The 71,607-nt window shown below is 47.9% G+C and overlaps 1 protein-coding gene and 3 pseudogenes across 1 annotated transcript; all 4 read right to left on the reverse strand.

Moving 5' to 3' along the window:
• Positions 1-6,372: 6,372 nt before the first annotated feature.
• LOC120839853 lies at positions 6,373-8,839 on the reverse strand. The gene is made up of 3 exons (XM_040210228.1): positions 8,476-8,839; positions 7,798-7,913; positions 6,373-7,487 (listed from the first exon to the last, which is right to left on the reverse strand). Exons 1-3 carry the CDS (start codon positions 8,799-8,801, stop codon positions 6,373-6,375), a joined length of 1,557 nt encoding a protein of 518 aa, XP_040066162.1. The 5' UTR covers positions 8,802-8,839.
• A 13,412-nt stretch (positions 8,840-22,251) lies between these two features.
• On the reverse strand, positions 22,252-24,716 carry LOC120839849 (annotated as a pseudogene).
• A 3,133-nt stretch (positions 24,717-27,849) lies between these two features.
• Positions 27,850-50,322, reverse strand: LOC120839850 (annotated as a pseudogene).
• A 2,165-nt stretch (positions 50,323-52,487) lies between these two features.
• LOC120839851 lies at positions 52,488-53,470 on the reverse strand (annotated as a pseudogene).
• Between the last annotated feature and the right edge of the window lie 18,137 nt (positions 53,471-71,607).

Raw genomic sequence — 71,607 nt, forward strand, 5'->3', positions numbered from 1 at the left:
TGATGGTGGACAGGTTGTGTTCTCTAAGGCGGTGGTTTAAACACCTACCCGTCTGTCCGATATATGTTCTTCCACAGGACAGGGGGAAGGAGTAGACCACATTTTTAGTGCATCGAACGAACTTATTTCTGTGATTCGTTGTGCAGGACGTCGGTGTTCTTGAAGGAGTGTTTACCCTCTTGCACAGGCTGTAGATCTTGTTCGGAGCGGAGAAAATAACGTCCGTGCCTACTTTGTTTGCTATTTTCTTGAGGCCATGAGAAAAATGATGGAGATATGGCACAATCACTGGTCTTTTTGCTCTGTCCCGATGACTTTTCTTAATTCGCTCATCATGCTTAAAATCTCTGAAAAGTCCTTCCGCCACTGATATTAACAAGGATGATGGATATCCAGCGCGTTTTAATCTCGACACTTGCCCATCAAAGCTCCTTTGGATGGAATGGAAGCATGACTTCGTAAGAGAGTTCTTAAGGCACAACCGCGCTATGCCTCTCTTTACGAGTTTTGAATGCGCTGAGTTGAATGGCAGAAGTGGCTTCTTTCCCCTTGGCTCGTAAGTCCAGCACGTATGGTACGGTGACGTACAAAGACGAAGATCTAAGAATCTCAAACTTCTTTCGGAAGTTCGTGGGTAATCTCCAATGGGTTCATGCACCTTTTGAAACTGTTGAGAATGTCTGGTACCAAGGCTGTCAGATTTTGGTCATCGGTGGCGAGGACAATTAAATAATCGTCGACATATCTGAATACTTTTTTAACTTTTGACCCGTCGAGAGTTTGGTTTAAATTCCTGTCAAGGTGTGCAAGATACAGGTCACTGAGGATAGGTGCAATGCACGAACCAATACATACCCCTCTCTTCTGTAGATACGTATGTCCATCCCAGGTGGCGAAGGTAGATTTTAGATAGATGTCAAGTAAGTTTAAGAATTTGCTTTGGGATAGGCCTGCCGCATTCTGAAAGGCGTTAATGCCATATGTGTCTATGCAGTCCTTGATACACCTTAGGAGATGGGGTTGTTCATTCTTTTTCCTAGTCTCCGTTGTTGTTCGATGTTACACCTACGTCATGTTTGCTATTGCCAAGCAAATGCATGTGGTTATAGAAAGGCATGTCTCTCGCTGTCCAATTTTTTGACGCTAGAAAAATTGTGCAGTTTTAGATTAAGAAATGAAGGTGTGGATGCACCTTTAGTAGTTTATATATATTTATATATAAGGAAAAGATTGTTACGTAGGACGAAAAGTGTATAAGAGAGTAAACATACTTGAAGCTTCTGTTTTTTTTTTTTTTTTTTTTTTTATATATTGGTCAATGTTTTATCAGGACTGGTTACAAAACATTCGTAGCAATCCACCACTTTCCGAGTTTCCGGTTCGAGGGTAACCCGAGGCACATGTTGCCAGGCCGGATTAGTGGCGTAGGAAAACAAAGTCTCCATCTTGCGCTAGTCTGAGGCTCCCGGCACCGTCCCGACGTCGTTCGATACGATGCCGACGCACTGTGTCGCGTTTGGGTGTCGAAACTGGCATCGGAAGGGGGAGGGGAAGAGCTTCTTTTGCTTTCCCTCTGCGAAATTCGACCCAAATCGAAGAGCGGCGTGGGTAAACGCGGTGAAGTGGGCTCACCCGACAGACGCGAGGAAGGCTTGGGAGCCGAGCCAGCAGTCCCGATTATGTGGGGCGCACTTCGTCACTGGTAAGTCGCTTCAATCGCAGCTGAGAAAAACAAACACAAAGCGTTGGGTAGTTGCATGATCGTTACATTGCCGCTCTATCAAACAGGAAAACCGTCGCTGGATAGGCACCACCCGGACCATGTGCCGACTATCTTTGCCCACCGGAAAGAGCAGCCATCTCTCGATCGCTACGAGCGATGGAAACATCGCGGGTCCACTGAAGGTACGAAGTGACGATGGTCATAAAGGCGTGTTCACGCTGTGGAATTTTACTCGCGTTATGAATTCGCCGTCTGAACAAGACAAGAAGAAAGACGTGCGTCTCGTAAAAAGGATGCGCGCGTTCATCGCTTCTGGAGCGATCTTTTCTAATGCCAGTTCTTGGAAATGTATGCCCGCCGACGTTTGTGTTGTGTTCGTGCTTATTAACTCCTCTGCCTGACGACGGTTGATCGGTATTGATTGGACTTTATAATCGTGTGCATATGGAAGCGCGAAATCTGCCTGTATAACAGTCAGTGCACCAAGTAGCCATTTTACATGACGAACTCATCTAATCGCGAGCTAGTAGTATTAAACAGCATCTTCTGGTTTCTGTGTGTCCTTGCTCGTCAACCTCAAACAAGCATAACCTTGCGCGTTTCATTTTCCAGTAAGTCCAAGTGGCCTGTACCAAACTGAGAATGTGGGCAAATCACCATAATCACACTCTAGCTTTACTTGTTTCGCCTCTGGTATTGTATGTCATCTTCAAACAACGAACCAGTACGAAGTGCTGGTTCTGCGTGCGTGCAGCAGGGAGCATCACAGCCAGCAGCCCAGCCTTCTGCAGCAGCAGTACCCTCCTTGGCCCTTGCTAAGGAGCTCCCAGTTGCCGACCCCCTTCCAGAAGGTTCCGGCGGTAACCCATTCCCGTGCTCAATCTCAACGGGTATTTCGAACGTAGAGCCACTGCCCGAAGGTAAGGATCGACTACTAACTCAGTCATTGCTACTAAATTATTATTATTAGATGCGGGGCTTATTCCCTTGCCTTGTTTTCTTGAGATAGTGTTCGCAGGACCCAGTGAAAGAATGTTAGGTGACACACCATCCTGAGATGATGCCGACAGAGCACCAGACCATGTGGAGGACACAAATCTAGCCACATTCTACTTCTACAATTTTTTTTAGGAACAGATATAATTTTATACCTGTTTTCACATCAAGAACCGTAGTAAAAAAAGTTCGCCGCCTTGTGGAGCATTACTGATTTCCACCTTTATGTAGAGAATTAAGATATATGTAGGTGCATTCTAGATTAGATGTATGTTATCTTATCAAGACGTACACATTCCAAACTCCAAAAGCGTTGCTTTTTTCTCTGATAACTAAATCTTGTAAGAACTACTTTGCCCTGCGTATGAACAATGCGCAAGACTCGCTTTTCTCTTGAGGTGAAAACAGATGTAGTTGCGACACACTTAAAAAGAGAAACGATTTAGACATTGCCTGAGTGAAGTAAACATTCAAGAATGCTAGCACTAATCATTTCACATCCCTGAAGTAGAAAAGTAAAATAATTGCTTCTCTAAAATGCTATGCACCAATAGTGCAGACGGGCACGAGCAAACACGTAGGCAAGAATGTTTCCCTTCCAAGTGCTGTCATGTTGTCGTTGCACCAAATAGCTCGTCTCTTCGAGGACGTGTTGGTACACCATCGGGACATGCGTCTAGACCGCTGCAACCACGGTAGCACTCCACATGCACAATGAATTTTCACTCAGTCTGCCATGCCACGCCAACGTTGATCTCTGGCAAAGTGCTTGCCAGCGGGTCGCGGCCGCCGGGCATACACGTGACAGCTCTCTTCTTGAAACGTGATTGGTCGCTTCTTTCGATCGTTCCAGTCGCTCGAGACGCAGCATAGAAGTTTGACCCGATCCTACTTGCTCCGTTAGAAACGACCGGGTGCTTGGTGCTCCGTTGCTATGACAACTCGTCGTTGCAACATTATTGGAGTTTGTAAATGTTCTGGCTGCCCCAAATGCAGATGCGTGAACGGGCCTTTTTTCCTCTACGCTCATTGGTTCAAGAAACCTGCATGTGACCACGACTTCAGTTTTTGTCTTTTGACTTGTCAGCTGGCCCATTGCCTTTGTCTGATACGATTATAGCAAGTTGCTCTAATCATACTCCAGGGCCCGTTTGCTCAAAGCGCTAGCCGCGGCTAAAGTTAGCCGCAGTACCTAGGAGAGGGATTTTGAAATCCCGTGACTGGCTCGGTAGGAATGCGGGGAAACATGGCGGCACCCCAGTGAGTAAGCGCCGCTCGCTTTGGAAATAATATATCGTTGTAGCTGCAATATCGGGCGTGTTAGTCAGCAACTAATGGTGCAGGAGGCTTTCAGTTTGCCGTATAGTAAAAGTTTTGTCGATGATACCAGATTTTTGACGCATTTATATGCATTTTGGAAGTACAGCATTTATAGAAAAGTTACCTTTTATCGAGCAGGTATTCGCACAACTTGCTATCTTTCTACAAGACTCCCCATTGACGTCACGCCGCGTGTTTCTCATGGCCGCCGCTCGCGGCTGCAGGTCGGGGAATACGTATTCTAAGTTTTGCCTCGCTAGTACGTGGCGGAATCGCAACATTTCGACGAAAGGAGGTGTGTTTTCTGTCATTTGTGACAAGGTGAACAATATCAAAAGCAGAAGATGCCAATTCTTTCAACGTTAAAATCGTTGCACAGCTCCTTTAATATTAATGTAATAGAAGGTTGTTTCTCGTGCACCAACGACTTCGGTTTTGGAATAATACCCTGGAACAGTAACACAATGCATCTCGCCCCTCTTTTCACTATTTGTCTCGTGCCCTTAACTCTCACTGGGGGACATCCCCTTTAGATGAGAGAAATTTTCCAGTACGACCGCTAGCATATGGTCTCTAACGTGCATCATGCAGTAGTAATAACACTAACGCATCCTGGTTTGATGCTCATAAAAATTAACGGGGGTGGTAATCGTACCTAGGATCTCTGGGCTTTGTGACTAGAGCTTTCGCTTTACATGCTTTGTGCTGTGACATGCTATGCTCCATTTCACAATAACTTGGCGAACTATGGAGGCTGCGGCCCCCATGATCCAATAAGAGCGTCGGAGCAAGTCACATGATAAGACTCCATGGTTGAGGCCTCCGAGGCGTCGTTTTTGGGGGCACCGAGATGTCGCCAAAGAGTTGTTCAATGTTTCATTTCTTTCTTTTTTGTGCTAACTGAACTTGAGTGATTGCATCTTTATCAAGAATAAATATAAAAAAATTAATGAAAAAAAAATATTGACAAATTTTAATGATATTTAAACCGAAAAAGTAATGCGACATTTGTATTCAGTTCGATTTTTTTTTCTTCTTGTAGTGCCGTGGCCGTTGGTGATTGCAGCCGTGTAATCAGCCGCTTGCAGGGCAACTATGGTCGAAAACGAAACCAAAATAAATTACTGGTACCGCTTTAGTGGCACAACTCTCGGCCTGCAGACAACAGCCAGTTCCTTGGTGCAGTGACACAAACGCTTCCGCTATGTGGTTTTATGTGCCTCGCTCCGACGCTCTTATTGGGTCGCGGAGGCTGTAAGCTCCACAGTTCGCCAAGTTACTATGAAACAGAGTAGCACACTTGGTCACCGTTCCCCCCTAGTGCCTGCCATGATTGTCCTTAATCACATTTGGCTGTGATCCGCAATTGGCATACGAGTTTAGATTAGATATATCAAAGTATTAGATGTCCTCATTTCATTATTTCATGTGTGTGGTCTTTGGTCTCAATGTCTAATGGGCTGTGCATTTTTGTATGATTATACATCTTGCCAGTGTGTTTTAGGAGTGCAACAATTATTATGACTATAGCTGCTTTTTACAGTGTCGATCTAAAACTCACTATCTTCCTTATGCAGTTTGGGCTATTGCTGCCTCATAGTTAGTGTGTTGAGTTCGGTCATATTGTGCATCAATTTTTACTTAAATCTGCTATGTGGGAAGTACATGAATAGATAACGTCAATTATCTGCTGTGCATCACTGTTCACATTTATGATTCTAGCAACTTTGTACAGCGTTATCTAGAACTTGCTCTTTGGCTTTAGTTTAGTATGCAGTTTGGGTGATTACTGCCTCGGAGTTTTTGTGTTCAGCTGGGTTATGTCCGGAGTTTCCTTATTTGAAAAACTCTCATGCACCAATCTTTGGTGTTTGAATATATTGCTTGGGAAGTACATGAGTAGCTAGTGTGAATTCTCTGTTGTGCATCAATAGCGAGATTAAAGTTTGAATAAGCCAACGAGGTTTTGGCTACTTCGGGTCTTTTTCCCTGCAAAGTCGATTGTAATGTTAATGACTTTGACACGCTACCTCAACAAATCATGTGTTAATACAAGTTGGAGCTAGAAAATCCTTTTTTTTGTTGTTTTTTACTCTGAACAGTTTAAGAAGGAATTAGCTCTGCTTGTTTATAGGCAAATGGTTTTCTATTTATTGTAATAAACTGTAAAAATGTAAACCACCACACCCTGTGTCCTGTTTTTCTGCAGTAAACACCATTCTCAAAGACACGGGAGTGGCTACAAAAGCACTGCCCCTGACAAGCATATTTATTTGGCTCTGAAAAGAGCCGTTGTGACTTAGAAAAGCCTCGGGCTTCATGCAGGCGCTCCTTCACTCCAGCCTACGCAGCTTCTTTTTCAGTCCGGGACTGTCCTCCACCACATAAAACCCTTTGCAGAACTTCTTGAAGGAGACGTACTGGCCGCGAGCTATCAGGGCTCTTCGACGCCTCACACGGCCCGTTACCACTTCTGGGAAGAGGGCATGCTTGGCGAAGTAGATAAGCCCTGGCAGCAGTGCTCCATCAACGAACTTCTTGTCGAAGGCGATGGTCTCGACGTGCGTCGAATTGGCAACAGTCGTGTTGTTAGTCCAAAAAACAAAATCGCACCACTGGTGTCCGGTCACTGCCATCTGCCCTTGCACCTGGTAGAAGTAGGCGTGAGTCTTCTTCAGTCGTACCAAGCCATCCACAACTTCGCAGCAGAACTTCTTGTCCTTGCATGCCTCCGTTGGTGTTAGCCCAATCTTCGAAGCCGGACACTTCACCTCCAAAAGGCCCTCTTCGTTGTCCTTCCTCACGATGCGGTCGGGCGATGCTGCAATGAAGCTGCACTCTGGGTGAATGTGCAGCCCAGTCTCGCGGATCTCAACGGGAGTGTCGAATGCTGCCATGAGTGATGCATAGGCTGAGACGGCGGTACCCTCGTGCGTCCTCCCATAGCGCATGGCCTCACTTGAGGCATCTGGGCTCGGGTACAAAATACCCTTGACCAGGTACTCGGGCTTGACACACTTGATGACAGCAGAGAAGACTGATGCTGTAATCCTGCCCTGCCGCTCTTTGTGCCACCTTGGATTATTGGCTTGACCGATGGTGGACCGGGTCACTTGTTCCCTCTCTTCCTCCGTCAATGTTGGAAGGGACTCCATGTGTTTTTCAACAACGTCCCGGGCATTCTCACTCCACAGATCTTCATCATCTTGGATGGGGAGCACTGGTGCCGCTGGTCCAAGTTGCTGTACACCACTGTACAGAAGCCACTGGAGGCCCGGTGTAGACACACTGAGGGCATCTCGCAGTTGCTGAATCTCCTCAGCCGAAGCAACACCAACATTCTCACAAGAGTCAAAAGAGCGTCGTTTCTTCTGCTTCACCGGCCTGTTGATCAGGTACTTGTGGAACGTGATGTCTGCAAGTGGCACCAGGGGAGCAGGCTTCTTGGCTGCAAAGAGAAATTTTGTCAGTTCAGTTCTAAAATAAGCCACATCTAGGTTTTCCATCTTGTAATCATGTTAATAGCTTATCATCCAAGCTGCTTTATGTAGAAAATGTAGAGTCACTTTCATGAAAACGAACACAAAAAGCATTGGCTGTTTGGTTCCACATTTATCTAGCAATGGAGGTGAGCTTGGCTAAATAATTAAGACAGCTTGGACGTTTGTCTTATTCTCCAATATATTAGGTACGAAGTAATAACATATTTCTGAGCAAAAGATTCCTATGGAGCCTTTTAAGGGCCGTAGTGTACACACCTTCAGCAGGTACAATCCAGGTGCAGGGTATGTCGGTGCAGCTCGTCGAGCAGGCGTTGCAGCTCTCTTCAGCATAGAGCAGCAGTGCTGCAATATGTTGGCAGGACTGGCTTTTCCTGGAAAGTCGAGGCAGTCAACCAAGACCAAATTAGCGGGATTATAGCTGCACGCGTAACAGCTCTTGATTGCCTTCGTTGTACACAGGCTGTCGGTGCATGATGGAGACATGCATCTTTTACACTACCTAAGCCAAGGAGCAAGCACTGCGAGCATGAGCGATAAACCACATGAGTTTGCTGCTATACTCTTTTTCACCTTGTGTTGTACCGCAGGAAAGGCTATACGCGCGAGCTCCTTGCTCTATGGCACATCTCGGCGGCACAAGCTCCCGTGCACCAAGGGCAACTGCCAACGCTATGAGCTCGCGCTTCTAGCCGTCGCTGCGGTACAACATAAGGTGAAACGGAGCATAGCACGATGGGGTTTGTCTTGGCCAATGTAACTCGCGTGTATTCGATGAAATGAGCCTGGGCGAACCGGGTATCGCTCCCAGGTTTCAAGGAGTGACCGATCTCGCTGCTTACGCGTTGGGGATAGCGTAAGCGGAACGCAATTAGCCTTGCTTATAATAGGTTTGCGCATGACTTTTAACGCATGTATAAGCAAAATATCGCTCACCCAGCAACACAGCTGCAAGTGCCGCCGATGACGCTCCCGGTGCCTCTGGCGAACCACGCCGAGACTGTGTACGGCGCCTTCTTCATTGACGGCAGGCAGACGCCCCGGACGAGACCGATCCGGGAATCGTCCGATGTGTTCCATCGGACGTTCCGGACGTAGCCTTCTTCTTTGAAGGCCCATCCCCGGTGAGCTTGTGGGAGCGAGTCCGTCTTGCGGTGAAGGTACCGCCACACTTCATCTTGCGAGAGGTTGGCGAACGGCGGAGCGTTCTCAGTCCAGCCGTCGGGTGGGAACGGGAACGGGATGCTGCCGTCCTCGGCCATCCTCAACAGTTGCCGAAAGGTAGCCGAGCTACGAATACTAGGCGGAAAAGCGGCGTGCAAGAACAGTGGACCTCGCAACGTGTATAATTCAAGCCTAATGGCGGGCGTGTTTTCATACGAAGAACGCCTTGAACCCAGTTTTCGCTAGTTCGGACGTCTCCCAACAGGTAGCGCCACTTCTGCGGAAGAAGGTGGATTGGGACTCGAGACTCCCGAGTCCGGTCACGTGACGTGCTTGCCTCATTGAAAGCACAATAACAGGTGGTCGCTCATTTGGTGAGTTTGCCCCTGCCTCCCAGCCCTTTCGTAGATTTCTTTAGGGTATCCTGGGCAGAGTATATACGCTTGACCACATGGTTCACACAATCCTCCTTCTGGATCTGTGTGCGATAAAGGTCCAGGGCAGCAACACTGGTATATATGGCTTGCTGTCACCGCCGTAGTATTTGTTCGTTCGTTGGTGGTACTTTGGGCCTGCCAAGTTTGGTAGGCTGATGGTCGTTGAAGTTCTCAGGAGGCGATGGAGATTTTGCAAATTATTTGGCGAACCAATTTATTTTACAAACTGTGTACATTTGTACAAAGTAGGGGAAGTTGGCATAGTCGGTTTGAACAGGTCTAAAAGATGTTGAAATCAGTCCAAAATCGACCTCCCTCGCCTCGTCCGAGGCTTTTGAAGGCACTCACTCACTCGCCCTCAGGAAAGTTTCAACCACTAGTTTCAAAGATTTTCGGAGTCACGTGGCGTCAACCCTCCGATGGTCGGCTAGGGCTCGACCCGGCCGTACATGAAGTTAGCAACGGCCACGGCTGACAGCTCCGTAACATTGGTACAGCCTTGTGTTCCAGACAGAGTGGCGTGCCACGCCAGAGCTCCTGGTTTAAAACTCTATCGTCACCAACATACCCTGTGGAACGCTGAAGCACACAAGAAAACGCGCACGCCCAAAACAAAATGCCTTCTTCGCAGAAGAGTCAATGTCTTCGCCGTGGGGTGCCTGCTCGGGAGGACCAAAGTAAAGAAAACAAAGACAGCCCGGGTGCGTCCGCTTCCCCTCTTCCCCACACTCCCGCGTGGCCGTGGAAGGAGGACCACCCGGTGAGGGGGTCCCTTGCGACTCCTTAACAGTCACAGAGCATTCTTGTGTACTGCAGGCTGTGTTGAGCGATGGAGCGACTGAAGATCTTGATTGCAGCCGCACCTCCATGGCGTTCGCTGAGCCCCCAAAGCTTTTCTGGCATGTCAGGTGATGCTTTTCGAGCCACGCCTCAAACTTGTCAGAGTCCTCTTTTGGGCCAAGTGAACAACCGTGGCAGTGATTGCTGATTACAGTAAAGTCCAGTACAAGTCCGGTCTCCAGCTCTTATCACCACGCCGACACCGAAATGCGACGTATGTCCGCGCTTATGCCACGTTCTGTCGAAGGTCACGCACACGTCTAGCATATCTTCACTATTTGCTGTGCTGGAAGTGGTCCGCACCACTTGGGCTGCTTGCTTCATACAGGAGGCCGTCGCCGCCAACATCGACGCGTCATAAACTTTAGCAGCGAGCTCTTCATATGATTTGAGGTGCATCGGTCACGATATATTCATATGCGCGAAAAATTTCGTCAGTTTAGTGTGGCTGATACCACAATCCTGAGGACGATGCTTGCGGCAAGCTCATTTTGTTTTGAGTCCTCCATCGTTGATGAATGTGGCAAGTCCGCGATGTCCCACAACGCGGGCAGACCACAACGAACCGGAGGTGCACTCCTTTTTTTTTTGCGCTCCACAAGCTTGAGGTCTACTTTGAAGCATGTTGGGCACAGAAGACCGCATGTCAAGTTTTCGATCGCGCACACAACCAAGCGATTCCCATCTAGAGGATCCGCGGTGATGGCAACCTCTGCCTCTTCTCTTACGACATCGTCAAGGTCCGTTTTTGTAAGCAGTGCTATCTTTCGCTCGATCGCCGTGAGCTCGTTTGCTTCTTCCCGAAGTTCACCTTCTTTTGAGGCCAAAGATCCAGGCTCCGTCGGTGAAGCTATCCGATCGGAAAGCGACGGGCCAGGTGACGGCAGCAGCGATCCACTTTGCACTGAAGAGGCCTCAGGTGATGGCGCGGCTTAAAGGGACACTGACAGGGTATTTATGCTCGCCGAGGTTGTTAGTTGTACGTGGCATATGAGGGCTCGACTACCCAGAACAGAATTTGCGGCTCGAAATTCGGTTTCTTTCCGCCCGAAAACCGCCGATCAAGAATTGGCCGGTTCGAGTCTCGCTCACTCTCTTTTTCGCGGTCACGGGCCGTTTTCTAAGGTATCGATGCGACCACCAAATTTAATCAAAGTCGTGGGTCACTGAAGGCACACACTCAATATTAAAAATCGAAAAAATATGAAACCCATTTTTTGTGGCTTCTAAAAAGCTGTAAATACGTTGATTGAAAAAAAAAAAAGTTCCACAGACAACCGGAACCATTCTGTGCGTTCGTCGTTTCGCGTATCGTGGGACTCGCGGGGACGGCGATGGCAGCGGACGACGAGCGTGGGACCTCTATTTCAGAACTGTCGTTCGCGGTACCGGCGAATTCTGTCTACCGTTAAAAGAGAAATTTGGGACTGATCAAAAGAATTGGTATTCATCCCGTACGACACGCCCGGTCACCAAGCCGATTTGCACGAAGACGTCGCCGAGCCGTCGCTCCCTTCTCGTGGCTGAAGACAACGCTCGCGCAAACGTCAAGCACGACGTGTCTACTTCGAGTTGAATATGCACGCGTACGATTTCTTTACTAGGTGCGAATGTCCCCAAAGCGTGGTGCTTCCCGACTTCGACCCGGGAGTACTTTTGCTAGAGAAAAATCGACAGCAAACTTTCCAACTTACAGTTTACCGGCTGAATTATTACTAAGGAAAGAGATCCCCTAGCAAAGGGATGCCACAGTAGCTCATGGCGAGTTCGTTTCACGGCACTCGTGCCCACGCGTGCCCACTCGCAGCGTGGAACGGGTTCGTTTCGGCTGGCACTCCACGAGTGGTTGCACTCGCTGCACCGAGAAAATCGGGAGTGCGCCAAAATGCAATCCCGTCATGCCTCGCTCCGGTGGGGCCGGCGAGGAGCGTGAGCAGACGACGAGGATTCGTCTGCTACGATGTGTCGCGGAACCGAACGAAAAAAAAAGTAGATTTTCTGATAGAAATCGCGTCCCGCGGGCAACGAAATCAAACCCGAGCTTGAATTGTGAGCGTCTGCTATTTCACGAAGGAAGCAATTGACAACCCGTGATTTATTTGCAGGTTTTAAATCGCTCTGTTGCCGCACAAAACGCTGAAATATACCAGTGTGTAAAGAAATGCTCAGAACAAACGCAACAGCGGCCCCCGAGATGTCTATCACCATCCATGTGCGGGTGAAAAATTTAACATTTGTCGACAAAACTCCCCCGGCAGAAACCTCTGACTGCTAAATAAGCATCAGAGAAAGCTAAAGATGGAGACTTTACCCGAGGATTGGGCAACATCACCATGTTTAACATTTACCTACGTCAGCTAACTGGCCCCGTCGTATTTTGTTCGAGAAAGCTCTCGTTCTCGACGCCCTCACCAAGGCTAATATCTAATCCACCTATAATGACGATCCAAATCGAAAGTCCCAGTTTTGCTGGATATTCCAACAGGCTAGTTTTAAGCCGTACCCTTTCGGTGGTTCACGAATAATACCATGCTCAAACGGATCAAGCTTCTGCTCGGACAGCATCATCAGTTTTCTTCAGTGTAAACGGTTATAAGAATTGAAAGATCGCAACCAGCTGCTTTGTAGACAGCTGGTTGCGGAAATTTACGCCGTCTGTAATTATCTCTACGGCAGCCTAGCTGCTTGAAGTCATCGCATCTATAAACTACAGGTTGCAGCGAGCAACGTTCGTAGATAAACGTTGGTAGCGACTGCATTCTCGCATTCCCACGCATCACACCGAACAGAAAGGCGCTAGTTTCGGTTTGAAGTCGGTACCTTTTCTACAACATAGATGGCGGCAGCGTCGGTCTTCTGCACTCGGTGCATTTGGCGAGTTCGTTTGAGTCCAGTTTTCCGTGCAACACTCTGTGAGTGCGATGCATTCTGGGAGAGAACTCGAACCGTGCCAGTGCGTGTGAAACGAACTCGCTATCAGTGGGAAAGACGTCCGCTTCACACGCGGTAGGACCGGGTTCGATCCCCCGTTAACTTTTTTTTTTTTTTTTTTTCAAACATTTTTTGATGTTTACATATCTTTTTCTTTTTTTTACAATCACAAACAAATAACAAACAAATGTTGTGGACGATACTTCGCTGAATTGAACGGTATGGGATTTCCGTTTTGACACCTGCGATATGCTCCTTGCACAAATTGCACAAAATGCAAGGAGCATATAAATCAGGTAGCGTCCGCTTTCCGAGGTGCCCGTAAATGTTCTACAGGAATAGCAGCCAGCCATTGGTCCCGATCCCGTTGATCTTTCGACAATACCACTTTTTTTCGGATGCAGGACATGTGAGCCAGCTCTTCACGCAACATCTTGGGTTTATTCTTTTCGGAGCCGATCATGGAAATTCACCATGGGCACTCACTACTCATATCCAACTCCTCAATGTACAAAACAACTCATCTTTGAGTACATAACAACAAGCGGAACAAACATAACTGCAAAAGAATCGCACGGCAAGCAGTTTCCGCACGCCGCATCGCACGCCGCATGTAGTCTCGTCTGCTACCGGAGAGGAGAAAAAAAAACAACAAAAAAACGCACGGTCGGGTGTAGCCACGTGACTTCCGCCAGTCACTCTCTTCTCTCCACTTCTCCGACCTCCGTCGGGTTTCGGTTTCGAGCAGTTGCGTCTTTTGGCTTTATTAAAGAAATACGCTACTCTGTTGCAAAATATTAATTGGGTAGTCCTCCGACACCACAATGAAGCGCCTGGCAAAAAATAAAAAAATTTTTTTTTGGGGGTGTCAGTGTCCCTTTAAGTAGCTTCGCGCGAGCGGCGTCCGCCTTATCTGCCTCGCGGCTTTGTAGAGCGAGAGCGGGCTCCAAATGCCTCCATTGATTTCCGTTTCGTTGTCGGCATGTGGACATTGGTTGCAAAACAAGCGAGAAACCTGGTGCACTTTTGATGCACGAGTCAGCATCGGGCAATGGTGAGGGCAGCGAGAAATAAGGCAAACAAACCCATGTCGCTTGCTATAGGCCAATTCCCCCTCACTAGTTTCGATTTTCTGCCCATTCAGCGTGGCTAATGAGATTTCTGTGCACGTGAAAAGCTGGATTTCTTCGGGGTCCTCACCCGCGTGGCGTTTCCTTCCGAACGGAGGGACTTGCCGTTTCGGAACCGCGAAGAAATGCCCTTTACAGCGAGGGTACGTCAATCGTTCTAGGCCTAACTGGCGATTTGAAAATGGTAAACATTGAGTTCTCACCTTCGCAAAACGTCCGATTTGGCGCCGTCGGCTCGTCGAAAATGTTTTATTTTTCCGTAAATATGGCAGATATAGCTCTAAAACTCTAGGAGATGATGCATTATTAGTTGCGCAACCTCAACATAAAAAAAAAATTAGAAAAGCCGTTTTTTGCCAAAAGATCGCGGTTCCACGCCCCTATCCCCCCTCAAGTAGCTTCTTTCCTGTTTCTGCGTGGCTTCATCATTGCTCTCATCTACCCCTTCGCTTTTCGGTGTCCCACTCATATGCCCACCCCGTCTCCCCTCTCCTACAGGCCTCTCGCCTCGCTCCTGACAGGATACCTTTCCTTGAGAGCTTTGGGGCCTCCTGAAAAAGCCACCACCTTCCCTGCCGTCCGCCACCCTACAGCCTTCCCCACGTAGGGGCTGAAATGAATACCGCTCCTTTCAAAAGGCTGCTCTGTTGTTGCACACCTCCCAATTGATGTCAATCACCTTGAAACCCATCTCCTTTCCCAGTCTCCAGATGTCCTGGTTTGTGGCTATCAGAGCTCTCTGTGTGAACGCCCTGCCCCCTTATCTCTGGCACTGCGCAGACGTGGATCTGTATGTTCTCCGATGTCGCCCTCAAGTCCCTCGCCCCCATTTGCAACTGCCTCCCCACCCCTCCCCTATTCCCTCGTAGTACATCGTTTGGTCCCCCTGCTATTATCGCAAGGGTTTGGCCTTCTTTTGTGCCTCATAGTTTCTCTTTCACTCCCCGACCACTGTCCTCATTGCCTGTCCAGCAAACACCCCAATCTGGACCCTGGCCGAAAAGATGGAATTGGGAGCAGACAAAGAGTTGAAGATTTGTCCGGTGTGCGAGATTGAACAAGGTGAAAAGCAGATTTTACACGAACCACTGCAAAGATTTGGAGTTGCCATGAGCGAGACAGCAATCCAGAACAGGCGGATCGTGGAGGCTTGCGCTGAGGAACAACCAGTCGGGCCGGAGAAAGATTGACACCTTTTAGGCACGGTTCAGCAGTCAAGGTATGTTCATAACAAAATGCAGTCGGCTGCCGCAAGGCACTCGGACAGGAAACACCAGATCTCCCCGCCGAATGGAATGTCGAGGCTGGTAGATATTGTGCGCTTAGCACGACTCGGAAAATTCGAGCACTGCAAAGTCTCCTTAGAGAGTGAGCCGTTTGAAAGAGTACACTGTGGATGCGACCGCGAGCCGAGAACAACATGATGATTTAAGAGTTGTGAGAGTACTATCAACAGTCAAGCAGACCATTCAACAAAGCGTTCACAGCTCTAGAAGGACAGAAGGTCGATAAACGACAGTAATACTGCCAGGTCCAGAGAGCAGAGTAGTGACTGAGGGACGGTCGGAGAAGCCGGTGTAGTGGTCGTGGATGGCCGCTATGAAAGGGTTGGAAAGAGACTGGAAAAGCTACGGTAAAGACAGCGCCTCGAAAGGCCTGTAAAGAAGCTGAAAGGCTTAAATTTCGTGGCGCGTGGGCCGCGAGATGTCGTTTGACCCGGGATCCAGAGGGCCCACCGAGGAAAAAGAAAGGACATCAAACCCCCTCTGAGTTTCGATTGAGACTGTTCTTTTCTGGTGACCAGCATACAGACACTCAGATCCACGGGGATCACATTTCCATTCACACGGGCGGATGCCACTGTTGGATAAGTGGCGCCATCTTTTCGCAGCCACACACACCATGAACTTATTGCGCCATCTAGATTATTGATGGCACACTACATCTTCTCCTCCCTTAATAGAAAATGAATGTTCGATAATTAAGTACGAGACCGAAGAATCAGCTTACTCCTTTGAAAGAAAATACAGAATTTCACACACACACGGAAATACCTGTTGCAGCGCAGAACGGCGACTATGTACTTGCAGCACTCGGGAGGTCCTGCCACGCACGAGCAGGCTGCTGCTTCTGCGTGAAACTTGAAAGCGTCGTCTCCAGCAACGAGTTTGACATTGATCTCGTGCGGATCTCCCGACGCTGCTCGTTGTCAGATGCAGAGCGAGTATTTCCACGCTATCCTCAATGGATGATGTCTTTCCACAGAGGAAACGATGCCTTGTCTGCAGTAGATCTGCTTTTTCATAGCAACGGGAATAAAGCGTCGCGTTTGCGAAAGCTAAAATACTCGTGATTAGCAGGGATATCCTTGTAGCTCCGACCCTCACTAAGTCAGCCATCTTGAAAAGTGCAGTGGCGTCCCCTATTCGCAACTCCAGCGCGCCGCTTGCCCTCCCGCGGACAAACGGAGAAGCAGAGCAGCGGGGACGGCAGCAGCAGCGGCGGCGCGGAAACGTCGGCAGGGACTCTCGGCCTTGATGCGTGAAGCCGTTTTGACTAGAAAAGTGAGCGCGTTAAAAAAGGAATTCTTGTGCTCCGCCTTGCAACAGTCTTGCACGAAGGACCGGGATGTCTAATTTCATTAGGGACTTTTCGTGTACCACATACGCTGCGAAATTCTGGTCTTGTGCATGACTGCCCGCTCAATCTGTGCTCAACGTGACGGAAAACGATCCCGCTAGTAATGAAGAACTGTATAGTACGGTCTACGGGAAGTCTATTCTTTGCCATAAGTAGGAGGAAACTTGTCGAGCAATACAAATCGGCAATGGGTTCGCGTTTTAAGGCCGTTACAAGGAACATGACCATTTATTCCAAGCACTTTAAAAAGACAGAATACCCGTACTTGCTTTCAGGAAATCACAAAGCAAAGAAAGAAATTATCGAAGCATTTTGAGCGCGTCTGTGTTAGCCAGCCGTTCGTGACGAGAGCTTAGAACGCGCAGTTTTGGCCAGAGGGACCGCAATGTTCCAAATAACACGGTACAAAAAAATGTATGGTACAGTAAAACCTCGTTGATACGTTTTTCAGGGGACCGCGGAAAAAAAGCGTATCAACCGGGAAAGCGCAGCAACCGATAACGCACTTAAAGGCACTCTATATAAGATGGAAAGCAGCTCTTATGCAATGGTTTATTTTATGCACTTACCGAACTCTTTTGGACTCAGACACGTTCACGAAAGCGCGTAATATCCACCTGCCGCTTCGAATTAATGGTATGCAGTAAAAGTCGTTTCTCCAGAAGCCGCAGTCCCCTCTCACTCTCCGCGCAGTCATGACTCATGAACGTTTACGTAGCGGCGCAAGGTGTCCAACGCAGCGATCGCGTCCGCAAACGTGGGTGCAGCGTAATCGTTGGTTTTTTGTTCGTCTTCTTCATCGCTTTCTTCGTTGTCGGCAGTAGTGAGGTCGGCCACAATGTCCGCTATGCTCGATATCCGAACGATCAGCAATCTCTTGCGCCTTCTCTCGCAGAATGCCTCCGTCGATGTTGACACAAGATGCCCGGGCTTGTTTGAACCATACCAACAGGGCCTCCTCTAACTTTGCGTGTTTTGCCCCCCGAGCCTGTTTAAAGCCTAGTTGGTAGAAAGGAGCCTTCGCTTCGATCTCCTTTCGTCCTCCTTTCGTCTCGCGACGATACTGTTTAAAGTTGACGGCGCGAGTCCAAGCTCTCTTGCGACCTCAGACCTCTTCCGGCTGGGATTTCGATCCACCGTGCGAAGTATGTCAAACTTCTCTTTAAAAGAGAGTGCTTTTCTCTTTCGGGATGTCATGGCCTTCGTCAACGCGCACGCACTCAGAAACGGCACTGTTCACGCAGTCGAGCTGTCGAGCGGAACAGAAACTGGAAGTGCAGTGCAGCGTCCCGGCGTGCGTGCGGCGCGTAAACAACTCGCGCCGGAGAGAGAGGACAGATGAAAAGAAAGAGCAAGAGAGAACGAGCGTTTTCGCAGAGCTCAGCAAAGCGAGGTGTTGGCAAAGCTCAGTGAGGAGACCGGGAAAGAGGGGGAAAGGAGTAAAGCGAAGGGGGGCGCCCGCGTGCCGCGCGGCCGCGCGATCCGCGCTGCGTGGTTCGGCTGTTCAGCTCTGCTTCGCTTCGCTTCAAGCCGGCGTGGCACCTTGGCGCACGGCGCGCCGAGGCGCCGAGGCGCCGCGATTCCGGCACTTTTGGACGTAACAACCGGGAAAGCAAACGTAACAGGCAGGAAACTAATACATGTATCTCTATGGAAGTAAAACGGGACCGGCGTTTTTGAACGCAACGGACAGGAAAACGTATCAACCAAGAACGTATCAACGAGGTTCTACTGTATATTAAAATATTGATTTTTAATAGAGCAATAAATAAAACCAATAAACGCGCCGATTATGTTAACAGGCAGTATTTGCATAGCGCACGACACCCCTAAGCTCTAGTTCAACGTACAGCGCAGTGACTTTCAACTGGCGCTACCAACTTTCATGAGCGGCTTGATAGCCGAGTTGTGCAACTTATTAAAATAGCTTAAGTAAGTGTAAAGGACTGTAAAAAAAAGAAAAGTAATCGGGGTCTTCTGGTATTTACTGCAAAACCTCGGCGTTTTTTTTTTTTTTTCTCGGTACTCTTTGATGCATACTTTAGCTGTTTAATATCTTATATTGCGCCGTCATCAAGCCTCTCGTAAAAGTTGGGGCCGTCAGTTTGACGTCAGTGGGCTGCAAGGCGAACTGAAGTTTTGGAGTGTCGTATATGTGACAAGGGGTATAAGAACTACAACACTATTTTCTTTTTTTTAGAGGGATGAGCACGGCAACGCTTCCGGAGCGCACTGAGAATTGTGCTTCAAAGGCGCAGCGCGAGCTTGCAGTTGTAATGCTACACCGCACGGTAGCCTGCGGTTATAGACGTTCTATCAATAACCATAGAGCAGTTCGATTGCGTGTGGCAAAACACTAAAACCGAAACCGTGAGCAGCGAGTTATGAGGCTGGGATGCGAAGACACCAATGCTGTGAACGCTGCTCTTCCGAAGCTTGACGGTCACCGTTCGCGGCTCCATTTTAAGAGAACTAAGGGCCAGGCACAGTGCAAACATATCTTCATCACCCTGACAAAAATTCTGCCACAAACAGTGACGTGGCCGGTGCCTAAAACGCGCTCGCTCACCACAAAGCTTCGCAATTTGAGGTTTCTGCAACTTTTAATTAACAGCATGCTAATTTTCCTAACGTGCATACACATCTCCGTCACCTGTAATATGATCCCTCCCTAACCGCTTCGCATTTGTAGACAAATAAATCATTTTTAGCGCGCTGAACAGCGTCAGCGAGCAGGCGCACGGGATATCCTGGAGAATCTATCCCCGTCTCTTCCGCCATTTTGGAACTACCGTCCCGCCACCTATAGGGCGTTGGAGTTGCGAATAGGCAATTGGAGTTGCAAATAGACGAGGGCGTTTGGTTTCCATTGGATCTTTTTAAAAACTATTCCGCCCTTCTTCGTCCGTTATGACAGGCAAGTTTGTTAACTCTCCACCCAAGGATGCGGGATTGGCTGCTGTGTAGTAGACTGCTTTGCCTTCCTTCTCTGACGACATCTTGTCTTGCGCCGGTAAGAGTGAGTGCGGAAGGCTGACAGGTTCAAGAGGCTGTTATTTAGGGCGGAAGCTGCACCTCTCACCCAGGGTGGTTGTCTATTGTAGAGCTTGTAGCAGAGTGGATAGATTATGTTGGATTCCTCTCTTCTTTTTTCATGAACAACCAACTTTCCATTAGGGGTGTAGGCAATTACTGACGAAACTCTTTTCAAGAGCCCCTCAACCTTCTTCCTTTCACGTAAAGGAAATGTGGCAAAAATTGGCTCATTGTTGTAGTAATTCTCGTCTAAAATACCTTCCATGCCTTCTTGGCCAGACGTTTGGATAACCATGGAGCAGGATCAGCAGCGGCACCTTCAGTGGCAACAGCGGAGTTTGGCGGTAGGTATGCAATGGGGGGGGGGGGGGGGTGATTCCTGCTGCTCTGGGGAACGTTTCGGTGAAATGGTCAAAGGGGAGGATTTTCGTCTAGTTGTCGGTCCTGCTTTTACCGTTCTTCCTTTAAATCAATCATAGTTTATGTTGCTCGTTTGCAGATTTTGCCTGACCAATAGCAATGCGACATGTTTTAAATGAACGAAAACTGGCATCCGTTTTGCTCGCAAAATGAGATAAGAAACCATATCAAACGTGTGTCGATATAAACCATATCGACACACAAGCGTATCTCTGCTGAAAGAAAAAGCAGACTTGCCACTCCTCTCTACCAGAAGAAAACTTTCTAGGCCCAAGCGGAACCTGCACGAAAACATGACATCGACGTTGTGCCGTCAGGCGGTGGCTTTTTGACGGTGTGAGGTGTTACGGTGGTAAGGCGTGACTGTGAACCTTTTTGGCCGGGGCAGCTTGGCGCGGTCGGTCGGGAACTGGTGCTACTCGGGTCGTGTGGGTAGCCTGCTTTTTGAAGCCGAAGGAGCTGAGAGTTTAGGTTTGAGTGAGAAAGATGGAAGATGAAAGGAGGCTCTTTACAGTACCGGATTTTACAGTTTTTGAATGATGACTGGCGAAAGGCAGCACCGGCTTCTGGGTTCGTTGCTGGAAGCTCCAGCAGACTCCAGAAGGGGTGGAGGTCAGTCGCAGGTCAAGAAACTGCAGACCCTCAGTGCCTGGGTCCTCTCTCGTAAAAACGAGTCCTTGCGAATTTCGCGAGAATACCTGCTCTATGGAAGCGGGCGACACACACGGATCGTGGATTACCAAGTAGTCATAGTTGTAGCGGAACATGCAAACTTTGGGAGCCACAACACCAAGTTCTCTCGGAGCAGCGCCGTCCACCGCCGCCATGTAGACCTCGCTGAAGGCTGGGGCCAGGCAGGAGCCGTTGCAGCCCCCAGACCTCTGTTTGTAGACATTGCCGTGATATCCAACTAGGGTTGACTGCAGATAGTCTGATGAGATGGGTGAATACGTCGATGGAGACACCAGAAGAATTTTGGAATTTGACTAGTCCTGATTTGGTCACAGCCTGCTCAACACAGTCCATGAGTAATTCAACATCGAGGCTGTAGTACATGTCCTTGACCTGCAACGAAAAAAGTGGGACGTTGGAGCCCGACAAGTGCAGGTGACGGAGAGCCGGTATCTCGTTGGCGGAACCACTCGTTAGGAAGGGCTGTTCGGGGGGACAGCCGAGAGGTGTTTTTGGAGGTAGAGTGCCAAAGGCTTCTTCCAGCAGCCCTTCTCAGAAGCAATGCTCCTTAAGGGAATATCCAGCCACTGTGCCCAGTGAAAAGAAGCATTTAGTCCACTGCGCGCGTATGCTCTTCGGGTCGCTCACCTTTCATTCCCAGTTGCTTCTCGATAAGCTTCCATCTATTTTCCTTCATTTGCGTGTCCTTAAAGCAAGGTTCACTGTGATCGAAAAGAAATCTGTGCTCCCTCATCAATTTGATGAGTGCTTCGGCATCAGAGTTACGTCGCTCGGCTCGCTCGGCATTGAGGGCTGCCGTTTTTGCGTCCGCTATTAGCAATTCCCGCCGAAAAGGAACAACAAAAACAGCAGAATAAGCGTTGGCTGACTGTTGGCAACCCAACGATGACCTGGCTCTCGCTCTTCGCGTTGTTTATGAAGTGTCTGCTGCATATTCGTGTCTTTTTTCGGCAGCCACGGAGAGCCATTATTAAAAAACAAGGTAACTTAGTGTAGTTGAGCTACTGAATTGTAGGAGAAAGGCAGAGAAACGGTCACTTACTTTGTCCTCCCCGCACAGCCCTAATCCAGGCTTCTTGGCGGTCTGTCTCAAACCACTTGCCGGGAAACGCGTAGAACTTCACAAGAGGCTCCTTTCCCTTCGTGTTTAAAATGCTGTTGTGGCAGCCAAATACACAATATCTAGTGCCCTGTCTTTTTGCCTTGGGCGTGCTAGTTTCCATTACGGCGAGGCAGCGAGAAGCGTACGACTAGCAAATCTCCGGAAAAAGCGTACGCAGCTAAAATGTGAGCAAAGACCGCCGGGAGAAAGCGGCGCTGCATACGCGCGGCGAAACTTGAGCCGTACTCGTAATGTCAATTCCCTCTATGGAGACTGGTAGTATTGAAAATCAAACACAATAAAGTGAAACATGCTGCCGTTACTTGTTGCGCTTTTGTATGAGGTATGGCAGCAACGTACGAAAATAAAACTCGGCCAGTCCTTCTTTGCATTTGGTCCAATCGGACACAGAAAAACATATTTCAACTATTATAAAGTTTTTGCAGTAGACCACGAAATCTCCCCAGGCCAGGCCAGACAGAGCCACCTGCCCCAGGAGTTGATAATACTTGTGCTCACGGTTGAACCTGTACACACCAGAAGCATCATTGGCCATGTAGAAACCTGGGGAATCTGGGGGTGGCACAAAGCCACATGGAGTACGGGCATTTAACCTCAACCACGCCATGAGGGGTGGCCTCGGTAGGGTCAAAGATAAACCGGTCAGGCGACGCTCCTGACCATGGTGAAACAGGGTCCACCACCAGACCACAGGAGAAGGTCTGGACATCATGGCTGAGATGACGCAGGAGCTTCTCATACTCTCTTACTGCATGTGGCTCATAGGTGATGCCATGCCTGCACAAAGTACATCGGCAGTGATAAGTACAGTATATTGGAGGGAATAAGAAAACAGACAGCTGAATATAGAAAATCATTTTACCAACAAAAAAACGTGCGAAGCACTCGCCAAGTGCCGGCACTTTTTGTACCCTATGTTCAACGTGGCCTCCGAGACTCCTGCAGAATCACGGAAGCTATGACATATAAACTTTCGTTCTTTCCCAAGCCGTGGCCAAGTCATATGCGTGTCCGGCTCGCAACTGAAGGGTCATGCGTGCGAATCCGTCTAAAATTCTTTAAATTTTTCTTTACGGCAAGTAAAATATTTTCAGTGATGTGATTGGTTCGAGTCCTTTTGGAGCAGCCAGAAGTCCATTTTAGATCAGAAAAAAACACTGTTGGAGCACCAAGCGAACTCTTCATTCCACTGCAAATACTATTTCAAGATTGATGCAGTGGGCCTCTCGGACAACATGTGTTTTCTTGGGGGGGGGGGGGGGGGTTTAAACCATGTCAGTTCATCTCTATTACACAGAGAAAGGAAGACACAATATTAGGTATACATAAAAAGAATATGGCTCGGTCATGGTGATAATACCTGAAGAAGGCTTAGCTCAGCACCTCCCAGGCTCTTCATGGCGGGGTCAAAGATGTCTGATGACTTGAAAAGTGTTGGACACGTAGGCAACTTGCTTGTTGACGCATCTTTGGAGCACGGGACTATGCTGGGGCTGACATGGGTCTTGAGCCCATGAGGTGATAGCGGCTGCTGGTAGGCGAGCAGGCTTCCCTCGGGGACCACACCAAAGGCACAATCGGTTCCCAACACTTGCACACACCTTAGATGCTTGGCAAAGGGAGAGTCCCCGAGGGAGCCAAGCTTGTTCCCCAGGTTTTTCATCGCGTCTTGCCTCTGTGCGATGTCTCTCGGGCGCTTCCTTGCATCGTACAGCCGGGACCTGATGGGTTTGGAAGTCCCGCCTTCCCGCAGGCTCCGCCAGTCGACATCGTCGACGCTGGCAGCGGCAACCTGAGTCCCACGAGGATGCCTCCACTGTTGTGGTAGCTCGGTGCAGCTAACCTGGGGGGGAGGCTCCTCATATCCCTGCCCTTTGAGGACGGCAACCAGCCTTAGCAGAGCCAAAACGTTGCAAAGCCCTTCCTTGGCCACGCATTCGCAACCACTCGTTGCAACAGCGCCGTCCGCCGCAACCGTCGCCGTCACGCAGTATGGCTTGCTTGACTTGCGCTGGCTCCGGAAGCACTTCCCGCGTACAAGGATGAGTGCGTCCGCTTTGCATTCAACCAAAAATAGATTTCAATTTACGTAATGCTGCGATATACGAAATTGTCAAACTTACCCACGAAGAGATGCTGCCGTCTCCAGAGAGTTCGGCTCCAAGTAGCTCTCCGTTACGAACTTGTAGCTGCGTCGCCGATTTCGGTTGTCGACTTGCGAGCGTTGTAGTACGCTTGAACCTTTTCGTCCGTAAAGGTGCATGGGATTGTCGACAAACATTTACCCCACAAGAGAGGTACGCTGCCAACAGCAGGAGCGCAACTCATGCTCGCGACGCTATCCATAATAATAGCGTCGCCCGTCTGAAGCAATGTTGCCAGCCGCGTTTCTGGGCACTGCCAAGTAGCGTAACGTGGTTGCCAGGGCAAATTGCGGAAAGGGTCTATTTCAAGAAAAATGAGCTCGCCCGGGAGAAGGTCGGCTGCAATGAACTTTTTGTCGTAGATGATTTTGTTTTTTAGGTTATACCTTTCCGAGTTTTTTACGGCTTGTTTTCTTGCTTCTTCCAAAGTGGGGACGGGATTCTCAACAACCAAGGCGTAGGGCTGGGAACTGAACATAAGAAAAGCTGGTGAAAATCCGGTTAATTTGTGAGGCGTGTTGTTGTATTCCTCGACGACTGCTCGAAGAAACTTTTGCCACGGTGTTCTTGGCTGCTCATTAACCTTGAAATTGAGTCTTGTGACGATCGTTTGATTCATTCTCTCATTCATGCCATTGCATTGTGGGCGTTGAGTGGACGTCATGACATGATGAATTCCATGATTTTTCATGACCGCATGCCTCCCCATCTCACACCTCAGAGTGAACACACTCCTCAAGGTCGTTACGATCACCAGTGCGAGGCAATATCTAAGCAGGGGACTCAGTCTGGTCCTTTTCCCGTCAATGTGGGGGTTCCCAGGAGGTTAATTGTTCAAGATGGAAGCAACTAAGCAGACCGGCACTCTCGTTAATGCCCGTTCGAAGCGTGTTAAACTTTTTAATTGGGTATGATTCTCTTTTCTTCCAATCCAGGTTGAAGTACGGTTGCAAATATTTTGTTTATGTGGTGTTGATCGAGATGCATAGTTTGGAGAACGGGAGCTTGGGAACTGTGTTAGGGTGGGACTTGTAATTGTGAAATCTTTGATGGAAGTGGAGATCGGTTTGTTTAGTTTACTGCATGTTGCATACGCGGCAGTGCAACATGTAGACGACATTAGCTGTGTTGCCCGTTTGCTGTGCCCCCTCTCGCTGCAGGATGAGGTGCTGTCCGTCCTGCAGCGATGCCAGCGACAACCTTGCCGCCGACCCCTCTCGCCTCCACCTCACCATAATTGAGAGTGCTAGAGGGGGTTGCCACCAGGGGGCTCGTGCCTATATAAGGCCGGGCCCTCTAGAGTCGGGGCAATCGTATATACAGAAATGAAAAGCAGTCATGAAAGATGAAGTATGAAAGCTCTACGAAATTAAAAATGCATACATGACTAAAATAATGTAGCTAAAAAATGTAAAAAAAAAAAGGGATACTACTGCACATTTGAAACTTATTGGGTATTATGAAAAACCACTAAATTAAGCTTAGAAATAGTTGGAGTGCCATTGAACATAGTGGGGTGCAAAAGTTGCCACTTTTGATTCATATGCAAGGCTGGCTGACCGAAAACACAGATGATAAAAAAACATAAAAACAGCACAAGCGCGGCGCGGCACCCACAATAACAATGCACATGTTCGTGATATATTTAAAAGTGACCAATTTTGTTGATTTATTATGCCCAGCAAGATTTTAATGCAACTATCTTTATTTTGACTAATAAAAATACACATTAATTAGCCACATAATTCCACGAGCAACCTTGTTCTTAGTGGCCACCAAACCAGATAAACTAATGCCAACATCAGTAGTGCTTCCTTTATACAAAATTTTGGACCATATAAAAAAACTCCCCATATAATAACTGTAAAAAGACCCAAAGCTCTGAGCAGGTTAATTTTACCCATAGCTATTTATTATTTACCAGACCATTATAATCTGCATAATTATGACCAATTAAAGGGTGGTAAATCACAGATGCTAAAGCACTTGAAGATGAGTTAGCAACTTTAACACAGTGCCGCTAGTTGCCCCTTTGCCTCACCTTTAGATTGGTTGATTTGTGCGAAGTACCTGGAAAATAGTGAAAAGGGTAGAATAAACCAATGTACCACAAACGGTGACAGTCACATCTGATTTCATATGTGCAATCCCGTGAATGTGTGAATGGATGGGGTCACCACGGCTGTCTTCTGTGAGATGCAATGCTTAAGTGGTGGAGAGAGGCATTACAAACAGGGGCCTTCTTTGATATCCTGGTAGCATCATATTTCACCACTTTATGTACTAAACTATAGTCATATTCATGTACCACTGCATATAGTTCAATGGCAACTTAGATTACAGAGCTCTTCCAGTAGCAGGTCACAATTAGGATAAGAAATATCAGACTGAGGATGACAGTTTGTCGATCGTAGAAAGTACTTCTGCACCGAGAGCTGTTACAAGATGATCTCCTTAATACTGTACCACAATGAGAATTTGATGCATGCTGCTACCATAGCAGTAATTCACATGACATATCAAAGACTTCGGATTTGAAAACTTTGTCACAGTTGAAAAAAACAGCACAATGTTATATGCTTTAATTATATGCTTTTATTTTAGCTGTTGAATTCATTATAGAAAACGCTATCCAGCATTCTGTTATCTACTTTGACTCTCTCAGCGCACTATAGGCGCTTGCTTCTTTGGAAATATCGAACAATTCCTTCGTTACGAGGCTCGGGAGCACTGTGCACACTGCAAGAAAATTACACCTACACATCAATTTTTGTTCGGTGCCTAGTCATGTCGGTATTCAGGGAAATGAGGATGCTGATAGAGCTGCCAGTACGTGCATTGAGAGACAAGTAGAGACCAAGTACATCCCATACACTGACTACAAACACAGTCTTAAAAAGAGTGACCTGGAAAAGCTGGCAGTCAGAATGGGACACGGAAATACACAACATGCTTCATTGCGTGAAACCTCCCTGCGGGAGTGGGCAAGTTGCCGACACAGGGAGCGCTTCTTTGAGGTTGTGCTCTGTCGTCTGAGATTGGGACACACCCATCTACCTCGTACGGGCAGAGGCAGCTCCGAAATGTGAACATTGTAATGAGTCGTTGAGTGTCATGCATATCCTGATCACATGTCCTAAGTACCATCAAGAATGCACCATTTTTTTCTCTATCTTTTTCTGCAATCGCGTTTCGTTCCACTTGGCATTATTTTTGGGTGTTGAACCTCTTGTGTGCCACCATGTCGAGTTTTTTAAGTTTTTAGATAGCGGAACGCGTTTTAAATTGAAAGACAGGTTGTGGTTTGGTTGTCTCGTGCTACTGCTATCTTACGTACAGTAGGACTGCTTTTGACTCGGATAGATTGAAAGTAGCTTGAGTTTCGTTTATTGAAGTCTCCCTGCCAGTGATAGCTAGCGAAAAATGACAACCGACAGGGGGGTTCCTTGCACAGATGCAATGATGACACTCAACTCCTGCACTCGTGATTTTTTATTTTTTTGTTTGAAAGAGACATTGCAGTTGGAAGCCATCGAGAAACACCCGATTTCCACAGATCGTTGTGGCCCTCAAAAGGGCTGTTGGGTAGACCAAAACACTGACAGAGCGCCCGTTACTCAAGTTTCTCGATGCCATTTAGATCTTGGCTAGATTCATTGGAGGAGGAGCTACTCGTGTTTTACTGGCTCAATGTCACTGTCGACAATGATGTCCCGTTCCCTCGCTTTACCTGCAACACGCTCAACGTGGGCTCAACAGTTTTGCCAGTCCTCTTGGATCACAGACGCCAGTGCTTCTGGTGGGAGCAGCTCCACCTCTTGCAGCGTAAAAAGCTTGTTCTTGCTCGCCACGTAGCCCTTCACCTTGCTCCATACCAGCTCAATGGGGTTGAATTCACAGTGGTACGGAAGAAGTCGCAGGACTTCATGGCTGTGGGCAGCTGCCAAGGAGTCAATCCGGTACACAGTGCCGGGTGTGTTGACCTTAAAAAACTCGAGGAGCTCAGCCCTCACCATGTCAGCATACCATGAAATTCCTTTCTTTGTGAGCCATGCCTAGATGTCGGCTTTCGTAGTCGACAACGTAGGTGCTTTTTCTAGAGAAGCACTGTGATATAGAGCATTGTCCATCACTATGATGCTGGCCTGACCCTTTGAACTATGTGCCATCCATCTTGGAGTGATAGTCCGCAGTTTTGACTTTCTTAGCCCTTAAGAAGTCAACAGAACCTTCGACAAAGCCTGTTTCACTGCTCCCAGCATGCACAAGAATCAGATGGCCTTCTTTGCCAGATGGCACTGCCAGACCTGTTGTCAATCCCATCATGATCGCGTCCTGCGAGGACTTCAGTCTTGTCTTGCCAGACGAATTGCTTGGTGTGTCCGGCGTTCACCCAGGTTTCATCAAGGTAGACGATAGACCTGCGCGGAACAGAGCAGGAAGAAATGTGTCCACCTTATAATATTAATTCAAATTATGTGTTAAATCCAATATCACAATAACGTAACACAACATAGATCATTTGCTGGTTAGCAATGAAATAAAATGAAGTTATGCGCTTAAAGTTTCTTAAAATCTATGTATTTCAATTAGGGCAATCCTTGAGGTGAGCAAGCTGTTCCAAATAGCTCAATGACGACATTTGACGATTCTGAAATTCTGGTCAAAGCTGGAAATGTGTGCGATGCGAAGACGGCGTACATGTTCCACTTTAGCATATTCATATAGCACGATCCGTACCTGCCCTGTCTTGGGAATTATTTGATGGCTCGCAGATACCTCCGACACCAGGTAGTGATGGCGCTGCGCTCAATAAGCGCCAATCTCCGTTTCCTCTTCTCTCAAAAGTGAAGCCGATGTCTTTCAGCAAACTCACAAAGTCGTCTTCAACAGGTCGGGCAGCTCGTTGTCTTTATTAACAGCCTCCACTACGCTATCAAGAGTAGGAATCTCCCTTTCGGAGTACTTGCGATGCACCTTCAGGCAAATGGCATTGAGTGTGAACTCGTCATGCTTGACGTTTCGCGTGCTCGAAACTTTTACGTTGCGAGATCTTCGCTTCGGGGACGCCACCTTGCCAGACAGACACTGTGCCTTGTACTTCGCGACAGTATGGGTGCACACTCTGGTATCGTTACTGACCATCTCCAGGACTTCACAGACAGACTTCTCTGGGAAACGCGTTCTTGTATTCGCGTACATGTTGGTGATCACCTGCTTGAACTCTTTCCAGCAGCTTTTATCCACACTTTTTTTTAAAGTTTGCACCATGTGCGTGCCAACTAAAAATCGCGATCAGAATTGTACCATGTGCATTTTTGCCCCTGTTCTGCCTTGTTCATGCAGATGGGTCTTGTAGTAATTTGAAAAAGAAAAACCCACATAATAAGGTAGAAGAGGAGCAGGGCCCACGTGGGCCTGCAGAAGTAAAGAGGGTCTTGCATGCCGACGAGGTGGTGGCCGGCGGAGCTGAGGGCGGGAACAAGCCCTGCAAAGAAGACAGGAAAGAAGACACGTCCGACACCAGTGATACTCCGACCCACACTGATTTACTGAACGATCAACAGCATGGGGCTGCACACCCTGGGGGCAGCCAGCCTGAGAGCAAGGGCGGCAGTGGTGGTTGGTGGTGCCATTTATGTAGTGTAGGACTTTTATATTAAAACTGAAATACTACTGGTCTCCTTGTGTCAAACCATTCACGCAAAGTTTTACGGTTTACCGAGCATCGTTCATTTCGAGGAGGCTATCAAAGTAGACAGGCATTGTTAGGAAGACGTTGATGCAGACAACATTGCATCCCAGTGGTTTCTTGACAGGAAATGCCACACTTGTAAACACCCTATTGTGCATACACGGTGCCATTAGGATTGCAGCCGTTTGTTTGCAAACCTGAGCTATTGTATACATGGCTTGCACATAATGCCATGTCCGTATAGCACATTGTGGTTGTGGGCATGTCCAGAGGTACAGTGCCACGCCGCCAGTCTCTATTGTTCAGCATTTGGCATGTGTTTTATCGCAGAAATTGTGAATATGCGATATGCTTGTATTTTCCTCTCTTTGCAGTATGTGCACAAAGTGAAATCATCAAAAGGCTGTTACATGACAAATGCACTGCATAAGTGTGGGGCTCTCCCCTGTAAGCTTTTTCTTTCAATTTTGCTGGTTTTTAAATTTTTGTATTGCATATTTTTTTTTTTATGGTATGGTATTCTGGTAGGGGATGCATAGATTGCTTTATGTTGAAAGTTTCATAGCTCTTTAGTTTGCTCAGTGGACCCTGCAGTTCGCGTCCATAGATAAGCTCCAACGGTGAAAACCCTGTGTCGTGAAGCACCTCACGGTACGCCCACAGCATGCATGGGGTGTATTTATCCCAGTCCCGGTTGTGAGTTTTCACGACATGTCGCAACATTGACTTAAAGCTCCCATTCTACCACTCTACAATCCTGGTACTCTGAGGGTGTTCCGGCGTGGAATATGGCACTCCTGCTCTCCAGGCTAGCTCGGCTGTGAGTTTCAAAACAAAATTGGTGCTCTGGTCAGAGTAAATCGTTTTGGGTCTCCCATACCGCGAAAACCCCTAAAAGCGCCTGGCATGTTGCCTTCGCCATTAAAGCTCTCAGTGCAATCACCTTCATCGGGTGCATGCACAAGTCCACCACACTGAGAGAAGTGACCCCACACAGAGTGTCATGGGCCAGTTCCAGCACGGAACGCAGCCACAAGCTCACGAGTACAATCTCCTTACAGGACTTACCCTCCAACTCATCTCGGTGAAACGATAGCCCGTCCTCAACTAGCATGCCGTGGGTCCCATCTTTAGCCTTTTCCCATGCGTCACTCAGAGTTTGGTCGTCCCTTGCAAGTCCCATCACAACATTGTAGCTCTTTCCCCAGTCACCATCTCCATTGAGGAGCGCATTGTCTTTTCTACCAGTAAATATCTCAAATGAGTAGCATAAGCCGCTAACTCGTGAAAGCACACAGTATATCTCACTTACGGGACTTCTTCGGTAAGTATTGTTTTATCGCGTGTCTTCCTGCAAACGGAATTATCTGCTCATCTACTGTTAGGTGTTCCTGTTTTGGAGCATCTCTCATTGGCTTCAGTACCTCTGCGAGAAAGTGCCGAAGTTTTGCAAAGGCATGCGAATTATCGGTTGGGATGCTCATGTTGTCTTTGAAGTGGAGGTTGCCTTTGATCACCTCGGAGCACTTACAGATCTTTCCTGACTCCTGACGACACATTCGGGATGGTAAACTCCTTTGTCCAATAATACCTAGACCCAGGCGGGTGCGTGGTCGCTGTGTGGAAAAGTATACCGATAAATTGCTCCAGCTCTTCCTCTGACAAACCCAAGGAACTGTTTGGTGAGTTTTGGACACTAGAGATTTGATTGCTCTATGATCAGCTTAGTCAGGGAACTTGTGCTATAATACTTGAAGAATTCGTACGGTGTTTTTATGCTCAGTATAATCTGCGGTAGGTCCTCCGATCCCTTAAAGTTCACAGGTGTCGAAGTACCCAGTTTTTCAAACTGGGCTTCGTTAGACTTTCTTGGCTCTCAAAGGTGCTCGAACACCGTGTGTCTCCGTGTGAGAGGACGTTGACGCCGTTGAATGACCAAACGACAAGTTGTCATCAGAGTCCAAGTTCTCAGGCTCGGATTCTATGTCCGAATCTAGCACATGGCCAGTGGGGACGTCTGCGGAAAAATGTGAACAAATGAGCAAAAAGTTTCAGTAACTTCCTAGAAAGAATTTCGTTATACTTCCTCGTGTTCGTTACGGCTTTTCTTCAAGGTTGTTACGAGTACAAACAAATTAAAACGTCCAACGAATTTTAAACCAACTCATTTTTATAAAAAGTGCACAAGCATACATACACTCATGGTCGTCGTCGCCATTCAGTTCGGAATCTTCGCTTTCACTTGGTATGTGCCGAACGTGCACACTCTGGCGTTTATAAAAAGCACCTGGGCCTATCTGAGAGAACGGAGCAAAATGTCCACAAAATTGCTTGAAAACATAGGTGTTACAGCCGGACACCAAATGCATATGTGGTTGGCCCTAATGAGGGCCGTTTGGCACAGCTCAGTCTTCGAGATGCTTGTCAATAAAAACAAACAAAAGAAAAAATGATGAGAGGCTTCAAAACAAACCAAAGACCCCCCCCCCCCCCCCCCCCCCCCCCCAAATAAAACAAAACTAGGCAGCACGTTTAACGGAGCTCGACGTGCCCTCCACGGAGGTCGACGCAACGACGCAGCCGGCGGAGGTATTCCTCAAAGGCTGCGCCTCGCATCCTGTCAGATATCAACAGGAAGGCTCTCTTAATGCGAGCCTTCAGGCCGGCCATGGTGGCGATGCGGCCGACGTACACCTTGGACTTAAAAAAGCCCCAAACGAAAAAATCGCAGATCGTGAGATCCGGGGAGCGCGGTGGCCACGGCATGGCGGAGGATGCCCTGCCCATCCACCGGCCTGGAAACGTGCTATTCAGCCAGGCGCGCATCGTGGACGCGTAGTGCGGAGGCGTCTCATTGTGCTGAAATATGCAGTTTTATTTCTGCATGTGCAGCTGCTCCAGTTCGGGAAGGAACTCTTCCTGCAGCATTTGAAGACAAAACTTGCGAGTCACTGAGCTATAAAAAAAAATAGCCCGACGATTCCTTCTCTCCAAATCCCGCACCATACTGTAGTCTTTGGCGTGTGGGCAGCTTCCTCCTGGTGCCAGTGGGGGTTTTCCTCACTCCGATATCGGAAATTCTGCTTGTTCACATGGCCATTGAGGTGGAAGATTGCCTCGTAGCTGAACATCAGAAACTGGAGATGGCTTGGGTCAGCTGCAATTCGGGCCAGCTCATCTTGATAAAATGCGAGGCACTTCGCCTTGTCATTTTCTGAGAGCTCTTGCAGGGTCTGCATCTTGTACGCAAACAAGCGGTTCTTCTTCAAGACCCGGTGAACGTGGGGTTGAGAAACGTCAAAGAGCCTGGCCCCCCTCCGAGTTGACAGGTGCGGGTCCGCAGAAAACGCACCAAGGATCGCATTCTTTAAGAACACCTGCTACTGTGAGGGCGACAGACTGGTCCGTTCCTTGTTGCGGACGTTTCCGTTCTCTTCGAAGCACCTCACCCAGTGCAGGATGGCAGGCGAGCTCAGAGGCCGTCGCCTGAACACCGTTTGAAAGCGTCGGCGGCCTTCTTTCGTCCTATGGCACTCCCCGTACCAAAGTACGACCTTAGCTCGTTCGCTGGGAGTTAAACGCACCATACCGACGTCAAACATAAGAAAACAGCGTGAATAACAGTCGCAGAACCAAAGACAAACGCGGTAGTAAAGACTAACTGCAAAGCAGACATCAGTACCCTCAAAAACAAAACAAAAAGAAAACAAAAAAAAACAGTCAAAATAACTTGACAAACCATTTTTTGAATCAATTATGTGTCCATTCAATATGTTTTATTAGGACGATAAAATCATGCATTGCCAACTGATATCAGGAAAGCTCGCGCCGCTTTTGAGTCGAAAAGATTGTCTGCTAAAGGGCCGGCTCTTGGCGTCGTCTGTGTAGCGATACCGCATGCTAGACGTATGCGTGCCTGAAAGAAGTCGGACGACGAACTGCGCTCTAGGTCATGAAGGAACCAAAAAAGCCCGAAAAAGCGTCAAGCTTCGAAAACCATTTCGCCCCTGCCAGAGAGCTTAAAGCTTGGTCGACCGTAGGTAGCGTGAAGCGCTCGCGAACAACGCACTTATTTAGCTTCGTGAGGTCTACGCATACTCTTAGTTCCCCCGACCGTTTCGTGACCAGCACGATTCCCGCGCACCACTCTGTAGGCCGTCTACTTTTCTAATTATTTCCATGCGCACGAGTCTCTCAATCTCGTGTTTTTGTCTTTCCATGAGCGGAATCGGCACTCGCCGCGGAGCGGTTATGGCATAGGGAATCGCACCAGGTTGTAGCCTGATAGTGTATTCTCCTGGGATAGTTCCTAGGCTACGACCCATGTGCGGAAAAAGTGTCTCGTACCGCTCTTTATCTGCAGTAAGTGAGTCGGCAAATTTAACGACACCTAGTGCTTCCAAGGCTGGCAGCCTGAGAAGTATGTCGCGGAGAGGGCTAACTACGTAGCACGTTTGACGGGCAGTTTTTTCTTTCCACGCAACCTCGGCTACAAATTTGCCTAATACATTGAGCTTGTTGCCGCCAGCCCCCTGTAGTACCTCGTCTGCCTTATCAAGGTGGGTGGGCAATCCTGGAAAAGTAGACGGTAAAACTGACACTTCCGCGCCCGAATCAACCTTAGCGAGGATGGGCACCGAGTTTATCCGAACCTGCACATAGCGCGCTTTCCGGTCCGCATCAATCGCGCCAATGAAAGCTTCCCCGGTGTCGTGTTGGACAGCCGAGACGCGTACCTTTCTTTGCGCTGACTCAACTTTCTTGAGGCATGCTTTCGCAAGGTGTCCTTTGTTGCCGCAGTTGTGGCACTTGGAAGTTTTGGCCGGGCACGCCGACCTCGGGTGGGCATCGCCATCGCAGTACAGGCACCGCCCCCTGTTGCGTTGTGGACGTCTCTGGTGGTCCACGGCATCCATGTTGGCGCCCTGGTCCTGAAGTTCCGGCGAGCTCCCGGAGTGTAGACCTTCCGGTCGGAGGCTCTGCTGCTGCTGTCGCACGGTTTCTTCGAGACGCGCCTTGGCCAGTGCTGTAGCCAATGTCAGCTGCGAATCCATCTGCAGGGCCTCGCATAGTTTCGCGTCACGAAGCCCGACGACAAACTTGTCCCGGATGAGCCGTTCCTTCATATCCGCGAAGTCGCAGCGGTCTGCAAGAACGTGAAGTGCAGTTGCGAACTGATCCACCGATTCTTCTGGCCGTTGCTGGCGTCTGTGAAAGCACGCAGTTTCGTAAACGATGTTCCGCTCTTTGATGAAGTGACTGTCAAACTTCTGCTTGACTACATCATACTTTTTTGCTTCTTCGTCGGTCAGCCCAAAGGTAGCAAAGATTTCGTGGGCTTGGCGACCCATTGTGTAAAGTAGCGTGCGTACCTGGGCCTCTTCCGAGCGTTCGTTGAGCGCTGTTGCGAAGCGGTAGTCATTGAAGTGGTCGATCCACGCCGGCCACTCTGACGTCTTGTCAAAGTCCAGTGGTGGCGGTTGCTGGAGGGCCGGGATTACTGTTGCGGGCTTGTTTTCCATTTTCCAGGAATGCTGCCGTCTGCGGCCTCAGCGCGATAGATGACCGCCGCCCACTTCTGACACCATGTAGCGATACCGCATGCTAGGCGTATGCGTGCCTGAAAGAAGTCAGACGACGAACTGTGCTCTAGGTCATGAAGGAACCAAAAAAGCCCGAAAAAGCGTCAAGCTTCGAAAGCTGCCACCTCTCGTGCGCATGGAAATAATTAGAAAAGTAGACGGCCCCACAGAGTGGTGCGCGGGAATCGTGCTGGTCACGAAACGGTCGGGGGAACTAAGAGTATGTGCAGACCTTACGAAGCTAAATAAGTGCGTTGTTCGCGAGCGCTTCACGCTACCTACGGTCGACCAAGCTTTAAGCTCTCTGGCAGGGGCGAAATGGTTTTCGAAGCTTGACGCTTTTTCGGGCTTTTTTGGTTCCTTCATGACCTAGAGCGCAGTTCATCGTCTGACTTCTTTCAGGCACGCATACGCCTAGCATGCGGTATCGCTACAGTCTGCACATTCGTTGGCGGCAGTTGGCGTCGCGACCGCTTGCGCCATCTCTTGTCTCCCGTGCGAAACAGCGCCGTGTTGTTTGAAGACCGGTGGCGTTGCTGCGTTTCCATAGGAGGGCCTTTTCTTTCGTTACTTTTTCCTCAGATAAGTTCGCTCTTTGCAAATTTTACAAAAAAAAATGCATCCTCTGTGGTCAACGCTGCAGAAAGTCGTAGCGCGATAGGTTAAGAAACCGAATCTTCCGGTTGATTTAAAGAGCCTGGCATCTCCTTGTATCACCGTGTATATATATATATATATAAATTAAAAAAGCCATTGAGGTTCAAACAAACTTGGATAGTTTAATCAGACGTTTCGGAGGGGGACCCTCCTTCTTCAAGCGGGACCCTCCTCCTTCTTTATATATATATATCTATATAGATATATAGATGTCGGTTAGAGAGGTGATCAGTAAACTAAAATTTGAACAAAGATTAGACACAATGGAGGAGACACGATGGGCGACAGAGATATACTGCAAGCATTTATGTATGAAAAGTATCAACACTAAATGGACAAACCGAACCCGAAAGCTGAAGTTTAAATACCAACAGTCATGTGCTGGGGCAGAACAGGCTGCCACTGTGAAAAAGTAAGTAAAAGTAACAGAAGAAAATGGGTCAGAAGATTGCAGAGAACATCAACATTAACTATTTACAGGGGTATGGAAACGGGAAATAAGGAAAGAACATTGCTATGATAAATCACGGGGGAACCTGTTATTGGAGGCGAAAGCAGGAGTATTGAGGACTAGTACATTAAAGTAAAATATAAGGAAATGGATACACGGTGTGCCATATGCCAAGGTGAAGTCAAGAAAATAGAGCACCTGTTGTAAAGTGCACAGGGCTTGGAGGGGGCAGTGGGTTTGGCTAGTGCACTAGAGTTTGCAGACGAAAAGGGATGGATGGATGAATGATAAGAAAATCACAATAACAAAGAGATTAGAAGATTGATAGAAATTGTCTAGGGTGAATTGACTGACAAAACTAACTAGCACTGCTGGGGGACAGGTAGTACAGATGAAAATTGGAACTTTCGCCCGCGTGACTCTGGCCCAATGTCTAGGCCCTGTCTCCCAGTGGGCCCGGTGTTGGGATAATGCCGACTGGGTTTGGACTGAGGAAAATTGGCTACTCCCTCGCCGGAAGAGAAGGCGAGGGTGATGTGTTTAGTTTCCTTTTTTTTTTTGCCCGAATCCCCAAAGGCTATTTATTTGGCAATATCCAACACTCCCGATATACGATTACAAAAATCCGGCGGGGAGGAAATTGGATTAGAAGGGCGAGGAGAAGAATCATGTTTGGTTCCTAGGCTAGGTGGCTCAAGCTATTACCTCTTATAGACGGTGCAGCTATTAGCATCCATCCATCCATCTGAATAGCATGTTGAAATTCACTCGAACAACAAACGTAAACATTCAATAACTTAAAAAAAAAATTGTCTAAATATTTTGTTAGATTTTTCAGACGTGACTGCCTTATTTTTTGGGCCATAGTCCGCGGACTATGCATGTTTAAAAGTTGAAATTTTAGGTTGTGCGGACTACCGTAAAGTTCCGAGAGAAAGCCCGCGTCCGAGAAATTGCCCATCCCGTTTGTCTGGCTAAATATCTGTAACGAAAATTGCAAAACATTGCCTGTCGGACGTGACGCGATGTTTGACGGGACTTACATGAACCGCGAAATTCGCTGTTCCGACCCGTCTGACAAGAGAGTTCATAGTGGGTTCCTGCGTTTTTATCTTCGATCTGTGTGCACAATATTGGCTCCCGTAACGCAAATTATTCCTGCATGTATCTTTCACTGTGAAAGGCGAGTCTGCTGCGACCGGGCAATATGCTTTATCCTTTCCCGTGACATAAAGTTTGTAGCGGAATTCCGCGGTTTTGTTCGCGATCTCATTTCCATGCAAGTGTGTCCCGCGTGTATATAGCATCGTAAAATATGATTCTGCTGCGTTCGCAATCTGCGGTATTTGTTCCCATAACATACGAGTTTGTATCTGATTTCTGCGTTTTTGCCCGTGATCTGCGCGCGCAGTATAAATTCCCGTGACAGCAAGTTTGTAGCGGGTTCCCGCGCATTTATTGCACCATAAAACTTGAATCTTCTGCGTCCACAATATTCATTCTTGTGAGATGCAAGTTCTCTGTGGGGGGTCTTTCACACTTTGAAGGGTGAATCTGCTGCGTCCGGCAACCTGCGCTGTTCTTTCCCATGACACAAGTTCTTAGCGAATTCCCACGTGTCTATCGCATTGTGAAATGCGAATTTGCAGTGTCCATGATCTGCGGTATCAGTCACTTGGTTTGTAGCCGGTGATCCCCACTTTTGGTGGGCGTTTTTTCAAAAATTTACGTTATAGCCTGCAGGCTGGCTATACAGGAATTTTTGTTTTCTGAGATCGTTTATTGTGATGAGATGTCATGGATTTTTTGAATGAAAGAATATGTGAATGACAAAGTATGTATAATACAAGCTTCTTTCTGAGCTAAGAATTGAGACATTTGCCATGATGTGCCATGTATGAGAAGATTTTTGTGTCAACTAAGCATCTGGTGCGAACTGTGGATGTATATGCACCGGGTGCGAACTATCGAAGCAAAAACGTGTGTTTTTGACCCCAAATTTGCCCCGGAAAATACGCTCAGAAAATAGGTACTTGTCTGTTCTGCCATTTTTCAGGTGAATCGCAGGCCATGGAAAAGTTGTTGGTGTACCCTTTTAATATGCACTGATGCTGGCCATTGTATTTTTGGTGCGACTCGTGACTATAGGTGAACAGAAACACCAACATTGGTGCCCATTGATATGTGGGTTCACCTAAGTCTGAGTTGACGTCATTTCTTAAGATGTTTATGGGCTGTGTACCACAGAAGGCTCTTTGGAGGGTTCTTGTTGGATGGTGCTACTAACCTGTAAAACTACTGACCTAGAGGTCACCATGCTTCCGTTACATTTGTACATGAATAAAGCTGCAGCAGACAGCTGGGCATTATGTTACCGGCCTCGGTCTTCGGGGTGCATTCTTCTATATGGTGTCGGAAGAGGTGGCGGGTTGCTAATAGGAACTTAGGCCACCGTTGCAGCTTCGTCATGCGACCGACGCCGCAGTTCGACTTCGAGAACGCAGAGCAATGGCAGCGGTGGTTCCGGCACTTCAAGGGTTACTTTTTTTGCATTAGGACTTTACGTGACGTGCGACGAGGTGTGCACACAAACTTTGCTCTCTGAGGTCTGTTAGAAAAGTATCCGACCTTTGGCCGAAGAAAAAAAACGGCATAAATGGAGTGTTGGAAACCTAATCACTCTCTAAGTAGTCTCCTTAGGACTCCACACACTTCTGCCAGCGGTGCTGCCATTGTTCGAAGCATTTTGAGGAGGCCTCTTTTGGAATGGAGTTTAGCTCAGCTGTCATTGCAGCCATAATGTCCTCTCTTGTCTGAAATCACGCTCCTTTCAATGGCCGCTTGATTTTGAAAACAGCCATAAGTCACAGGGGCCATATCAGGGGAGTAACGAGCCTGTTGAACTATAGGAGTTCGGTTTTTTGCCAAAAATGTCTGAATCAAGTGGGAGGAATGTGGTGGAGCATTGTCGTGATGCGCCAATTTCCTGTGTTCCACAACTCCGGTCTTTTGTGCCGCACAGCATCACGTAGGCGACGGAGGACATTCCTGCAGTACTCTTTGGTGCTTGTTTGACCCCGTGGTACGTACTTGTGGTGTACCACACCGCGGGAGTCAATGAAAGCAGTCAGTATCACTCCCACTGTGACGACTGGGATATGGTTTCCGGGTTGTACCTGTACACCCAAGACTCGTCACCAGTGGTTCATGAAGTCGGGGTCACTGCTTGTGGAATCCAGCATGTCCTGGGAGACTTCGTGAAGTTGCTTTTGCTCCACCCTGAGCAGCTTCGGCACAAATTTTGCCACAACTCTTTTGATGGTGAAATCTTCAGTCATAAAGGTATGTGTAGAAAGAGTTCTTAATAACTGAGTGTTTGTTCTAAGTGGAGCCGTTATAAGTGGGCTTGACTATTATTTTTCAAATATCTCCGGGATACAAAGGCTTAAAGAGGTTCCCCACTCACCAGGCTGAAATCTTGTTTCAGAGTTTTTTGATACTATGCTCACTTTATATTTGTAAGTGCTGAAATTGAACGACACAGATTTACAATGTATCTCACAAGACAGGTTTTATTATCATCCCAGACATGGTGTTAGATATTGCTCCTGCAGGGAATAAACGCGACTGCTGGGATCACATCTTGAGTGAGCAATCGACGCGCCCACCAGTCGTGGATATTGCTATTACATGCTGAGTCTGCTGCTGGTGTCATGTCATCACAGGGCAGTGGAAAGGCAAGAATGCCTACTCTTCAAGTGGTTCACAACCCATGTCTTCATCTTCGACACATGTACCTGTGTCAGAGTCCCTATACGTGTCGATAACAATACTGTCGAGGATAGTTTCAACGAGGCCATCTGCTTCCTGCATCCGTTCTTCAACACCAATGGTGTGTTTTACATTGCTTTCCCAGTCCTCGGGGCTCGCATGTTGCAAGGCACTCGGAGTCAGCTTCTCCACTTCTGCAATTTTGAATGTTTGGTTCTGGCTTGCAGCTTCTTCTTTAACTTGGCTCTATACCAACTCGTTTAAATTAAGTTCAATTCACAGTGATAGGGAGGCAAATGAAGGATGCTGTGGCCGTGGTGCTCTGCTATCACATTAGTGCAATACTTTTCCAGCTTAGGCCTTGCAGCCTCGCTTTCTTGACAAGGTTCAGGAGCTCCACCATCAGCATGGACAGGTCCGATGTTATCCCATTTTTACTGAGCCACTGATGAATCCTGAGCTTCTTTGTACTGGTAGTTGGCAGGGAGTGGAGCTTTACAGAGTGATGCAAGGCATTGTCCTTGACTATAACACTCCTGGGATTAAGGTTTGGTAGCAGCTTCTTGGTGAACCACTCTTCAGTGCATTACCCATTCATTTCTTGATGGTAGTGATTGCTTCCCTTCTTTGCCTGGAAGACCTCTGCTGCTCCCCCAAGGCCCTTCTTGCTTCCCGCATGGACAATGATGAGTCGCTGGCCTTTTTCAGAGGGGTTCCTCAGTTTGGTTGTAAGCCCCTTCTTTTGGGTATCACTTAAAGATGTGACTTTCGGTCATTCTATACTTTGCAGTATGTGGGGCCAGCACAGATCCACGTTTTATCTAAGTAGTAGATGGGCCGGTTATCTTGGTGGTACCTCTTGATCGACCTGAGATAGGAAGCACACCAGAGCACGAGATCTTTGCGCTTGATCAACAATGAGTTCCTTTTGCGCTTCTTAAGTGCAAACCCAAGCTTATGCAAGACTCTGCAGAGTGTGGCAGGCTGATCTTGGTGCAATCATCATTTTCCTTGATTTCATCCAGAATCTGCAATTAAATAAAGACATGTTTTAGCACAATTGCAGCCAATATGCTCACGTCTGCTGCTCTGTAGATGTTTTGTGTTATTGATTACTAGATCGGTGTTGTCAGGCATGTCTCCAGCACACACAGTGGAAACCAGGGAAAGGAAACAGCCTAAACGCAGCATTTTAAGCTCTTAAATATTCATGGTGGCAGCCGAATGACTCCTTTGTTTCTAAAGGTGACAGCCAATTGACTCCTTTGTTTCTAAAGGTGACACTCCAATTTCTGCTATACATGAACATACATATTTACGGTGCCCCAATTAGGAGTGCAAGAGTTAATTTTATAATAATATGACATTATTAAAAACAGCACAAAAGGACGGGACGAAAGTAGAAGGGGCACACGGGGCAGACGCTGACTAACAACTGAATTTTTTTCGAAATTCCACACGCGCACAGTGTCTCGGACGTGCATGTGTTCATCTAATCACATATCTTGTGGGGTCATACACGGAGTAAAATACAAACATTGGCTCGTGTAAAGCAGCCGTGTCACACGTAAAGACGTAATCAGTAGGGTGACGCAGCGCATACAAAAATATCATTAATCACTGTTAATAAACTTGAGTTCCCTGCTTGTGAAATGTACAGACGCAACACTGATACTGTGGTCTTGTTTGCAGACAAGTGTAAGGGCCGTTTCCAGCATCTTTCTTTCCAATTTTCCTCCGCTGCGTCCTGCCACCTGCGTGTTTTCCAATCAAGGGGAACATTCACAATCCTTGCAGTGTATTGGCAAGTGAGACCCTAGCCGTTGCTGAGCAAAGCCGCGGGCTCTCGCAGTCTGTCGTTTAAACACCGACCGGTCTGGCCTATATACATTTGACCACAGCTCGGAGGAATCCAGTGCACAACTTCAGTGGCGCACGGCACAAAGTGCTTGGCATGCTTCTTGTCACATTTCCAAGTTCTACGTTAGAATTCCAGTTTTCTGAGCACTCAACATCAAGTAAAGCAAGCTTGTTTCCCAACAGGCTTTGGAACACTTCTTACCTCGGAAATCTTGCCGAGATTTTTTTCACAAGCATCACCGACTCGTCATAATAATATGAACTAAAGGCTCAGACTTTTGGAAATGTGTCGTAAACCCCAAAAAGGGCTCGGCTGCATTTTCTCACAAACAGTGCCTTCGCATAAAATGCTTTCTCCCTTTGGTTGCTGTTTAGCCGTGCTCTCACACTGCCCCCAACACACATTGGGGATTGTTTACTCTGCAACTTACTCCTTTATTGCACTGCACTTCCGATTTTACTGCTTTACTGCACTCCTGCACTTGTAATTTCAGCCTGTAATAAAGTTGTTCCCTCCCTTTTCCACTCTTGCAAGTTCTCCCATTTTGAGGCTGTTTCAGCTGGTAAGGCTCCCCCTTTCTTTACCCACCTATGCTCCCTAGATGCCTCTTGGCGCCACAATATGGCTGCTTTGACCTTTTTATCCCACCAGCTTTTTGGTTTGTGTCTTTGTTTTTGCTTTTCTCTTTGTTTAATTCAATGCTTCTCTAATTCTTTTTTAAAGATTGTTATTAGGTAGATCCTCATACGTCCATTCTTTTTCTGGCTGTTTCGATACTATGTTCTCAATACTTTTAGATACTTTTTGTATTTGAGCTTCACTTCCTTTTGGCTTACCCGCTCGTTCCTGAGCTTGTTGTTCTGGTTAGGATTTGCCAAATTTAATCTTAACTCTTTCGTGGTGACCCTAAGCTTTTTGTACCTTCATTTGTTTCCATACTTCCCAGCCTGTCATACAGTTTGTGGGACATGCGACAATAGTCTGTTGTTGAGTGTAAGTTGTTTCGTTCCCACATTTTTTTCCCGTCTCATTTTACCTGTGCATTACCTAACACTTGGTCCAGGGCATCGCAGAAATCTTCAAGCAACTTTCCAGTTGCATCTGTGAATCTGTCAAACTCTTCTAAGTGGGCAATCATGTCTTCTACAATAATTAAGGCCAATTTCTCTGATGTCCCTCGACGTACATGTAAAGTGTTCTTCGTTTTCCTCCCTTGAGTCATTTCCTGTTTTCAGGTAAGCAAACCCCTGCAGAGTGTTTAGACCTGTTACCCTACTTGTTACCAAGTGTCTCCAGATCACTTGGCCACTTTTTCTGGCTGCAAGTTAAAGGGGGAAACGCTGCCATTTATTTAATTTTTGTCTTCGGCATTTTTTATTGCACAAGTTTAAAAACACAAGCATGTTTCATAGCTCATAAACTTTGGGGATTTGTTTTAAGCAATATCTGCACGAAGTACGAAAATCGTTTCATTGCCCCTTTAAAGCTTTTGTCGTGAAAGTGGCTTTTTTTCATTGTACTGGAGTAAATAGCACGGCGTCCAATGAAACTGTCCTATAAGCATCGTCTGCAGGTATGTTCATATGTAAATGAGTATTTTTTAGTGTATTTCGTAAATGCCTTTACTGTTTTCTTTATTCCTGTTTATTGACCAATAAAAATGTGAAAATATTGCCAGACCCTTCGCTGTAGTGACTGTGCAGTTGCTTTTTACTAGTTCAAATGATAATAATAGATGATAGGCAGGAGCCATTATGTAATCGTGCATTTTCTCAAAGCATGCCTAACGTGAAACAAGCTGAAATTGCACCCTATCCCTTTCCGGATATAGTCCCAGCTTTCAACTTCTGTGAAATAAATTAGATTCCTTCAAAAGTCGAGGCGTTGGCACTGCTTTTTATTTTTCGCCTTCCTGTTGAAGCTCCCTCAGCTTCCACTCAGCAATTTTTAAATTCGTCTGCTCCACCTGGAGCCGCACGCGGTGCTCTGCCACCTTCATTTGCTGCTCCTCCTCAAGGAGCTTGATACGGAGGGCAGACTCTGCCCTCAGCAGATACTTTTGTACATCGTTCTCTGCTGAGAGAGTCTGCTCTAGGAGCACCATCCTTCCTCTGGGCGGCCTGGCTTCGTCGTGAGTAGCTGCCACACTGTCGCTGATGCAGCTTGAAGCAGCTGCAGGAGCAGGTACGGTCTGCTCGGTGGGGGGATCCGGGGCTGCTGCGGCACTGGCACTTGCCTCTGGCTCTGCGATGTCCATAGAGGGGCTGCCAGGTTGATAGTGATCTCCTGTCACAAGATGGGTAAACCCATATGAGGATTACAAGTCGTTAGCACAAGGTACAATGTTTATAAATTGCACGGCATGAAATGAGCTGTATCCCAATTAAACTCTATCCGAGAATCGCATGCAGAAGCGGCCGTTAAAAGTGGACCGTCTTCTGTAGGATTCTTGCAAAGTATGTTCGTGTTATTAGAAATTGTTCGTAATAACTGAGTGTTCGTTCTAAGTGGGGCCGTTATAAGTGGGCTCGACTGTAGTTTCAAATTTTTTCCGGGATACAAAGGGTCAAAAGGTTCCCCACTCACCAGGCTGAAATTTTGCTTTAGAGTTTTCTGATACTATGCTCACTTTATATTTGTAAATGCTGAATTTGAACGACACAGATTTACAATGTATCTCACGAGACAGGTTTTATTATCATCCCAGACATGGTGTTACATATTGCTCCTGCAAGGAATAAACACAACTGCTGGGATCACATTTTGAGTGAGCAATCGACGCACCCACCAGTCGTGGATATTGCTACCACATGCTGAGTCTGCTGCTGGTGTCACATGTCATCACAGGGCAGTGGAAAGGCAAGAATGCCTACTCTTCAAGTGGTTCACAACCCATGTCTTCATCTTCGACACATGTATCTGTATCAGAGTCCCCATACGTGTCGATAACTATACTGTCGAGGATAGTGTCAACGAGGCCATCTGCTTCCTGCATCCGTTCTTCAACACCAATGGTGTGTTTTACATTGCTTTCCAAGTCCCCGGGGCTCGCATGTTGCAAGGCACTCGGAGTCGGCTTCTCCACTTCTGCAATCTTGGATGTTTGGTTCTGGCCCACAACTTCTCCTTTAACTTGGCTCTATACCAACTCATTTAAATTAAGTTCAGCTCGCAGTGATAGGGACGCAAATGAAGGATGCTGTGGCCGTGGTGCTCTGCTATCGCATTAGTGCTATACTTTTCCACTGAGGCCTTGCAGCCTCGCTTTTTTGACAAGGTTCAGGAGCTCCACCATCAGCATGGACAGGTGTGATGTTATTCCATTTTTACTGAGCCACTGATGAATCCTGACCTTCTTTGTATTGGTAGTTGGCACAACGTGGAGCTTTACAGAGTGATGCAAGGTATTGTCCCTTGACTATAACACTCCCGGGATTGAGGTTTGGTAGCAGCTTCTTGGTGAACCATTCTTCAGTGCATTACCCATTCATTTCTTGGTGGTAGTCATTGCTTCCCTTCTTTGCCTGGAAGACCTCTGCTGCCCCCTCAAGTAAGGCCCTTCTTGCTTCCCGCATGGACAATGATGAGTCGCTGGCCTTTTCCAGAGGGGTTCCTCAGATTGGTTGTAAGCCCCTTCTTTTGGGTATCACTTAAAAATGTGACTTTCGGTCATTTTATACCTTGCAGTATGTGGGGCCAGCACAGATCCACGTCTTATCTAAGTAGTAAATTGGCCGGTTATCTTGGCGGTACCTCTTTATCGACCTGAGATAGGATGCACACCAGAGCACGAGATCTTTGCGCTCGATCAACAATGAGTTCCTTTTGCGCTTCTTAAGTGCAAACCAAAGCTTATGCAAGACTCTGCAGAGTGTGGCAGGCTGATCTTGGTGCAATCATCATTTTCCTTGATTTCATCCAGAATCTGCAATTGGATAAAAACATGTTTTATCACAATTGCAGCCAATATGCTCATGTCTGCTGCTCTGTAGATGTTTTGTGTTATTGATTACTAGGTCGGTGTTGTCAGGCATGTCTCCAGTACACAGAGTGGGAACCAGGGAGAGAAAACAGGCTAAACGCAGCATTTTAAGCTGTTAAGGGAGGAAGTGGGTTCTCAAAATTTATTTTTTGTTTATTGGCCTGTTTCAACGATTTTTGGCACAGGCATGCAGTTTATTGCGCTGATTTCATAACTGCTATCAGATTTCAGATATCGCATTTTTGTGAAAAGTTATTAACAAAATAAAATATAATTTAGCTAATTTCATGAAAAGTTTTTGAAAACCTTCTTATTAAAATTTTAATGAAAAAAAGGTATCAATTGCTTCCTAAAAAAATGCCATACAAGCTAAAGCTATTTTTATTTCTATAGCTCCATACAATCATGTAAAAAAATTAAAGTGAACAGAAGACATACAATGGAGGCTATAACAATGGCTAATAATGAACCGCCAGTTCTATGTACCAAGAAATATCGTAATAAAAATAGCTTTAGCTTGCAGTCTAGTTCATTCCAAAAAAAATAGTACGAAGTTTATGAAAATCGGTTGAGCGCAAGTGAATCAAAAAGCCTTCCTGGCCGGAGAATATGCTGAAAAAAACAAAGCTTAGAAAATAGACTTTGAAGTTCGGTTATGCAAAAGTAACAACATTGAAGCTTTAGATGGGTGGAATGCCCTTGGTTTGAATTTCATACTAAGGGAGAGACACGGGTAGGGAAAACAGCCCGATATGCAACAATTGGTTAGCCCTAAGAAGGGCTTTTTTAGGGGGCGTCTTCAAAACACCAGCTTGTGAATGGGTGATGGGTGTGCCTGACTCTCAGAGAAGCCCAGGACTATAATCCTGGTCTGTGCCTACCCTGTGCCTTGTGGAGAGTCTCTTCTTCATGCTGTCATCATCAGAGAACTCTTTGTTGGCCTTGTGCAGCCTCCGACTGTCCTTCTCGGTGCTCCTCCTGACGAGGGCAGTGCCAGACGTGTAGCCCAGGCTGCTAGCCACGCTCTCGTTTGTCTTCCTCACTCCCTGGTTGAAGACGCTCACAGCTTCAGCAACAGCCCTCTGTACACTGTACAGTGATGCATGGGTGTGCTTCAAGACCTGCGCCCAGATGATGGAGTGCAGGCTTTCACTCGGGTTCTGTGTCTTGCCATCACTGCAGCGCTGGAGCAAGTCCTTGTCCCTAAGCCTGGCAAACACTGGTTCCAGTGCTTCTTGAACAAAGCCTGGGAGGGCATTCTTGTGGCCACGGGGTTGCTCGTTGTTGGCAAGTGCTTTGTTGTAAAAACACCATGAGCTGGCTCCCTCAGGGCAGAGGTCGTGGTCGGGAGACTCGTCGGTGGACGACATGTGGCAAAGGGTGGCTTGCACAGCTTTCTGCATCGCAGGTACGTTGTGGCTGTGGCTCCGAAGGGCATAACCATAGTAGTTGGTTATCTTTTTTATCCTTTCTTGTGTCAGCCTGCCCTTTCCTCCGAGCACCTTGCCTTGAGCCTTCTTTTTGTCAACAAGCGTCCGCAAGGCTGATCCCATCCGCTTGTGGACATGGTTGAGGCAGTCGTTCTTTTAAATATCCACGAACCCATAGACAGCTTCATCTGTCGGAGCATGATGCGTCCTGCTGTCTCCGTCAGAGAGGACCGTTGTGTAGCGCAGACCATGCTTCTCAAAGGACCTCCTGAACATGATGAGTGCTGCCTCCACCTCCGTTCGCCCCAACTTGCAGTCTATGTTTTTTTTGTAGTCTGGCTTTTGCTCGGCCAACCATGCACTATAGCTTTCCTCTTCGGGCTTTGGGCCAAGTGAACATCCCAAGCCGAGGTGTCAGAGGACGATGTGTTCGATCACCAGGCCGGTGTATAGCTCCACGATGCAGCCCACACCAATGTGAGACGTGCTACCCCGCGTCTTCCAGGTGCCATCATACATGACGTCAATGTTGTTCGGAAGGTTCAGAAAGTCTGCATAGAGGGTCCTCACAGCTTCAACACTTCCTGCTTCACAAGCTGCTGCTGACAGCTCACAGGCTGGCATCACTGTCGGCAAGTGGTGCTGGAACGTCTTATGGTGAAGGCCTCTGTGAGAAACGTTCAAGGCCGCGCAGAAGTCGGAGAGCGCAGTGGACCCTTTTCCAATGGACTGGATCCCTTTCACAGCTCTTATGTTGAGCTCAAAAGGCGTAATCCGTGCCTCCCCTTGAGTTCTGGGCGACGAAAAATGCTTCTCGCAGAAGCCACTTGACGGGCACATCAGCACCAACTTCACAGCCAGCCCGTACTCTTTCTCCTTGGCTTTCTCGAGCGTAGGCGCGGCCAATCCGCACTGCCCACATTTGGTGCTCGCGAAGAACATGTTCAGCACGTTCAAATCGACGATCACGAACTGCGTGCCGGAATCTGTCTCTTCATCCTCGACAGAGACATTGAGGAGGTCGAACTTCCGTTGCGTGGCAGACTTCGTGGCCAAATCCTCCTTCAACTCTTCAGCTTGCGCCGCACGTTGGGCAGTTTCGCTTGCCGTGTAGAAATGCGAGTCGAGTCGTGACGGACCAGGGCCGAAGCCGTCGTCTCCTTCATTGCTCACATCAGGGGAGGGCATCTCGGAAGACGATGTAGCTGCTGGCAGCTGAACTTGCCGCATGTCCATCTCAAGCAACGCGGCTGGCGATGTGAGCGAAGTCCTCTTGTTCCACGCCCGACGCTTCCGCTTGCCGTACGCACGCTGCGTCGAACGCTTCACGCTAGGCATCGCGATCGCTACCGATGTCTCCTAAAGACGTCGAGCTAAACGAAGCAGGCGGACGCCGAAAAATAACGTGCTTGAAGCCAAAACGCAACCGCTAGCAGACGACAAACAACGATCTCAACTTCGTTGCTCGACTGCTCTCGGCTCCTTCTGCGCCGCGAGGAAGGAGAGGAGAATGAGATATTTCAGGAGAGGAGGCATGCTCTTCGGCCAATAGCGACAGCGTTCGCTGTGGCCCGTGCTCCTTAGCTAATCGCTAGCTCGGTTTCTTTCTCCGGGGAAACGCGGTATTCTGTGCTTTCCCCGGGTGGACGCCATTTTTAATGGCGCCAAAAATGTAGACAAAGAAGCAAGCTTTCGAACGAGACCAAAATGGCTGCGAACGGGCGCGCACCGGCGGAGCGCGAAGGGCGCGTTTCGACGTTGGTTTCCTCTTTCGGGAAGATTTTAGGCGCGTTCCGTGCGACATAATTATTGTTTTTTCTTTATACTTTGAGTTTCAATTACGCTATAATATTTCGGAGAGAGGTGCCTGGATATGTAAGGCACCCAAATACGGGATTTTTGAAAAATGGTGGTTCCTCATCTCTAAGGTGGGTCTCTGCTACCCCATACACTGAAGTTTTCAGCCTCTAAGTGTTCACCAATCTCCTTCTACTTTATTCTGTTTCTACCTCCCTGCATGTTTATAGAGCCTATATTGAGCCGATTCTTTCTATTTTTCTACGGGGCTTTCTCCTGCTCTCTTTGCTGCTCTTGCGGCATTCACACCCAGGAGGTTCCCCCGGGGTCTGTTGTTCAAGGCTTCTCTGAGGGTTGCGGCACGCAGCAGCCTCGGACAACAGCTGGCCCACGTACGCTGTAATTAGGGCGAGCACCGGTAAACGATGTTACCCATCACTTATGTCAAGGAACTAAAAGGCTCTAGTCAGCATTGAAATTGCCTCGGAACGATGCTGTGCAGTGCGTAGTATCTACGGTGCCAACGAAATTGTATGATACTCGCCGTAGGTGGGAGGGGTTTTTACTTCATTGAGTCGATCAGTCCCCATCTTCCCTCTCTGCATCCTTTGCTTCGCTGCCCTTTGGGCGTCACAGCTTGAACCCTTCCAGAGTTTTCATTGTGGTGCAGAGCAGCCAATCTGGTTCTGAAGCAGAAATATTGTCTGCAGTGAAGAGCATTCATAGGGGACCTGCAAGAAAAAACAATGGACTTGCATTTTGCATATGTACCTAATTAGTTTACGGAAAACAAGCCTTGCATGCATGATAGGGCCTGTTAATGCCACAGACTTCGGTGCAAACCTGACGAACATGCTATGATAGGACCCCAGGTTGTATGTGTGGCCTGTGGGTGACACATGCTGCAAGTTCCTGAGAAGCACTTTTTGCGTAGTAATGCCGACAAAGCGCTTGTGTGCAGGTGTACCTGGCATCATGATTACACACTATATAGCTTCTATTTTTTCTGCTTAATGTGCGAATGTACTAAATTCGCTCACTTGAAAAGTAGAGCTAAGTTTTCTAAAGCAATTATCTACTGACCTGGAGAGAGCCACTCTCTGTCCCCAACGAGGATGTCGTGGACACAGCGGTTGTACACTCCTCCATGGCCCGTGTGCTTGTCGAGTGCTTAGTTGTTTATGCCTGAAATACAAGGTTCGCTTTTTAGAACAATGCAAACAGTTTGCGAACATACGGAACAACTTTAATGCATGACGGCAAGCCTGTAACATTTGCCACATGCCTAATGTTGTTAATCGCTCGTCACCAAAATGTTGTAATTATCCTCGTTGCCATAAAATGGGGAACCCGCGAAAAAAAAAAGGAGTGGAGCTCACACGGGCCTGTGGAACTGAGAGGGTTTCACATGCCGATGAAATGCGGTGACCGGTGGAGCCCGGGGGGCAGGAAAAGCCCCAGGAGAAAGAGACGTCTTACTCGTTGAAGTCTTCAAACCATACTCCGTTTAATCGGGTAAACAAAAGCCGCCTCGGTGGCTCCGAGGCGAGAGCGCTGGCCTACGGATCCCCATATGGTGGGTTCGAATCCCGGCCGAGGTGCCCGCAATTTGACGGAGGCTTATTGCGGTTAAGGCGCCGTGTAACCGAGCTTTCGGTTGCACGTCAAAAGATCCCCAGGTGGTCCAAATTAATCCTCAGTCCTCCGCTGGGGCGTGCCAGATGCCCGTCGTTGGTTTGGCACGTAAAACCCCCAAATTTGACTTTTTTTAGGGGTAAACAACATAGGGCTTGGCACCACAAAACTCGTAAAGAGAGGCATAGCGCGGTTGTGCCTTAAGAACTCTCTTACGAAGTCATGCTTCCATTCCATCCAAAGGAGCTTTGATGGGCAAGTGTCGAGATTAAAACGTGCTGGATATCCACCATCCTTGTTAACATCAGTGGCGGAAGGACTTTTCAGAGAATTTAAGCATGATGAGCGATTCAGGAAAAGTCATCGAGACAGGGCAAAAAGACCAGTGATTGTGCCATATCTCCATCATTTTTGTCATGGCCTCAAGAAAATAGCAAACAAAGTAGGCACGGACGTTATTTTCTCCGCTCCGAACAAGCTCTACAGCCTGAGCAAGAGGGTAAACACTCCTTCAAGAACACCGACGTCCTGCACAACGAATCACAGAAATAAGTTTGTTCGATGCACTAAAAATGTGGTCTACTCCTTCCCCCTGTCCTGTGGAAGAACATATATCGGACAGACGGGTAGGTGTTTAAACCACCGCCTTGGAGAACACAACTTGTCCACCATCAACAAGAACTCTGGACATGTTGGCATACACATTCGGGACCGTGGGTGCACAGCGGAACTTGACAAGTGTGTGGTGTTGGCAAGGAGCCGAGACCAGCTCACAAGGGAAATAATAGAAGCGGAGAACATTGCCAGGCAAAACGGCAGGTGTATTAGTAATCCATCTATAGCGCTGTCACAAAAAGAGCTGGATTACTTAGCTTTCCATCATTGATCTACAGTAATTTCAATTTTAATTTTTCATTTAATTTTCATTTAATTTTTAATTTTCAATTTCTGACTTAAAACTTTTACACTTAACCTTTAGCAAAGAAAGAAAAAGATGAGGCCTAGGTTATGCATTAGACGTGAAAGAAGAGAAAAGGCGGGAATATACAAAGAGTTGAAGTCAGCGCTGTGTAAGTGTCCCTTTCTTTTGGTGTGACTGTGAACGTTGTCCTAGTGTTTGTTACGGGTGCGCTGTGTCCTCGTGCGTCATGAACTACCAACTCACCCGAACTTCTGTTTTAATAACATGCCTTCCCACGCTAGATTTTTTTTTCGTGTTGAAATATTTAGGAGTCATTTGGCACTATTTCTTTGCACAACTCGCTTTTCTTTCGCATGATGATTCGTATGCATTTTAGGAAACCACTACAGATATTTTGTGTAAGGTGTGCATAAGTTGACAAAAAATTACACTTGAAACCATAACTTTTTTTCTAGCGTACGTTGTATTTGTAGGCTGATAGGCTACATATTCGTAAGTATAACTTTTCATGTGTAGTTTCAGAAAGCTGGTGATATAGATGCCACGGATTTTGCTGTCCCCAATAACTATATGGGGTACAGGTGAACAAAAAATGTACATGCGACTATCAAGTGCCCATGCCTTCAGCTCTGGGGTATCGCTGGGCGATGGCATCGACCACGCGGAGGAAGGGGTCGGTGCACCTGATGAGACCGTTAGCGACCTCCACCAGCACCAGTCGAGGTAGGTCTGCAGGATTCGGTTTGCCTCCGCTCTTTCTCTCTGTGTGTTGGCCCCCCGACCACACCATCCTTTCATGTTACGGACCAGGAGAGCCTTCGCTGGTCCCGAGGTGTTCTCGATTTTCTGAGTGTGGGCACCCGTCCTGGGATCCACAAAGTTCCTCCTATGATTGACGGTATGGTGCGTGTACTGTAGTGACGCCCCGGCTCCATCCATGAGTGCAGGGATCCTCTGATGCACTGCCAATTTGTTAGTGACTATCGTCATTCCCGGCGCGATATGTTTCCAAATCTCTTTGCAGAGGGTCAGGGTGCCCGCTTGCACACCCTTATCATCTGCAGCTCGTTAGTGTCGACGTCAATCATACCAAAGATCCATGGGCTGCAGATCCTGCCGTCGAAATTGTTTCTCCACGGTTCGAAGCCGTCACGCGCCAAGAGCCGACCGACATTGGCTTTTCTCTTAGAGTGAAAGAGGGCCTCGTCGGCTTGGACGACTTTACCTGGTCCTCCCAGCTTTGGCATGGCTGCCCTCGTTGCAGTCACTTCCTTGCGGACATAGCCAAACCAATCAGTTTGCACGCGGGAGCCCATAGCAAATTGGCCGCATGCAAACTGCCTGGTTTGGCAAACATTGAGTTCGTTGACCCTGGCGAAGACGAGCCAAGGTTCCTCTGCCCTTGATACCTTTACATTGGGTCTTCCCCATTTGTCCACTCTGGTGAAAAATGAGCCGTTTGGCCAAAAGTTCAACTCCGGTACGACCCTCGGAGCAAGTCTATCATCCATACAGAATCAGGGAATGCAGGGGGCCTTCCACGTCATTGATGATTTCGAATGTTAAGTCCAAATAACGATTTATTTTCTAACCGACTTGACGATAATTGTTAAAGTGCACTAGGGCAACTGTTACTTTGGTAGAATAATATTAGACTTCTAGCAACTTCCCCTGCCACCCTCCTTGACCACACCCTCAGTGGGGGGCCCCACCACAGCCAAACTTTACGAACCAAGCTCCATACAAAGGGCAGGCGAGCCCAACTCCTCCATAGTTGTAAGGGGGGCCAAGTTCTAGAGTCGGTGGGTGGAAGACTCCACAGTCGAAAAGGGAGGGGGGTCGGACGTGCAGGTTGCTTATTAGAGGCAGGGTGATGTTCAAGGCTTGGTGTCCAGGAGCCAAGTCCTCTGCGGGCCTTTGGCGGCTGCTTATATTGGGTTCAGCAGCATTCTGGAGCCATCCAGGTAACCAATCACAGAGGGTTTTCTTAGCACCAGCCAAAAGGCTCGGAGCCAAAATCAAACATCAGCATGACAGAAACAAGTGCATACACAAGACAAAACACATTTTGAACGAATTCAGAAGATCTGTTAAAACAAGACAAAGCGAGTACGAAGTCACGATAACAAGACCAGGCGCGTACACAAAAAGTCAACAACCAAAAGCAAATACGCAAGTGCATATGCAACGAAACAAATCTATGGCACCAAAAACAAACCCTACTCAACACGTGGTACCCAATCCGAAATTCCCTGAACCTGGATCTTTTCGGTTAACCACTCCCGACGACCAGAGCTTCAAGACGAACGGTCCGTGGACCAGGGGGTCGTAAGCATGTCATCGAACAACACAGACTGTGTTACTTGACACCCGGAGCTGGGTTCTTTGGAAACTACCTCGAGGGAAGACCCTTATCCGCCTCGCGGCGGCCAGCAGCCGACTACACTGGGGACCAGAGTAGGGGCCCGAAAACAAAGTAAAACTAAAACAACAAAGCCTCGAAGGCATAACTTCGCGGCAATATTCTTTTGCTCTGAATGGCATTGGTTGACTAGTGTATGCTCTGCAAATGCTCTTCTCTGGCACTGATTATAGGTTCTGATGTAAATATCCATGTAATCGAACTGAAATAAATGTTGTGAGCAGTAAACTTAATTGATGGTGTCCAAAACACATAAGGCAATGACACACTCGGGAAACTGTAAGGTGTGAAGCAGGTGTACTGATATATGTCCGAGAAAAAAATTTGGTAGCCAGGCGATGGAAATTCTTCCCGAATCTTCCGGAGGACACAACCAGGTAACCGGTGTCGATTGGACTTTCTGCAGTATACCCATGCCCAGCTTACCAATATCCTGTATTCTGTGTATCTCAGCTTCCTAGTAGATTATTTATATTACTAGGGGAAATTAAAAAGTCCACTACCATACTTATTTGTTGCGAGTCGACAAATGGAAGCCTCTAAAATGCTCTGGTACCTCAGCATTTCTAGATTCTAATTATTATAAATATCTACAAAAACTGAGGAGTTACTATAACTAATACTTTTTCCTTGCAAGCAGAATGTAACCCCAGTTGCTTGCAAAGCTAGAACAGAACTGCGAGAGCCCCAGCTGTTATTACGCCACTCCTAGTTCACCACCCCATACAAAACAATGCGAAAAAAGAAAAAAGGTAAGCAAACATTAGATTGCATAGGTCCGGTAATCTGGGTTCTAAATATGTGCCTATTTACATCGTTAGTTTTGAGATAGATGGGCCTGAAGTGCTTCATGAGCTGAGCGTGGACTTTCAGCTGATCTTTGTGAAGGCAGATGAGCTGAAACAAATCGTTACGCGTAAGACCACCCGTCTTGCAGGAGCAGGGCCAATTTCTTGATCTCTTAGCAGCAGAGATTCTCGTCAGGCAGCGTTGGCTGACAACTGCCACAGGAGTACCTGTATAACTAAGCGGCAATTACCTGGAGCTGACGTTAGGCTTGGGAATCTGGAAACAATCTCAATCATCTCTAATGTGCCGCGAAAACTCGCCAATTTTTCATCTCCGCTCCTGCTCTGACAGGTCGATTTAAATGATTAAAAAAGTGCTTCAAACTGTGACACTAAGCCGGTGGTAAAAAAAGGCTTTCAGAAGAATGTTATTGAGCTATACCATCTTGCTTCAGAAGCGGCATCTGGGTCCACATGGCGGCACATTGGGAACACGCTGGGGGGCCGTTCTCTCGGTGGTGATGCCAGCAGACCAAACTCGAACGGCGAGCCATCATCTTCAAAGTCCAGCAGCAGCATTCCCACTACATCGCTAGACCCGGACGAGCTTGATGGAGAGCTGGTTTCTAACTCCATTTCGACAGGCTGACGACCTCGACAGCGGCCGCACGACGGGTTGCACGGTGCACGGCTGTTCACACACTAATAATGTTTGTACCATTTCTGGTATCATGATAAAATGGCGGACCAAAGTAGTTTCGGTTTCGGTTTTGCCGTTTGTATGCAATTATATATTTATTGAACATTACTCTGCTAATGAAACCGCTGCTTTCGGCTCGGTTTCTAATACTGTAGCCAAAAATATGTCCAGTTAAAAACGTCCAAACTAGCTCCAGAGTAACCATTTAAGGAAAGAGGAACAACCATTTTGTGACCATTGTTCCAAGGATTTATGCGTAGTTCAGATTCTACTAGTCTGTCCACGGTTTCATTCTTTTCTCCCATCTTTTGTAATGAACACATACCGTGTCATGTTACACTTTTAATTGGTGATGAACTTCGTGTTTCATACACGCATGTTTTAAAATATTTAAAAAGCATTATTCTTTTACGAGGACTTTAAAAACTGGCATGTGTAACCCAAACTGAGCAACAGTTTCTGAAGGATCTTTGAACATCATCACGTATGCACACCTTGTTGTTAGTGCAGTGTGGCCTCCATTGCTGCTACGCCAAAAACACCAAATTCTTCTGCAGGAACTAGTTTTGCAAGCGTTTAAACTTCTGCTTATATGTCATTGAGTATATACGCTACCTCTGCAGTCTGACGTCTAACACACATGTTGCTATATACTTGTACACAAAGCTATTGAGCCTGAACCTTTACTGCAACATAATTTCAAAGGCAAAATCATACAAATTTTTTTCAGTCCATTTTTTTCAAAGCTTGCTGACATAGTTGTGAGGAGCAGGGTGTTGATGTAGCCACGGGAATCAATACTACCGTGGTTACATTATTCTAATGCATTTTCTGGATTTAACACAAGCGCTGCGACAGCGTTCGGCTCTGACTCGGTAACAATCAATGCCTTGCCAAATTTCCGAGTTTAGGCCTGTGTTTAATAACGGCAGTTTCAGGAACAACAAAATTCTAATAATGTACAGAGTACAACATGTGCACTGCCAATCTCAGCCTGGCACCACATTAACAGTGGCAGCATTTAATCAGCACCAGATCAACTGGTTTGGATGTTTTAGCTGCGAATTGAGGGGATTAATGCGACTTGTTTTTCTTCGGTTTCTGAGACTAGCGGTTTTTCATAGGGTATGGATGTCAAAGATTCCGTGGTGTGTAGCGAAAGTAAAAAAATTGTTTTGGAGGAGGACACATAAAATGGAATAAAGTGGACAAATATAAGTGAGCTGTTCCTTACTGTCGTAGGTGGAGAACAAAGACTAGCTTTTCAGATCAGGGTTGTACAACGGCTGTCGTGGTGAATTGATAAACAGTAGTGAGTTTTTTTAGATTTCATTGAGGGAGCGCTTCCAGTCAAGCATATGCCATTCCTGCATGCAAACAATGTTCAAGTTCAGTGTGCACCTTGAAACAAAACTAACATGCCACCGTAGCATGAAGTGCACAATAGCTCTTCCGGCACCAGTAGGCAGCCTTGGAGAACCTTGGGTTGCCTTCCGAGGAATTCGAATTGCAATCTGTGTGCCATCGATGCACCCTGTAACGCAAAAATTGTTTTGGCATCTTCATTACCCATGTCAAAGTGTTCAGTTTATAAATACACAACCACAAGTTCAAACAACACTGCTGGCGCCATGTTGTGGCAAGTGCAAATGTGTAAATGGCCCAAGTGTGTTGCAGTTGACTTTAAATTACTGGTTTCTTAATTTTGAGTTGCAAGAGCTTTTATCGGTGCAACCACATTGGTAAGTCTATATGTTGGGGGCGACTGGTAGCCGAGTGTGTTAGTGCAACACAGCTTGTAGCATGTGGAGCTAAAGATTGCTGTACAAACACTGGTAATGCTGTCACTGGTTGGGCGATGATCAGGATGAGCGGTAAAAAGTGTCTTCGCTTCCCCCTAATTCTATGCGCAGCCAAAGCACTACAGAAGGCATTGGGCTCGTGCTGAAGGAGGCCGCTTCTAGTTTCAGCTCAAGGTTGAGCAGAATATAGGGAAAGCTCTCGAGCAAGCACATTGAAAAAGATCCCCCATTTTTAAGGCTCGTTCACACATTTCCGTTGAACCACGATCGACTACATTGCGACGACTTACTATTGCAAGTCCGGGACATTTGTGCTGCGATCAAGGCTTCCATATCCTGGTGACTTGTGTTCATATGTAGCTAAACGATACTCTGTGAACAGGCCTCGGCTTTGTAAGAATGCTACTGCTTTGATACAAAGCTATTTACCAATCACACCCCTGAATTTGCAGTGTCGGAAGAACTTCCTCTTTGCTTTGGCCTTCTTTTTTCGCACGTGTGCGGGAACTGCATCCATCTTGCACCGATGCAGCCAAGAATGGCTTTCATTATGTCCGCTAATACACGGCTCACCGTGCAGTGATGAACAGCGATATTCTCGTCGCTCGCAACTGTGCCTTGAAACCTGAGAGCAGCGAGCACCTACTACTCTACCGTGATGTCATGAGGCCTAACGCTATGCCGCTGAAGCTTGTTTTCAAGCTTGTTGCAGAGCCAAGAAGCTGCTAGTACGGGTTCTTTGCTGGTCACCTGGCGCCGTCCGGGTTCCCGGGTCTGGATGGGGTGACGAACTTCGGGTTGGGCAGCTGGGGGGGGTTGTCGGAGACGAAGTAGCTTCCCTTGGCCGTCGACGACTAATTCAGTTGAACTTGGTAGTTACTTTTCAATATACAATTTAATACTTTTATAGTGAATGAAAATAGATAAAACGAAACAATACTGCAAAAAGGTAACTTCCCCACTATGGGGTTGGGAAAGAAGCTCGGGTTTTAGCTTATCCAAGCTCAGGAGTTGGCTTGCTTGTAGGATTACGTCCTGATTGCGGGAACAAAAGTCCCTCGGAATCCCACGACCGGGCTCGATTCCAGAGTGTTGGCTCTCGAGCTTCAGCACAAACTAAACTCACTTGCTGCGTTTCCACTAAAAATATCTCGTTGGCCCATCCCCTTCTGGTGGACCAGTGAATCTTCAACGCCTTGTCAGGCAGGCGTTTCCCACTGGCCGAAAGGACACATCCAATTGGCTAACTTTCTCACCATGGGGCTATTGCATACATTCCTGGATAAGACCCCGCGATCTGCGTATGTCTCGCGGCCAAAGGTCAGGTGGGTTCGGATGCGAGCAAACTTATCTAAAACTCCGAAGGTGAGCTGTCAGACAGTGGTCTGACATTGCCGTTCTGTCGTGGATAGTGTCAACTGAGCCATCATGTCATTTGCTCTGCCAGACGCGGTCCGACATTGCCGTTCTGTCGTGCCCCCGAACACGTGGGCGAGAAAGACTACACCGATGTAAACGGTGCCAGCCAAAGCCCATCGCATTCTCCCGGCCCGAAACGCACGCTCAGATTCTCTCGGCAGAAAACGTGCGTTCCAATCCTTGCGTCGTCGTAAAGTATGCTTGTCTCAAGGCCGCCCACCACAGGAAGTGTTTATGCTAACGCTTTCCTACCTGCCAAGTCCCTCTGGTACTAACGGCCCACCCGCAGGTCCTCGTCGATCCTTACACTGCCCCTCTGGTAATATTATACAAACCTTACCCTTGACATTTTGGAAGCGTCATGATGCTCTCTCGAAACTCGCTTGGCATGCACAGTTAAAAGCGACAACCCAAACGTAAGGGTCGCCATCTTTCCGATGGAGTTTCACTTCTACTGCTTCTCGACTACAAAGTAGTCCTCTTGGAAGAGCACCTCGTGCGGCTTTAGCACGCACGTTGTTGAGAGCACTGCTCCAGATTGCCACGGCTTATAAGGCTCCATCTGGGGGCCTCCTTTGGTCATCCTCAGGTTCCGACGCAGGGGGATTTTCATTTTCAGGAACTTCATCGCATTCTCTTAGATTTCCAAGTGAGCTTGGCCGAGAGCCATCTATGGAGATCGATTTGACATCAAATCAAACCACTTGCTCACATTGTCGACACACCATGCCGTTGTCAACGCCTGTCGTTTCCAGTGCTCGTGCTGAACAAGGTACCAGAGAGCAGCTGCCGTGTCTCGGCTGAGGACCCGCATGGCAACTATCACCTTCATTGACGAGAATTAGCCCGGTTCGAGTGCTTTGGTGTTAGCTTGGGGGCCAGCTTAAGCTCCCTTTCCGAGGAACGGCAAGCAAGTTGTCGAGCAAACTGGAAGTTAACCTTGTTTGTCGGCAACTAAAAATTTTCCACAATGTCATCTGCTGTGATGACTTGAAACTTCAAGCATGTTGACCTGATCCTTTTCAGGAGATGAAGTACAGTGCTGTTTCTTCATTTCTGGGATACGGGCATTTGTAATTCAGGCAACTCGTTCCGCTTTGGATTCCGTGGGCATTCCGCACACCTCTGTTTGGGGAACCCACATTGCTCGTCAAGCAGCAAGTTTTAAGGCCTATCACACTAGCCTTCTCAATGATGCTTTTTACTGCATCAGCACACATCTTTGGGTCGGATTATTTAGTGGTGAGGTAGTAGGCAACAGTTTGTTTCCATCTGGATGCAGGCCCAGACAGCATAAACACCAAGGCCTGTGTTGCTTTTGAATCTTTCTCTGGCATGACGGAGTGCCCAAAGAAGCCTCCTGTGCGGCAGTCATACTTCAACCTTGGTGAAATTAACATTTCATTCATTGTGAGGTCACAGTGCCTTTCAATGTCCGTCATTTGGCTCACTTTCACAGACAGCTGTTCAACAACCTCATCTAGAATCCCTTGAGTAAACTGCAGGTGTTGAAGCTGGCCACGAAGTGTGGAAGCAGAGGGAAGTGGAAACGACTCTGATATTAAATCTGCATAACCATTGCTTCCACAAAGTAGCCGCAGTTTTAGTTTCTTTTTTGCTGTTGCATTGTCCCATTTCTGTCCCCACGTTGACTTTCTCCCTGGCATTTTGAGCTGGCATGGAGTCATGCACTGTGTCAGTTTTGTTGTGAGGATGCCATTCTTTTTAAGTGATGTCTTGTTAATTGCAGCTTTCTTTTGGTGTTGGAGTGTTATGATCCTTGCGTAGAGCAGCTCCAGGATGTGGGGTCCACCTCAGCAGGAGAACGAGGTCGCTGCATGCCTGATGGCCCTGGCTGCTTGATGTCGGATGGGTCTGGAGCCTTCAGCAGCATGTTGTCTCCCGAAGAGCCTGCAGGCTTTGCGCCCTCTTGCGATGAGCACCAAAAGGAGCAGGTAGCAGGTCTGGCAATATACGTGTGGCAAGTAAGATGAGATGGATACCACTGGACAATCTCTGATGCCCCGAAAACCTTTACCTTTTATTGCTAAAAACAAAACTTGTATGAAAACAGCTCTCAATCAATATTTTACTTCAGATTTACATACAGTACTTTCTGAGAAAAACCATATCAAACTAAAATCATCTATGAATTGTATAAGAATGTCGCGCTGAAGATCCCAGAAGTCATTTGTACTGTTTGAAGCTCCCTGACTGTGCATTCTTATAGTTTCCTTACAGCACCATGTTTCTTTTTTGGTTGTGATAAAAATTAAGTTTATAAATTCTATTTTTTTTTTATCTATGAAGATGTGCCAAAGGTGGCTTACTAACTCAGATATTTTACCTCTGTTTCCTCACTGCATCTTACTGGAGAAAAGAGAGCAGGGGAAGCACTAACTTCCGGTACACAGTTGGCAATTATCTTGTGATAAAAATAGGAATATAAGTCCTCCCTCATCTAATACCTACCTAAGGTCAATAAATAAATAATGAAATGGAGGTAGAGTATGTTAATTGTAGTCAAGATTTAAAAAGTCACTAAAGAGATTTCAGAGATCATCTTTTTATGATGATAATGCAATCTGCTTGCTCTAAGCACCCTCGAAATTCTAAGTTTGCAACCTTGCGTTCCACATTATTATATTAAAAAAGTGCTCAAGCATTGCAACGAGACATATTGACCTCGAAAAAAAAAAAAAAAAAAAAGAGGGCAACGAGTGCTTGTGAGCCAAACACAAATGACTGCTTTGCTGTTTTCCTTTCAAATCAGTCTTTGGCATGGTGGAGTTTTCCGACAGACGTGTGGTGCTCAGCAGCCAATCACAAGTGACGGCTTCGCCCTTTTCCGTCTGGCTGCTAGCCTCGCTGCAGGGAAGCCGCTGCTTGCGATTGGCAGCTGATCACCACAGAGTGGTAGGAAACAAACCGGCAAAACCATCTTTTGTGTACAATGGAAAAGCGCCGAAAAATACACAGACAGACAGAAAGACAACAGGACAGGGTGCGCTCTCAACCAAAGTTTATTTGAAAAGTACACACATATATAGCCGACAGGCATACTAATCGTCACTCATCTTTGCCCAGCCCCCGTTTCAAGACTCATATTCATCCGTGGAAAGGGCTAAGGAAGTTTTGCTAATGCAAACTAGTGATTGCCTTACGAGCACTTTATTGCCTTCATTTTTTTCGGGGAAATGTCTTGTCGGAATGCTTGAGCTCTTTTTAAAGCAGTAGCTTCATAGGACCAACCAAGCTCAGGAGCCGTGTAAGCACGAAATGTGTAGGAAAGTCTGTCTGTAACTGTTAAATAATCTTTTCTTGGAAAATAATTTTTCTGGTGACAGGGGATCAAACCTCAGTCACTGACGAGTAATGTGAGCGCACTGCTGTCTTAGCGACAAACCCAAAAGGAGGGAACAGTACGAGCAAAAGCATGACTTGTGAGAAAGCTTGCGAAGATCAGAGGGCTGGAAAGGACAAGCAAAAGAATAGCAGACTGATGGCAAGCAGAGGCAGCGTGTGAACCGCAGGCTTGTATGGGCGCAGCAGGTTGATTTGCAGTAGCGGCAGTGAAGCGTCGGCATCATGCCCAGCAAGCCCAGGATGTGGCAACTCAGCGTCGCAAGCGAGTCCGGCAATCGGAAGAACCGCGTTGCGCCTAAGTGATGGAGGTCTAACATCAGCGTAGTGTTCTTCACTCGTTGGAACAGCACCGAGTTGAGCTCAACGGTTCACTATCGATGCACTCTTCCCATTGATTGTCAAACATTAATGCGAAGTACGAGTACGTCTCGTCAAGCATCGACGTGAAGAAATCCCCTTGAAATCTATGTGACCCAATAATACACACATGCATCTTATCCCCCCCCCCCCCAACCACCACCACAGACACACACACACGCTTTCCGCCCGTGAGGGGGGAGGGGGGGGAGTGTTTATATTTTTGTGGAGTTATCGTTTTTACTAAATTCTGATAACATAATATAGATCTTGAGAGCTTTTGTATCGGTTTACCTGTCGGGGATGAACTCTTTGAATTAAAGGGGCCCTCCGGAGCTTTCTGCGATCATCTGTTTACGTTGTTATATTGCGTAATAGGTGCAAGTTAATATGTATACAAAGTCTTAGATTACAAAACCGTTTATTAAGCAGATGGCAGAAGAAATATATCGGGACTATTTTCTCTTGGAAGACAATCCCCCATTCCCTGCCCATCGCTAAAACTTGACCAATGGAAATGCTGCATTTCGCGGTCAATGCAAACGCTATTATTGCAACACTTTTTAAGCTTGTTGTAAATTAGAGCTTGAGAAAAACGTAAACTGATTGTGGTGCGGGAAACATAGCCCGCAATTATCGCTCCAAAACCAGCGAACTATGTTTTCTCCCCGCAAGCTTGTTGCTAGGGGGTGATGCGTCGGCGCGTCGGCTCGTCTGCATCCTGGGGCGTCTGCAGGCGTGCGTTTGCGGGACACGTGTTCCTTCTACCCATGGATCCCGACTCCGAAGCCAGCTTTGCGATCCTTCCACGTCAACGAGTCAAACTTTTCCTTGTCATCTGTGGAATGCAACTGCGTATTGCAGTAGCAGCGCGACGGTGCGGTGCCACGAACGACGACTGCCGAGCACAAAGTCCGGAGAGATTCCTCCGCGGGTCGGTGGTCGGCCGCGTTGGTGGCGCGCAGTGACGCCGGAATCCTTCGCTTGCTATTGGCTGACGCGTAAAGAGATGCCCCTCCCGTTTTCCGGGGTCATCTCAGAAAGGGGGGCGTGCCGGGGACTTTGATAGCAATTTTGATAGGGAAATTTGCCGTGCATGACCGTAATTTTATGATTTTTAGGATCCTTAGGGCCTGTAGATTGAGTTACCGCCATAAATAGACCATCGCAGAACGCTCCGGAGGGCCCCTTTAAAACCTTTCGGGTGACCATGCTAGAGGTAAGTATCTAGAAAATTGTGGTGGCACTATCCTTTCTAAACACCATAACGCAAGGAATTTTATAGTTCATAGGTAACGGGATTACTCAATTCGCGTGGCAGCGCGCTAGAAATAGAAAAAGAAGTTTAACTACTGGGGTTGAATGTTTGGTGCTATAGCGGCTGTGACAATTGCAGACAGTGTAACTTGATGGCTCAGATATCCCCGGCGGGACTACAACTTTTGGGCTTCTTTTGCTTGAATATTTATATATTCTCGTTACACCCGCAGAGCATGTACGGAGAGCCAACCTTTGCCAACTATACGGAGGAAGCTCATGCAGCTAATGACAATGCGAAAAATGTTTTAATCTAAAGCTCTGCTGTTCTTTGAGATTAAGCTTGGCATAGTAGTTAGAACTTTATATTCTGTGCCAAAATGCAGAACATGGTTTTAAAGCATACTTTTCATTGTCGCCGGTTGCTTCAATGGAGCGAGTACGTTGCAAACAAGCGACAAAAATGGCCCGGCGGCTTCGACGCTGCTCGTGGTGTCAAAACACTGTTGACGCAGCGAGCGAAACGAACGCTGCCAGGCAAGTTCGTCGGTTGTTCGCCGTACACTTGGAATGTCCAGAGCGCAGCACATGCGGCATTGCCAACCCCAACTCGTGTTTTCACGTGTTCTGGGTGTAACTCGAGGGAACGAAAGCGAATAGTTGTTGAATAGTTTTGAAAGCATGTTGCAGTTCGGCAACTATAACTTTTAAACTTAGACAAGACCTTAAACCAGCAATGAATCCTTCCAAATTATATCCAATTGCACTTCGTCTGGATATTTTCTGTATGAAAGGAACACTTACTTGTTTCTGGGTAGTTAGCTCATTCGTCAGGGTCGAGAGGACAGGTGCAGAGATATGATGGGGCAGAGCGGTTGTCCGGTCAACGAATCTCAAATGGGCTAAAGGCCGATCAAGACTGCAGCATGGATGTTTGGGAGTCGGTGTTCACTCGAACGGGCACAGGCACTGTCTGTTTAATTTATGTATAGTCGCATCTTTGAAAGGGCTCGTTTTCCCCAAGTCCCTGGGTAGGGAATTTGATGCCGCAGTTGCAAACCAGCAAGCCCCGCCTCTGTTCCGTTCGACACACACATATTCGCTCCTGCAAAGCCGCGCGAAAGCTCTGCCTTCAATCCACAGAAGCCGCGTTTAACTCGAAAAGTAAAGACGGCGCCAAGGGAAGACAAGGGGTAGCGGGTGCCTTCCCTAAAATAAGTCCCGCCACCCTAAGTTAAAATGGCATTGTATACAAATAAATGCCTACGGCATCGGAGGACCCCGTGTAAGCAGCCTCCAGCCTTTAGAGTGCTCGTACCGTTTATCTTTCTTTTATTAGCTTCCCGCCACGAGAAGTACCACAGGCAGTATGAAGCCCATTAGAGGAAACATCTTCCCCTTCTGGTGCTCGTCGGCTTCTTTCTGTATTCCGCGCTGCGGCGCTGATCCTCAGTGAGGGATGGAGACGAGGACGAAAGCAGGCTTATGTTTAAGCCAAGGTCGTGGGGAAGTCCGGAGCGTCTTCAGGAGAAGCTCAAACTCAGACTACACTGTACCCAGAGCATTTACTTCCTCTCAGTTGAGAAGAAAAGCAATTGGTCACCTGGTTGTAGAAGCTGCATCCCCCCCCTGGAACCTCTCCTGGTACGTCCGCTCTGCACTTCCCTTGGCAATGAGCACACCGTTCCAATAAGATACCTCTTCTGATCCCGTGGGCGACAGCATCTCAAAGCAAACCAAAAAAGACATGCCAAAAGACAAGCCCAGAACCACGAAGAAACCATCAAACGAAAAGTGATGAAAAGGTGGCCGCTAGAGAGGAAGGATAACCCTTGAGGAAGGCTGCCTGGCGTCTGCGTTTGGGAGCTTTCAGGGCACAAATTTTTCGCAGACACCCTCCAAAGAGAGAGAGGGAGACAGAGAGAGAGAAAGGGAACTAGATATGTTGAAGGTATTTTCCCCCCGTGCTCGACGTGCTGGCCTTGTTTGGAAGTGTGCCTGCAGTCGAGGACCCTGATATTTGGTGCGCCTCCCCACTGTCTCTCCACTTCGAAACTCCTGGCGCCGTCCCTGTCGGGAAGACGTACCGTGACCTTGACGGAAATAAACCCCACTTTGGAAGTGCCCAGCAGGCGCGTCCACCCACTGCTGTTTTAATCTTTTGTCCCTCGCGTCGATTGCTTACGTTTTTTCTTCGCATTGCCCGCTGACCTGAGAACCAAAGGGGTAATTGCGAGCGGAGTCATCGCCGGTCGGGCGAGCTCACGCCGCTACCCGTCGTCGCAGGAGTTCGGGGCCAGGGCTCTCGGCAGATGGAGCCGACTGTAGGAGCCCGGGGAATCACTAGCATTCAGTCATCGCCGGTCGGACGAGCTCAAGCCGCGACTCGACCCGTTGCCTGGAGTCCAATCAACGACTCGACCACACAGCCGTCCACTCGGAAGGCAGGCCCGACTCTCCCCGGTAGGTGTGGACCCCGCCGTTGACGTGGCCGCCCCTGCCGACAAGACGTCCCCGGTCTCTGCCGGCACCGCCGCTGTCGCCGGGAGCTGCAGCAGGCTCCCCTCCAGCACGGCCGCCAAGAACCCTTGCCTCTGGGTCATGTAGGCCAGCACCGCCTCCACGGCGCCGGGCTGGTCGAGGGCGGCGTGCAGGTCGGTCGGGGCGGGGTTGGCGCTCGGCGTGGCTCCCCGGACCCGGTCCCGGTGGTAGCGCCACCTCTCATGCACCTCGTGGAGGTGCAGGGTGCCGCAAACGCCGCAGTACATGGCACCGGGATCCGGGGCAAAACAGGTGCCCTGAGCCTCCCGGTCCTCCTTGTCCATAGTGCGGCCCAAAAACACCGGCAGCACCGCCCTTGATGGTGCCCCCAGCCGCGGGCGCCGCTGCTGCGACCATTTATGCCACGATACGTAACAACGAGACGGCTCCGTGCCCCTCTGGGAAGTCCATGTCGTGACGTGGCGCACCGACCTTCGACTGCCGCCACCGGTGGCTGGCGCGGCGGCCGCCAATCCCAGAGCGGCGTCGTCCATGGCCGTCGCAGCCGCAGCCGCCGATGGAGCCCCGAGAGGACCGGCCGGTCCGGTCTGCCCGTGAACCCGGTGCTGGTGGCCCCCATGACGGCCGGAGATGACCGAGGGGTGGCGGTGGCCCGGGCAGGCCCCGAGTGTGGCGTCTTTCATGGCCGTCGCGGCCACAGCCGCCGATGAAGCCCCAATGTGGAGGTCTCAATGGGGTACGAGGCGTCTTGATAGGAGGCCGACCACGAAACCACCACACCGCAGCGGATCAGAGTCACTGCTACGCCGGGTTCGACTGCTGGCTGCACCCGCTAGCCGGGACTCACGAAGGGAGTACATGGACACGCAGAATAGAAGGACACCCGGGGTTTATTGACTCCGGTTAAATACAAAGATAAAAAGACTAGTAACGGCAAGGGGGAGGGTGTCCTTACCTTGCCGCACTTTCCCGAGAGCCTGGACGGAGGTGGGGCAGCAAAGTACGTGGCCGCACATCCGAACAGTTTCAAGTCCCGCAGAACAGTCCCTTCTTCGAGTGGCCAGAGGACACACTCTCTCTCTCTCTCTTTCCCTCACTGGCGGCTCCAGCCTCGTCCCCGGGAGGTGGGCGAGCCTGCCAGAGGAAAGTTTCCTACGTCCCCCCCAACGGGGGGGGGGGGGGGGGACGGGACGGGACGGGACGCGGACGGAGGAGTGGCGAGAGTAGACAACCAAGATGGCTGCCTCTCCTTGCTACGATAGGGCACACTCCGGTTGGAAGCCAGGTGGCTCCCGACGTCGCGCCTGCAGCCCGAAGACCGGATCAGGGAAAGGGAGCCAGAGGCTCGCACAAAGTCCAACGATACGATTTAAAGGTATTTTTATTATTAATCTGTGCAAGTTCTGAAATGTTTACTGTGAGCAATTGTACGTGGGTTATGTAGTTATACATACTGTGCTGTGTATCGTGAACCGAAATGAAACATTCATATGGAGAAACAATGTTGTCCTTTATTTTCATGCATCATAATCATATGCGGTACTGAAGGTATCGGGGGAACGATCTACTAAAACTTTTTATTTAAGCAGCATCACTCTTTTCCACGGCACAGCCATTCCTTCACTTGATTCTCCATCTCGTCTTTGGTGGCATCTCGCACATGCTTGGTCCGCCTCACAGCATCTAAAACCAGTCGATGGCGATTATGTAAGTTGAAAAACGTAAGGAGTTGCTTGGCGAAATTCTACTCGCCAAGTATGAGCTTCCCAAGCTTGAGCTTTCGGAATTTTTGTTTTCCTTTTCAACCGTCCGTACTGAATTCGGAAACAGCTTGGTCTGTCATTAGGAACGCCAACATAGCCTTCAATGCTGTGCCGACTGTCAATTCCCCGAACGACGTCGGCTCCACAACCTGGAAGGTGAGTTTCCACGTGCAGTTCAGAGCTATAATCTTAAGGTTCATGACAAAACCAACATAACTTCGTGCATCCCTGCTTTTTAATGGGGCAGCAATTTTCACCGCCTAGCTAGATAATTGCTCGTTTCTCACTTTTCATTCCAAAGTTTTAAGATCTGTAGGAGTTGCCCCGTACAAATGCACAAGTGGTTGCACTCTTTTAAAAAAAAAGAAGGTCTTTAACAACAATTTTAGTGCTGACATGCAAGCATAGGCTCACACCTTCGACAGATATCGCTTTAAAAGCGCAAGGGTTTATATACTTTATTTCTTTATTTATTAGCATGTTTTAAAGCTCCCTGCATGCTAGCTTCAAGACAATGAAGCCTACATAGCTCAACCAAATGCTAAACACATGCCTCAACCAGTCAGACCTATAGTTTAGACATATTGATAAGAGAAAAAGCTCGCCAGAGCTTCTCGGCTGGCATCGTTTAGATCGCCATCAAAAATCATCACTGCTTCCGCAGAATAAAGCGGAGCACGTAGCACTGGTTCGGAGGCCACCTCCCTCTTTCTCTTGCCCAAGCAGGAGAGTAGACAACATCTCTCGAAGTTCTACTTTTCCGTGCCACAAGATGCTCAGGTTTGTCAGTACACGTCGTCGCTGGAAGTCTGGATGCACAAAGAGAGGGCTTAAAATTGTGTTCGGGTTGCCTTGCTGCACACCCATCCCAGAGAAACAACACAAAGCCGGGGTTTCCACAACAAGAAACTACACTTATTAGTATAACAGGAATGGTTTGTTAGTAGTAAAGTAAAACGATACCGTGGCGTTCCACCTACACGTCTCCGTGCCTTCGGTCCGTCCTCCCCCGTCCCGTGGGCGTGTCTCCCTTTTATAGGTTCTGGGCTCCCACAATCAGCATGTGCAGGTTTGTCTCAGCAACCTGGCTGGAGTCAAGTCCAGGAGGCAAGTCCAGGATGCGGTCTATGGGCTTTGGATGCAGTGGTGGACCCTCACCCCCCCCCCCCTTCTTAAGCGTCTGGCATGTCAATGATTGTATCGTCATTATCATTGTCGGGAGGGTGTTGGCGGCGCTGTATGAGCGCTATGGCGTGCTCCAGGTCGCGGTCCCCGAGACGATTTATCTGGGCGATTGATCCGCGTCTGCCTGCTTTCCATGTAGGTTCCCTCGGAGGTGGGCCGCCCGGCATATTTCGGGAACCCCACGGAGCAGGCAAAGGAGGTGTGTCTCCTCCAAAGTGTAGTGCGTGGCCGGCTCTGTGGGCTGGCATTCCTCCAACGTTTGTCCCCGGAACGGTTCCGAACCTTAAGGGGAGTTCTTCACGAGGTCTGTCCAGGTCGTCGCGGCTGTCCTTTGCGGACGTGGTATCTTACAAATATTTAGGTGGACATATAACTTCTAACCTCATGGAAAACACATTTTCAGTATATCATGTCTCATGCTAACCGTATGATAGGCTATCTCAAATGTAACTTTTCATTAGTGCCTGTTTCCTACAAGCTAATTCTTTATAAAACTGTAGTTCAACCGAAGTTAGAATATGCAGCCTCTGTCTGGGATCCCGTACAAGCCACTCTCATCACTGCACTGGAAGGCATTCAGAATAGATCCACTCGTTTTATTCTTTCTAATTATCATTTTATATTTAGCGTAACTTCTGTGAAATCTACTTTGTCACTCCCGCCCCTTTTCCTGCGACGTAAGGTTTCGGGCCTCTTTTTATTTCACAAACTTTATTCTGATGGCTCTGTGCTTTGCGACAAATTAATCACTCGTCCCTTTTATATTTCTGCTCGTTATGATCATCAGCACAAAGTTGAGGTACCTATCGCAATCACATCTACATTCCAATCTTTTTTCCTTCCTCGCACATCCTTCCACTGGAATCACCTTTTCTGACCAAGTGCATCCGTAACTGACACTGTTTTGATCCAAACTTTTCTCTCTCCCTTTGTAATGCCTTCGGGCCCTAAAAGTAAAGCAAATAAATTAAGAAGAAACAACCCTGGCGTCCAGATGATTGGGATTGGTGGTGGCGTTGACCGGGATCCATCTTCGTGGATCAGAACAAGACATTGCCACGGTTACTTGCATGTGTAACCACTTGTTTTATAATGCATAAGGAAATGAAGGATCTGGGGTGGGCGCATAATCGTGCAATATTTCCTTCTCTCAGAAAGGCGATCAGATCCATGGGATAATATACGAGGTGCAATGCTCGAAACTCGAAAGAAATAAAAAAAAAAAAACATGAAAAAAATTGTGTCCACCGCTGATTCACTTGCTGTCTCTCAGCTTATGGGGAACATGTCTAGAGGCATGAAAATAAGAGATTTAGTAGGTTGTCCAGATTACTCCAATAACGATACCCGATGCTCTGCCGCCGCCTTTGTGCATGCATTATATCGTCATTGGGTATCGTTATCATTGTGTCGAAGCGATCTACTAAAACTCCAAAAAGATGGGTTGTACATTCTTTTTTAATGCACACCAAAGCGATAAGTGGTTTCCAGGAGAAACTGGCATTGACGACACTTGAGGAGCACTACTCTTGGAGGCCATCTGGCTCCCACTGCGCAAGTCGAGCATCTGACCGTTGACTGTGGAAATGTGCAAGAAAAACTCAATTGTGCGAAATAACATGGTATCATGAAAACAAATGCCTTCGCTCGCCTCGAAGATGCGGTGACGCTTAATAGCAGATATAAAACAGACCTGCAGATGCTTTATAGCGTATTTTAGCGCCATCTAGCGCTAGAGGAAAGAACTGTTTTTTCAATCTTTGAAGTATTGACCGAAAGTAGCCAAGCCAAGCCAAGCCGTAGGCTTAGCCGCGCTGTTGGCGGTGCTCCTTCGGGCCAGACGTATTTTGTAGCTAGTGCCTTGTAGCAAACTGATAATGTCCTGGAGTAGCTGGTCCCGTTCTGTGTACTCCTCCGTACCTTTCTGCGGTCATTTGCCGTGTAACGCGACACAAGCAAGTCGAACCGCCCGCGCACACAACGGCTTGCCAAGAACTGCCTTGAGCCTTACGGCTATTTCTTCCCATTGGTCCGGGTTCCTGAACGGATCACTGGCTTGCACTTCCAGCAGCAACGCTATATCCACTTTCAGCGTATAAAACATGCGATTTCCATTAGGAGCGTCGTCGTTTCCACAGCCATTTCCCGTGGCAGCGGCCATTTTGA

This window comes from Ixodes scapularis, unplaced genomic scaffold (assembly GCF_016920785.2).
Source record: "Ixodes scapularis isolate PalLabHiFi unplaced genomic scaffold, ASM1692078v2 PGA_scaffold13__105_contigs__length_92229423, whole genome shotgun sequence".
In the NCBI taxonomy this organism is placed as follows: Eukaryota; Metazoa; Arthropoda; class Arachnida; order Ixodida; family Ixodidae; genus Ixodes; species Ixodes scapularis.

Coding starts and splice junctions, on each gene's coding strand:
- LOC120839853 (XM_040210228.1), bottom strand. CDS start 8,801: ATGGCCGAGGACGGCAGCATCCCGTTCCCGTTCCCACCCGACGGCTGG. Junction 7,914..8,475: donor ACTTGCAGCTGTGTTGCTGG/GTGAGCGATATT, acceptor TCGACTTTCCAG/GAAAAGCCAGTCCTGCCAAC. Junction 7,488..7,797: donor CTGGATTGTACCTGCTGAAG/GTGTGTACACTA, acceptor TTCTCTTTGCAG/CCAAGAAGCCTGCTCCCCTG.